Source organism: Nicotiana tabacum, chromosome 13 (genome assembly GCF_000715075.1).
Source record: "Nicotiana tabacum cultivar K326 chromosome 13, ASM71507v2, whole genome shotgun sequence".
NCBI lineage: Eukaryota > Viridiplantae > Streptophyta > Magnoliopsida > Solanales > Solanaceae > Nicotiana > Nicotiana tabacum.
The window spans coordinates 127,110,763-127,182,851 of record NC_134092.1 but is presented as its reverse complement, the minus strand read 5'-3'; the positions used below and the strand labels follow the sequence as shown (position 1 = coordinate 127,182,851).

At 37.8% G+C, this 72,089-nt stretch overlaps 1 protein-coding gene across 1 annotated transcript; it reads left to right on the top strand.

Moving 5' to 3' along the window:
- The first annotated feature begins 52,861 nt into the window (after positions 1-52,861).
- Positions 52,862-60,581, top strand: LOC107802159 (ABC transporter G family member 1-like). The gene is made up of 9 exons (XM_016625607.2): positions 52,862-53,168; positions 56,284-56,363; positions 57,111-57,575; positions 58,023-58,106; positions 58,200-58,325; positions 58,657-58,851; positions 58,997-59,083; positions 59,316-59,574; positions 60,032-60,581. The coding sequence occupies exons 1-9, from the start codon at positions 52,913-52,915 to the stop codon at positions 60,400-60,402; spliced, it is 1,923 nt and encodes a 640-aa protein (XP_016481093.1). The 5' UTR covers positions 52,862-52,912; the 3' UTR covers positions 60,403-60,581.
- The last annotated feature ends 11,508 nt before the right edge of the window (positions 60,582-72,089 follow it).

Genomic DNA, 72,089 nt, shown 5'->3' with positions numbered 1-72,089 from the left:
ACCGATCCGCAAGACTCTACTAAACCCACTTATGACTCGTGAGACCTATGTAACCTAGGCTCTAATACCAACTTGTCACGACCTAAAATTTAACCATGGTCGTGATGACGCCTATCGTGTTACAAGGCAAGCCTATTTCCCAAAATATTACTACTATATTGATTATAAGAATTTAATAAATCATTTCCAACATTTGAATTTTTCATAAACTAAATCAACTCTAAATATAATTATAGAAAATACGAAAACGAGCCCCAAACATCGGGGTGTCACTAAGTCATGAGCATCTAAATCTATGAACTAAGAAATAAAACTGTCTAACTGTCAATACAGTCCAAAAGAAGAAATGATAAAAGGAGTAACAAGGTCCTGTAGATGCTAGCAGCTACCTTGCAGTCTCCAACGATAGCCGACCTGAACTCAATGATCGCCGCGCTCTAACTCACCTGGATCTGCACATAAAGTGCAGGGTGTAGTGTGAGTACAACCGACTCAGTAGTAACAAAAATAACTAAGGAACTGAGTAGTAGTGATGAGCTAAGTAGAACAATTCAATTATTTCTTTATCAACCCTGATTATACGTATTATGTGAATTGTTTGGAGGTGACGCACATGCTAGGTGACAGTCGTATGGGCGTGCACCGTAGAAATTGTGACGTAATTGGTTCTGTGGAATTGTGTAGTCAAATAATCTTGGCATTATCCATGTAGTTTTATGTGTTAAAGAAATTGAGTTGAGAATCATATTAAAAATCATGCTGAGGTTATATGCCAGTATTATTGAGACCCATAGAAGTCATATTGATGTTCAATTATTTGTTTAAATTGAAATTTCATGCTCAGTCATATACCTTTATTTCATATCATATCTTAGTCTTTGTTATTATTTATTGATATACCATATCATCATTTTGGGTTAGTTTCATGACATTGTGAGCCCGAGAGACTGGAGAGAGTGATGACTGAGTGAGGCCGAGGGCTAGATTGTGAGGTTATTATTATGGGATCGAGCTGCACGTTGCATCAAGTTTTATTTACTTATGCCTGGATCTGGCTTATTATAGCGCTTGGGCTGAAGGAGCCCCTCCGGAGTCTGCACCCCCACAGTGAGCGAAGTTGATATATATGGGATGGATCTTCCCTAGGCATGGATCTTTCCATAGATATATATATTGATGGATGGATCTTCCCTGGGCATGGATCTTGCCATAGATATATATATTGAGGGATAGATCTTCCTTGGGCATGGATCTTGCCCGAAGCATTTATATTGAGGGATGGATTTTCCCTGGGTATGGATCTTGCCTGAAGCATTTATATTGAGGTATGGATTTTCCCTGGGTATGGATCTTGCCCGAATCATTTATATTGAAGGATGAATCTTCCCTAGACATGGATCTTGTCCGAATCATTGATATTTGGGGATGGATCTTCCCCTGGGTTGGATTGGCCATATACAGTACTGAGTGATTGAGTACTCTGAGAGTGTGAGTACACGAGTTCATTTCTGAGATACATTGTATTGACATGCACACATGACATACATGCATAGAGATATATTTTCCTCATGTTGTACGGTATCACGTCATTCATGACTTCTCACACATGGGCATAGCGATGCATTTGTTTTACACTAGCTATCTGGAAGGAAAATAAAACATCTTATTTATTATTGAAAGGCTTTTTGGGAAAATTACTGTTTTCAAACTTACTCATAATTTTGGCAACTTCGGTAAACGATTTGGGTTTTCACTGATATACTTGAAAGGCCGAACTATTTTCAGAAATCATGATTAAGGTGAGCATTTTATCTTTGAGTTACTTCTTTTATTACTTGCGTTATGTTGTCATGAATTGTTATTGGTTATTGGAGTTGGACTTTGACCTTGGTACAAGCTCGTCACTACTTTTAACCTAAGGTTAGGTGTCACGATCCAAAATCTAACCATGGTCGTGATGGCGCCTATCGTATTATAAGGCAAGCCTATTTCCCAAAATATTACTACTAAATAGATTATAAGAATTTAATAAAACATTTCCAACATTTGAATTTTTCATAAACTAAATCAACTCTAAATATAATTATAGAAAATACGGAAATGAGCCCCAAACATCGGGGTGTCACTAAGTCATGAGCGTCTAAATCTATGAACTAAGAAATAAAACTGTCTAACTGTCAATACAGTCCAAAAGAAGAAATGATAAAAGGAGTAACAAGGTCCTATGGACGCTAGCAGCTACTTTGCAATCTCCAACGATAGCCGGCCGAACTCAATGATCGCCGCGCTCTAACTCACCTGGATCTGCACATAAAGTGCAGGGTATAGTGTGAGTACAACTGACTCAGTAGTAACAGAAATAACTAAGGAACTGAGTAGTAGTGATGAGCTAAGTAGAACAATTCAATTATTTCTTTATCACAATTTAAAATAAACAGAAATAAACAGGTAAATTCCATCAACTCAATAAATGCTACAAAGAAATTAACGGGTAAATGCAGCAACATCAAAAGCATAGAATCCTCACAGCAATGTCACTCCATTACTCAGCACTCGGCTCTCGGCACTCGCACTCAGTACTCAACACTCAATAGGTACCTGCGCTCATTGGGGGTGTGTACAGACTCCGGAGGGGTTCCCAAAGCCCAAGCGCTAAGCACGGACAACTCACATGCTGCACGGATAACTCACGTGCCATAATATTAATCCCTGGATCTGCACTGTCAACTCACGTGCTACGCGGACAACTCACGCGCTATGGTATCAATACCTGGATCCGCACGGACAACTCATGTGCTGCACAGACAACTCACGTGCCTCAATCAAATACCTCATAACAGGCCCTCGGCCTCACTCAGTCATGTACCTCTCTAGCCTCACCATCATCAACAAATAAGGGAAACACAGCCCACGTCAAGTATCACAGCATATCAGCAAAATAATAGGGATTGAGGTAAACATGTACAATAATATCTATGACTGAGTGCAAATAATGTGAGCATGAATAAAGCCTAAGCATGATCTCTAACATGAAGGCAAACAAGTTTAACAACAAATAAACACATAACCACAGATAATAGCTATTAGGACTCATAGCCTCACAGTACAGACCAAGTCTTAATCCCTCACGGTGCACACCCACACGCCCGTCACCTAGCATGGGTATCACTTCCAAACAATCACATGATGTCAAATCTCCGGGTTTATACCCTCAAAGCCAGAGTTAAAACTATTACTTACCTTAACATTGTAAAATCCTACTCCAGGATGCCCTCGTCTCTGGACTCGGTCTCCAAAAGCTCCGAATCTAACCAAAATCAGAATACTACTATCAACATAGGCTAAAGAATCGAATTCCACAATAAGAACTACATAAATAGACCAAAAATCTGAAATCGGTCAAAACCCGACCCCCGGGCCCACGTCTCAAAGCCAGTCAAAAATGGCAGAATAACAAACCTCATCCTCACCCGATTCTAACCATATAAAATTCATCAAAATTGGACTCCGTTTGGTCCCTCAAATCCTCACTTAAAGCTTTCTAAAATGCAAACCCTAACTCCCTCAATTTAACCCTAAACCCCTACTAATTTCATGGCTAATCAGTGGAAAAATATCATAAACGTGTGTAAATAAACCCAAGCGACTTACCTCACTGATGTCTCGTGATTCCCCCTTGAAAAACACTGCCCAAAGCTCAAAACCGTTCAACAATGGTGGAAAAAGGGCAAAAATTCACGAAGTGCAACTTGTATAGGTTCTGCCCCAGGGATTTTGCACCTTCAGACCCTTTCTCGCACCTGCGGACTCGCATCTGCGGTCCCAGGTGCGCATCTGCGAAAGTCACTTAAACGCCAAGCTTCGCACCTGCGAGCTCGCAGTTGCGATCCTCTCTTCCGCACCTGCGCTCAATGCCAGGCCTCCATTTTCCGCATCTGCGACATGCCATCCGCACCTGCGATCATGGCACCTGCGGCTCCCCATCCGTAGGTGCGGCCACACCAGTAGCTTCCAGCTGCATTTCCCAACTTTCAAATTTCTCGTTAATCATCCGAAATCATCCCGAGCCCCTTAGGACCTCAACCAATAATTTCTACAAGTCATATATTACTACCCGAACTTAGTCGAACCTCCGGAATACCCAAAACAACACCAAAACACCAAATCAACCCAGAATTCAAGCCTAAGAACTTCTAAACTTCCAAAATTCGCCAACGATGCCGAAACCTATCAAACCACATCCGAATGACCTCAAATTTTGCACACACGTCACAAATGACACTACGAACCTACTCCAACTTCTAAAATTCCATTCCGTCCCCGATACCTAATTTTCCACTGCCAACCAAAATCGCCAAATGTCTGACTTTTGCCAATTCAAGCCTAATTCTATCACGGACATCCAAATTATATTCCGGACACACTCCTAAGTCTAAAATCACTTAACGAAACTAACCGAATCATAAAAATCCAAGTCCAAATTCATTTACTCATAAGTCAACTTCCGATTGACTTTTCTAACTTAGCTTTCTAACTAAGAGACTAAGTGTCTCATTTCACTCCAAAACTACTCCGAACCCAAACCTACTAACTCGATACAACTCAACACATCTGAACAACACATAAATAAGCAGAAATGGGGAAAACGGGGCTACAACTCTCGGAATAACCGACTGGGTCATTACATCAGGTTTGTTACTTATTGAGTACATGGGGTCTGTTGTACTCATACTATGCTTCTGCACCTTGCGTGCCGATGTTGGCTGCTGATGTTGCTGTGTTCGTTGGGAGCTAGATCTGAAGATGTACCTGCGTTCCGGTTGTAGCTGCCTCTTGTTTATGGTAGCCTTAGATTCATAAAACACTGTTTATGAAATTTTTAAACAGATGATGTATTTACTTCATACCAGCTTTGTAAACTCTATTCTTAGAAGCTCATGATTTGTACTACCAGTCTTTGGAGAAATGTATAAGATTCAGATATTTCTTTACTTAATTAATTTATTAATTATTATTGGAATTGGTTAGTGGTTAATTGGCTTAGCTAGCGGGTTGGGTTAGGTGCCATCACGACTAGTCAAAATTTGGGTCGTGACAAGTTGGTATCAGAGCTCTAGGTTCATAGGTTCTACAAGTCATGAGCAAATATTTAGTAGAGTTTTGCGGATCTATATGATGACGTCCATACTTATTTTCGAGAGGATATATGGCATTTAGGATAATTTTCCATCTTTCTTTCCTTATCATGCGACATTGATTCAGCTTGAAATATGACTCTTTGAATTCATTTCACGCATTCGTGTGCGCATGTGAGCGCTCGGTATCAGCTATGCATCGTCGACTTGTGATTCTATGAACGATGTTCGAGATGTGTATTCTGTGTTTTGGTGATGGGTTAGTCTGGAGGACATGAGGCCATGGTTAGACCGCAGCTTAAGCTCGGTAGCTTCGGTTGTAACTTGTACATTTGGACTCATATGTCCGGTAATGTCTCTACGAGTGAAATTTGTGGCTCGATGAGCGGTGGAATGGCTTTGTGATGAGTATGATGTAATTGCGGGATGTGTTAAGATGATTTGAATATGAGGAGAAATGTTTTCCTTGGAATGTAAAAAGGGCCATTGGGTGCTTGATTTTTTGTTTTGATGTGACGTACAGTCTCGAGTATGAATGTTTTGAAGGATCTTTCACGTTGTTAAATTTTGGGACAAATTAAATTTTCATGTCTGGTTAATGAGTTTGGACTCCGATAGACTAAGTGATTGCATAGTAATTGTGACTGCGAAAGGGTATAACGAGATACCAATTTGAGGCTAAGCGGGTGGGTCACCCCCTACGGAGTAATCTACATTGATGTGTTCCTTATAATGTGAGGGGAGAATTCTTTTTCTGCCAGCAGGGCGTATGTGTTGAGATTTAAATTTGAATCTGGCTGAGAAAGTCGGCTTAAGTGTCAAGAGAATGAATGCGAGCTTAGAGGATGATTTGGGGTATTTTTATGGTTGGCATTGCATGAGCTTGAGAAGAATTTTCGTTAAACTGACTGTGGTATTATGGCAGTAGTAGAGTATGGATATTGTGAGTTATGGAATGTTTTGTTCTATGGTTTTGAGCCAAGTGGGGGAGCTTGATGCTGACGGTTTAATTTCATGGTTATATGTTAAATTTTAGTTTTGATTTGAGGCATACTTGTGGGTTGATCTGAGGCATACTTGTGGGTTAGTTATGACTTGCAGAGGTTGAGATCGAGAACGACTAGAATAATGAGATTCCTGGATGAGGGTTATATTGCACTTTATGAGTATATTGAAATTATGGGATGAGTGAGTTGTTATTGTGAAGGATGTAGTACGAACGGAGTATGAATTTGATCGATGGTGTTAAGGTAGAGTTACCTCTTCAAGTGTTGTTGTGCTAATAGAGCACGTGTCTTTCAGCCTGTTTGAGCGGTATAATCTAGATTTGAGCAGAGTGGATGACTTTTGAGAGAGCTCTAATGGATTTAAAATGTATATGTGGCAATTTTGAATTCGTATATCGCTATAATTGGTTATTTACATTGGACGGTGTCGGTACTTGCAGTAATTCTGTATGACTATGGATTCTACATTTCAGTATAAGAAGGGAAAAAGAAACAATTTTAAATTCACATAAGATCCTTAAGAGTGGGTGTATCGGTTGTGATATTTATGGGGGTGCTTAATAAAAGTACAGTGGCGTATGGGCCTTAGGGCGGTGTCGTTTTATGTTAGAATGTCTCGTAATAAACTTTGGGTAATTATGATGTGGTGAGGCTCTACAAATGTTTTAGTGGCAATATTCTTGGATTTTGTGACCTACGTGGTATGGTCGAGTTAGAGGAATTTAGTTCTAATAGCTTGGTTATGTGCAGATGGATTCCAAAGTGTTCTTGATAGACTGCTGATATTCAAATTATTTCTATGTGGCATGAAAGAATTATGGAAGTATTCCTAGTGGGATGATCGTGCATGAAGGAGGTGTAAGTCATTCGAATGCTAGGGTTGGGATCAGTTATGATGATTCATGTGTCCTATGAATTTGGAGACTGGGAGTTCTCAAAAACATATGGTTTCTGGGTTGCGACCTGTTTGAGGTGAGTATTTTATTTAAACTCAGTGGATGCACTAGTGGCGTTAATTATTTGTGATAGCTACGCTATAAGTGTGCATATATGTGAGGATTGGGCCAATGTGCGTGCATCTGGGCAAGTATTCATACTAGAAAGAATGCTTAGGCTATGATATGCCTAGAGTTGACTGTTAAGTGTAAAGTTATAATGTTTCTCGTGTTCTTACCTTTGTTGAGAACTATCTGGCTACACTTGAGGTTACAAAGAGGCTAATTCCCTGAATAAATGGGGGAGTTACTATTTCTGCGTTAACTTGTCGATTTGAGTGGTGATAACACACTTTGCACATGCCTACTCTATGGCATGTTATTTATACCAGTCCAGGATCATGAGAATCTTAATTCATTTATCATATACATGTGTACTTATTTGATTGCTCATGTATGATATGCTTGGACTGGAGGCCTGTGACCATGCTAGGCGGATTATATTATTGGCACGTGAGTTGTCCGTGCAGATCCATATACTGATATTATTGGCATGTGAGTTGTCCGTGCGGGTCCAGATATTGATACTATAGCACGTGAGTTGTCCGTGCGAGTGATGTTAATGTGAGCTCTAGAAGAGATAGTTGTTGTTATTAAATTCGTGTGTCTTGGTTCTACTATATATAATGAGCTCATAGCATTACAATTGTGGTGGCACTTGTTGAACTTACAATACGGTTCTCTACTTTGAGACATCTTCCATTCTGGGTACAAGGTTACGCAGTTGTGGCTTGAGTTGTATTGGTGTGGCATGTCAGTGGGATAATTGTGTTTAATAATATGTGGTCATTGGACCTAGAATGGGTACTACTAGATTTTTATTACAGTATATTAGGAGGATAATATTGCAAGTCATCTTAGAAGGTGATTATGTTTCTGGTTGGGGCGAGAAAGCTCCATGACTTATTGATCTGATAAGGGGTTATGAGATTCCGCGTGTTTCTTTCACTATTAGTAGTGTACGAAGGTCTAAGAATGAGGTTTTGTTTGATATTGGGTTTAATACTAGTACCGGGTTGGTTTTGAGTAATTACTATGATCGAGAATGGTGCTGCGAGTATGCGAGTTGTGTAGTATTTATGTGATTATATCTGGGGTTATGGTTATTGCTTGATACAACTTGTTCGGACTTATACAGTGTTCAGATGTGAGATTCGGGTCTTGTAAGAAATTTTGAATGTTGGGAATTGAATTCCAAGGTTTTTGAGCTAAGGTGAAATTAATGGTCTTCATTTATGTTGTGTCGTCAAGCCTATATAAAATAGGGTGGCGTGGGATCACCCCCAGGTAAGTGCATGGTAAGGTGGAACATTGATTTAAAGGCTTAGGAACAACTCTTGGCACGTTTGAGGACGAACATATGTTTAAGTGGGGGAGAATGTAACGACCCGACCGGTCGTTTTGAGTATTACCACCCCGTTTCCCCCATTTACTGCTCAATTTATGCTTTACAGTTATTTTATGACTTAACGGGTTAGTTGGTTTGGGTCCGGAAGGATTTCGGGGTGAAATGAGACACTTAGTCTCATAATTAAAAATTTAAGTTTGAAAAGTTGACCGGATGTGGACTTATGTCTAAACGACTTCAGATTTGAATTTTGATGATTCCAATAGCTCCGTATGGTGATTTTGGACTTAGGAGCGTGTCCGAAAAATATTTTGGAGATCCGTAGTGGAATTAGGCCTGAAATGGCGAAAGTTGAATTTTTAAAAAGTTTGACCGGGGGGTTGACTTTTTGATATCGAGGTCGGAATTCGGTTCTGGAATTTGAATAGGTCCGTTATGTCATTTATGACCTGTATGCAAAATGTGAGGTCAATCGGACGTGATTTGATAGGTTCTGGCGTCGTTTGTAGGAATTAGAAGTTTCAAAGTTCATTAGGCTTGAATCTATGTGTGATTCATGTTTCTAGCGTTGTTTGATATGAATTGAGACATCAACTAAGTTCGTATGATATTTTGGGACTTGTTGGTGCATTTAGTTGAGGTCCCGGGGGCCTCGGGTGAGTTTCGGATGGTTAACAGATCAATTTTTAGACTTGGAGTGTTGCTGGAAATTTTCTAATATCTATATCTGGTTTCCTTCTACCCGATTGCATGAGAAGGTCTGCGATCGCATAGGGTTAATTGGGGGCTGTTGAGTTTTGTTCTATATGATCACGTAGCTTTGGAATTTTGTGATTTGCGAACGCGTGGCTAAGGCCGCGTTCGCGTAGAGGAAATGGAGCAGAAGTGGAGGTCACACGTTTGTGCTTTGCGATCGCGTGTACGAGTCTGCGATTGCGTTGGTCTGTGAAGTTTTGCATCGCGATCGCGTGGTCAGGTCCGCGATCACGTAAGGTTAAAACTCGTCAGGGGCAAACTGTACTTCATGATCGCGTGAGATTGTCCGCGATCGCGTAGAGCAAATGACTGGGCAGAGAGTTTAAGTTCTTTTCCAATTTTACCGATTTGGAGCTCGAGAAGAGGCGATTTTTGGGAGATTTTCAAGGAAAATAACGGAGTAAGTGTTCTTAACTCAGTATTGGTCAAATTACCCTAATCCATGGTTGTTTTTAACATTTAATTAGTGAGTTAAGTTGGAAAATTGTGAAAATCTTCTTGGTTTAATTTGAAGATTTGATGGTCGAGTTGATGTCGGATTTGAGTAAAATTTATATGGTTGGACTCGCGGTTGAATGAGCTTTCATATTTTGTAACTTGTGTCAGGTTCCGAGACATGGGCTCCACGAGCGAGTTTTTGAGTGTAATTTCAGATTTTTGTAGGATAATATTAGTATTTTGATATGGAATTAATTCCTATAATTATATGGACTTAATCAAATTTATTGTGGCTAGATTCGAGCCATTTAGAAGTTGATACTCGCAGAATGGAATTTGTGGAGCAGTGTTTAGCTTGCTCGACATTGAATTCGTCTTGTTCGAGGTAAGTAACTCTTCTAATCTTGGAGCTGAGGGTATGAACCCTGATTATGCGTATTATGTGAATTGTTTGGAGGAGATGTACATGCTAGGTGACGGGCGTATGGGCGTGCACCGTAGAAATTGTGACGTAATTGGTTCTGTGGAATTGTGTAGTCAAATAATCTTGGCATTATCCATGTAGTTTTATATGTTAAAGAAATTGAGCTGAGAATTATATTAAAAATCATGCTGAGGCTATATGCCAGTATTATTGAGACCCATGGAAGTCATATTGATGTTCAATTATTTGTTTAAATTGAAATTTCATACTCATTCATATTCCTTCATTTCATATCATATCTTAATCTTTGTTATTATTTATTGATACACCATATCATTATTTTGGGTTAGTTTCATGACATTGTGAGCTCGAGAGACTGGAGAGAGTGATGACTGAGTGAGGCCGGGGGCTAGATTATGAGGTTATTATTATGGGATCGGGCTGCACGCCGCATCAAGTTTTATTTACTTATGCATGGATCTGGCTTATTATAGCGCTTGGGCTGAAGGAGCCCCTCCGGAGTCTGCATCCCCACAGTGAGTGTAGTTGATATATATGGAATGGATCTTGCCATAGATATATATATATTGAGGGATGGATCTTCCCTGGGCATGGATCTTGCCCGAAGCATTTATATTTAGGGATGGATTTTCCCTGGGCATGGATCTTTCCCGAAGCATTTATATTGAGGGATGGATTTTCCCTGGGCATGGATCTTGCCCGAAGCATTTTTATTGAGGTATAGATTTTCTCTGGGCATAGATCTTGCCCGAATTATTTATATTGAGGGATGGGTCTTCCCTGGACATGGATCTGGTCCGAATCATTGATATTTGGGAATGGATCTTCCCCTGGGTTGGATTGACTATATATAGTACTGAGTGATTGAGTACTCTGAGAGTGTGAGTACATGAGTTCATCTCTGAGATACATTGCATTGACATGCACACATGACATACATGTATAGAGATGTATATTCCTCATGCTGTATGGTATCATGTCATTCATGACTTCTCACACATGTTGACACATGGGCATAGTGATGCATTTGTTTTACACTGGCTATCTGGAAGGAAAATAAAACATCTTATTTATTATTGAAAGAATTTTTGGGAAAATTACTGTTTTCAAACGTACTCAAAATTTTGGCAACTTCGGTAAACGATTTGGGTTTTCACTGATATACTTGAAAGGCAGAACTATTTTCAGAAATCATGATTAAGCTGCGCATTTTATCTTTGAGTTACTTTTTTTATTACTTGCATTATGTTGTCATGAATTATTATTGGTTATTGGAGTTGGACTTTGACCTTGATACAAGCTTGTCACTACTTTCAACCTAAGATTAGGTTTGTTACTTATTGAGTACTTGGGGTCAGTTGTACTCATACTACACTTCTGCACCTTGCGTGCAGATGTTGGTTGTTGTGTTCGTTGGGAGCTGGATCTGAAGATGTACCTGCGTTCCGGTTGTAGCCTCCTCTTGTTCATGGTAGCCTTAGATTCATAAAACTCTCTTTATGAAATTTTCAAACTGATGATGTATTTACTTCATACCAACTTTGTAAATTCTATTATTAGAAGCTCATGATTTGTACTATCAGTCTTTGGGAAAATGTATAAGATTCAGATATTTCTTTACTTAATTGCTTTATTAATTGTTATTGGAAATAGTTAGTGGTTAATTGGCTTACCTAGCGGGTTGGGTTAGGTGCCATCACGACTAGTCAGAATTTGGGTCGTGATACCCATACATCATGAGTTGCGCTCTCACCAGTAGATCAAAATCATGCAGGTGTTTTTGTGTCTCAATATTATATGGATTTTATAAAAGAAGTTTTAGGGTCATTTTAATATATTCTGGTTTTAAACCACCAGTTCTGTTGAGTCGCCCCTCATTGATGATCAACAATTATTTACATACTACTGCCCCACCATGAACGTACTTTTCAACCAACTTTATTCACATTTGGTAACTGAATGACACACTCACTGCCTTTAATGTTCTTGCCATTGTTGTCTTATTTTAATTGAGACTCTACAAACTTGATTGAGAATATCAGGGCTGGGCAAGTGTCTCTAGTAGGAGACTAGTAAAGCTTTGATTTAGGTCTCCAAAATTTTTAATAATGAATTTTATAATTTTATTTCAAACTATACAATATTAATGTTTGTAGAAAAAATAAGTATACAAAAAATGTTAAAAAAAGAAATTAAGATGTCTACTCTTTAACAGTAAAAATATTTTTAAAACTCTGAATTAAACTACTTAAATTTCCATATTAGTAAATACATTTTTTACAACAATATTAAAGGTACCATATTGCAAATACATGTCTAACATCTCATTTATTTAAATTACCCTTTTCTAATATAAAAAATAATATTACTATGTGAAGTTAAAGATTTTATATCATTTAAGAATGTATACTATAAACAACAAATATGAAAAAAATGGCATGATTGATTTTTTTTACATATATGTGTGTATATGTACTAATAAAAAAGGAGGCCTTTTATTAAAATTTGACTTTAGGTCACTACTTTTATGGAGACCGGCCTTAGAAATAAGAATGTATGGTTCCTCAGGAGTCATTACTCCCCTTTTTATGGGAATGGTGTCACCTTCTTGCAATTCATATTTCAGCACATAATTCTCCCACCCATTGAGCAGCAACTCACCACCATTGTGAGATCAAGGCCAGCCAATAGCCATATCAAGTTTTTCTCCATTACTAACTTCATACAATTTTTGCCTTCTAGCACGGGCAGTAATGTTATGGAACCAACTCCTTTCTTTGTCCATAAGAGAGATAATGATCCAATGTAACGACCCGACTAGGCATTTTGAGCCCTAGCTCGTCGTTCAGCAGTTTGAGGCCCTGACTTCAGGTATTATGACTTGTACGTGTGGTCGGAATTGAATTTCGGGAAATCCGTAAGGTTTAGAAATAAAATTCTCATTTCGGAAGCTTTAAGTTGGAAGAATTTACTAAGGTATGATTTTTGAGTAAACAACTTCGGAATCGTGATTCGAAAGTTCCAACAGGTTCGTATGATGATTTTTGACCTGGGCGTATGTCCGGATCGAGTTTTGGATGATCCAAGAACGTTTCAGCGCCTATTGTAGAAGTTTGGCATTTTGGAAGAATTTCGTAAATTTGGGTTGAAGTGTATTTCAATGTTATCGATGCCCGTTTGGGATTCCGAGTCTAAGAATAGCTCCGTATGGTGATTTTGGTATTTGGAGTGTATCCGGATGTGGATTTGGAGGTTCGTAGGTCATTTCGGGGTCATTTGGCGAAAGTTGGAAATTTGAAGGTTTTTGAGAAGTTTGGCCGGGAGTGGACTTGTTGATATCGGGGTCAGATTCCAATTCTGGAAGGTGGAGTATGTCCGTAATGTCGAATGTGACTTGTGTGCAAAATTTGAGGTCAATCGGACGTGATTTGATAGGTTTCGGCATCGAATATAGAAGTTTAAAGTTCTAAAGTTGATTAAGCTTGAATTGGAGTGCGATTCATAGTTTTTGCGTTGATTGATGTGATTTGAAGGCTCGACTAAGTTCGTAATGTATTTTGGGACATGTTGGTATATTTGGTTAAGGTTCCGGGGGCCTCGGGTGGGTCCCGGATGGTTAACGGAGCAAGTTTTGGACTTAAGGAATGGCTGAAGTGCACCAGTTCTTGTGTAATCGCACATGCACATGTTTGACCGCCGGTGCGTGACCGCAGAAGCGAGAAAATGATCACAGGTGCGGTTCGGGTAAAGCTGGGCACTGACCGCAGGTGCGAAGGGTTGTCCGCACCTGCGAGGTCGCAGATGCGGAGGTGCGTCGCAGGTGCGAGATTGAGAGAAAGCCTGGGGGCGCATGTACGGAAGCATATCTGCAGATGCGGATGCGCATCTGCGCATGAGAGACCGAATATGCGGAAATGGGCTGGAAGCCCTGGATCGCAGAAGCGATGGGAGATCCGCAGAAGCGGGATCGCAAATGCGGTCAAGTAATCCGCAGAAGCGAAAACTGGGCAGAACATAAGGGATCGAACTTGGTATTTTCTTCATTTTCATTTGGAATTTTTGGAGCTCGGTTCTTGGGCGATTTTGAGGAGTCTTCATCATGTAACACAAGACAAGTAGTTTCTTACTTGTTGTGAGCTAAATGTAAAGTTTATATGTCGATTTAAGGAGGAAAATTTGAGAAAATTGTGGGATTTTTGGTAGAAAACCTAGAATTGGTATTTTGGATTTTGACCACAAATTTGGGCATGGAATTGAAAATAAATTATATATATGAGTTAGTGAGGTTATGGGTAAAGTTTATCTTCAAAAATTTTCGGAATCCGGGCACGTGGGCCCGAGGGTGATTTTATCAACTTTTTGAGCGGAGTTGGAAATTTGTTTAAATCGAATTGTTGTGAGTATTAGAGTATATTTTTATGGGTTTGCACATTTATTGACTAGTTTTAGAGTGTTGGGCATCGATTTGAGTTGTTGGAAAGGCTTGGGAGCCGGCTATGGAACTTCGGAGCGAGGCAAGTCTCTTTTCTAACCTTGTAAGAGGAAATTAACCCCATATGTGAATCAAATTATTATGTGCTTCTATTTGTGGGGGGATACGTACGCATGAAGTGACTAGAGTCCGTGCGTAGCTACTATTATGCTTATGTCTGGGTAGTCTAGGACCCATATCATGTTGTACTTGCGTTATTGCTCCCTATTTGTTAATTTAATTATTTAAAACACTTAGAAACTCGATAAAGGAATTGTAAAAAAGTTAAACTTCATTTACTTGATCGTTAAATGAGAATTTGAAATCCTTGGAATATTTGCCCCTTAATAAATCTTGAATTGGTTGTTTAATGTGTTTTCTCTTTTGTGGAGCGGGCCGAACGCCTCGGTAGCAGATAGATGCATCTATGGTTCATGCCGTTCGATCCTCGGCAGTGTACGGTTTAAATATTATGTTGGATCGGGCTGTACGACCTCGACATAATTTGCGCATGATATATTTTTGGAATTGATAATAATTGATATTTTTTTCATTGGCCCGAGATACAAAATGTTAAATGACGAAAATAAATTTGAAAATTTCTTATGAACAAAATAATTGTTTACTTATTTTATGATATTGAGCTTACAGCCGTTCTACGTAATCCATTCTTAATTATATTATTGACATATTATTTATAGCCCATAGTAAGTGTCGAAATCGACCCCTCGTCACTACTTCTTCGAGGTTAGTCGGGATACTTAATGGGTACGCGTTAATTTATGTACTTACACTACACTGGTTGCACGTTTTTGTGCAGGTGCATATATCTCTAGTGGCCTCGTGGGCGCAGAGGCGCGATTATTGCGGAGACTTAGTTGAGCTGCATTCCACGTTACGAGTCCGCAGCCAGCAGAGTCTCCTTCAGAGTATTTACCTTTTTCTGTCCAATTTATATTCCGGACAGATATTGTATTTTATTTTATTTTCCTAGTTGATACTCATGCACTTGTGACATCGGATTTTGGGCGATTATGCGTTGCACTGTCTTAGAATTTTTAAAGATCTTATTATTTATTTTGTAAACTCCATCTTTTACTATTTAATTGAAGGAAATATGATTTCAGAAATATTAAAAATGAGAACCAAATTAAGTATTTATTTTTGGCTTGCCTGACCACGGGGTCCGACAACATCACGACCTTTAATAGATTTTGGTTTCGTGACACCAGTCAATGCGCTTCTAAGTATATTCTTATCCGTGAATTCAACTTTCGTCTTTCGAAACTAAGGATTAATTTTTAGTATGTTTATATTTTATAAATATAATAAATAAAGCACAAGGACAAATATCCTAAATATTGGACTATATTTACCGTAATATATTGTCTTGCACGAACAACTGTGTGTTACACTTTCAAGCAGGATATCAAGATCGATAACAAGAGTTCTGGTTAAGGGAGAGCAACCAAAGCATTAGGAGGAAACATACACAAAGTAATATTGTCCACAAAGAAGGGTTCGTTATGATAGCATCACATTAAATACTTTTAAACTATAATACATAATTATCTAACTAACATGACAAAATTGATCATTTGTATAAGTTTTGATGATATCCTTTTATTTTAAATTCATGTATTATGCTAATGTAATAATATTTTTCGGCATTTACATGATTGTTGTATTATTATACATAAAATTTCTCTCATTAATTAAATTTTATTGTTCCTTCATATAAATAAATGTTTAAATTATTATGTGCCATTATTAACGTGCAACACACGTTCATATATATTAGTAATTAAAAAAATAGGGTAAAAAGGTTCTGTGAGTTCAAACATCCAATTGAGAAAGAAATTAACAAATAATTTAATCCAAACAAGAACTCAAATATTTAAAAAAAAAAAAGGGTAAAAGGGTTCTGTGAGATCAAAGTTCAATTGAGAACGAAATTAACAAATAATTTAATCCAAACAAGAACTCAAATATAAAAAATAAAAATAAAAATAAAAATAGGGTAAAAAGGTTATGTGAGATCAGACGTCCAACTGACACTACTCATGTTCATTTTCCTTGGAGGGGGTTTAATTTGGTAGAGGGTTCGATCGGGTTTATAGTCACTCCTGTTGTATGTCTTGTTATTGAGGTTCTGACATAATTGGCTGTTCGGCACAAACTTAAGACAATCGTTAGCTCATTATATTTGATCGCAAGTTTTAGCCAAAAACTTATTGTATTGGTTACAACAAAACATTCGCTAACCCACCTTGTCTTTTTCATTCTGCCACTTTGCTACGCCCAGCTACACCATCCAAACAATTATCATAACCCATCATAATTATCAGTCTTTACTTTCTCAATTTGATAGTTCCTGTACTAAGATTGATATTACATGCACTTAATAAATTTTATTTTTATTTAAGATATGGTTACACAAAAAAAAAAAAAAAGAAGAAGAAATTTTCGCTATACATGGTGGGGCGTTTTACTGTACATTACTCCATTGATAATGAAAATTTTTAGTTGCCAAAAAAAAAAATCAATTTTATGTTTTTGCATCTTTCCTTTTAGGAATTGTGGAGTATACTCCTTTTTTTTTTTTTTTGAGAAACAGAAAATTTTTATTTATATAATACTACGAAAGTTCAAACATAGGATCCGTGGAGTATACTCCATTTGTTACAATTCCCAGATACACTAACAAACAATAAATAATTAAAAATTACAGTAAAATGCATCACATCAATTATGTAATGACTGGTTTTACAAATGTGTAGTCATTTAATATACAAAAAAGACTGTCACTATACAAAATAATATAAAAATAGACTGTGACTATATAAAAAATATACAAAATAGACTGTGACTATATAAAAAATATACAAAATAGACTATCACTATATAATTTATATACTAAATAGACTGTCACTATACAAAACATATACAAAATAAATGTCACTATACAAAATATATACAAAAAGACTGTCATTATACAAAAAATATACAAAATAGATGTCACTATACAAAAAATATATATAAAAAAATGCCACTATATAAAAACTATATAAAATAGATGTCACTATATAAAATAGACTGTCACTGTACAATTTATATATAATAAACTGTCACTATACAAAATATATACAAAATAGACTGTCACTATACAAATAATATACAAAATAGACTGTCACTATATAAAAAATATACAAAATAAATATTTCAGACTATTAAATGTAATATGTTTAGGTCGGAGGGACATTTCGGATCAATAAAAAAAAACATGAGTTATTAAAATTTTGAGTTGCTACAGAGGATCATTTTTCTCAATATTAATGGTGTGATATCTTTAACTTTCTTCTACACTGAAGAAGTTGCATAGTTTAAGTACTTTGCCCGATGAGGCTTCGTTGGTTCTAAGGTCCCAGAGATTTTGTAATCTGATTTTTCAAATATTAATAAAGACACATTAAAAGAGGATAAACAGTTTAGGATGCAGTGATATAATATATAACAATAGTAAAATCATTAGGAAAGTACTGTATTATGAAAGTGGGCTGAGTCTCTTATATTTGAAAAACATTTTTCCAATATTGAGAAAACGAACCTATGTAGCCCCTCAAAATTTTAATAACCCATGTTTTTTCCCATTGACACGAAATGTCCCTCTGGTCCAAATATATTACATCTAATCGCCCGAAATGTCTATTTTGTATATTTTTTATATTGTGACAGTCTAGTTTGTATATATTTTATATAATGATAGTCTATTTAGTATATTTTTGGTATAGTGACAGTCCATTATATATAAATTATACAGTGACAGTCTAATTTGTATAATTTTTGTATAGTGACAGTCTATTTTGTATATATTTTGTATAGTGACAGTCTATTGTATATAAATTATATAGTGACAATCTATTTAGTATTTTTTTTGTATAGTGACAGTCTATTTTGTATATATTTTGTAGAGGAATTTTCAGAAACCACTATTGTTTAGTGATTATTAACTTCCTATAGCTACTATATACATAATTACTTCCTATAGCTACGATTAAGTTGTTACAGTAGTGTATTCACGCTGCTGTATTCATGAATACAGCAACAAAAAGTGCCTAAAAATTAGGGCAGTCCAGCTGTATGTGCATGTATTCACATGTATTCGCGCCATGTATTCATGAATACAGCAGCAAAAAATACCTAAAATCAGGACAGTCCAGCTGTACGCGCATGTATTCACATGTATTCGCGTTGCTGTATTCATGAATACAGCAGTAAAAAGCACCTAAAATTAGAGTAGTCCAGTTGTACGCGCATGTATTCACATTTATTCACGCCATGTATTCATGAATACAATAACGACAATCACCTTAAAAATAGGTATGTCTATGTGTCTAAGAGAGAGAAAAAACATAAATAGCATATTTCATGCCTCAATGGTAGTTGTAACGACCCGACCGGTCATTTTGAGAGTAATAGCCCCGATCCCCTATTAACTGCTTCGCCGTATCTTTTTATGCTTATGTGACTTGCCGGGAGGTTTTGTTTTTGGTTTTGGAGTGTTTTGGGACACTTAGTCCCTAAAACGGAAGCTTAAGTCTTAGAATTTTTGACCGTAGTGGGAACTGTATGAAGACGACTCCGGAATAGAGTTTTGTCGATCTCGTTAGCTCCGTTGGATGATTTTGGATTTAGGAGTGTGTTCGGACTGTGAATTTAAGGTCTCTAGCTGATTTAGGCTTGAAATGGTGAAAGTCGAATTTTTGAAGATTTTGACCGGAAGTGGATTTTTTGATATCGGTGTCGGATTCCGATTCCGGAAGTTGCAGTAGGTCTGTAATGTCATTTATGACTTGTGTGCAAAATTTGAGATTAATCAGACGTGATTTGATAGGTTTCGGTGTCGTTTGTAAAAGTTTGAAACTTTGAAGTTCATTAGGCTTGAATCGATGTGTAATTCATGTTTTTAGCATTGTTCGAAGTGATTTAAAGGCCCGACTAAGTTTGTGTGATGTTTTAGGACTGGTTGATATATTTGGTTGAGGTCCCGGGGGCCTCGGGTGAATTGCAGATGGTTAACAGATCATTTTTGGACTTATGATATTTTCTGGTGCTGGGCTAGTTCTGGTGTAATCGCACCTGCGCAAGGCTGACCGCAAGTGCGAGCAATATGGCGCAGAAGCAGAGTTGGGTGGATTGGTGAGGGGTCGCAGGTGCATGGAAAAGGCCGCATATGCGATGCCCGCATATGCGGAAGGATGACCGCAGGTGTGAAGAGAGACCGAAGAAGCAGATAGGATCCCGCAGGCGCGCACACGCAGGTGCGGCCCCTTCATCGCAGGTGCAGAGACAGAGTGGAATAAGTGGTTTGCGCAGAAGTGCTCATTTTTCGTACAAGCGCACGCGCAGGTGCGAGCCCAGGCTGCGCAACTGCGGAAATGCCTAGGCAGTGTTTAAAACCAAAGGGCTTCGTGATTTTTATCATTTTGGACTTTGCAAACTCAGTCTAGGGCGATATTTGAGAGCCGTTTTGAGAGATTTCTTGAGGTAAGTACCTTGTGCTTATTTTTGATCAATAATCTTGCTTCCCCATTTATTTTCCCACCTAGTTAGGGTGTATTTAAGATGGAAATTTGGAGTTGGAGGTTGGGGATTTGGTGAGTTGATTTGAGAAAATGAGTAGCGATTTGGTGTCGGATTTTGGTAAATAGGGTATGGTTGGACTCGTGAGTGAATGGTCTTTCAGATTTTGTAATTTTTGCCCGATTCTGAGACGTGGACCCGGATCGACCTTTTAGGACAGATTTCGAAATACTTGTTAAAGTCTTGATTTCATTAATTAGATTAGTCTATTATAGTTGTATTTATGATATGTAGTTGTTTTGGCTAGATTTGGGCCATTCGGAGTCGGATATTCGTGGAAAAGGCATTGTTACCGATTGATTGAGCTTGGTTTGAGGTAAATGGCTTGCCTAACCTTGTGTGAGAGAAATCCCCTTAGGATTTGGTACTGTTGTGATATGTGAGCGCCGTGTACGTGAGGTGACGAGTTGTGTGGGAGAAATCCCCTCGGGAGTTCTCCCTGCACATTTACTTTTGAGACTACGAGGCGGTTCCTCGGGAGTTCTCTCTGCACATTTACTTTTGAGACTACGAGGCGGTTCCCCGGGAGTTCTCCTTGCACATTTACTTTTGAGACTACGAGGCGGTACCTCGGGAGTTCTCCCTGCATATTTATCTTGGGACTACGAGACGGTATCTCGGGAGATCCCCTGCTGTTTATCCCAGTGTGTTGTATTGTTATATCGTTGTATTTTTTTTTGTTTTGTAAATTCTAGTCTCTTTTTATACTGTTATATTCTCATGCTTTATTTATTATATACCAATGGGTCTAACCTGACCTCGTCACTACTCTACCGAGGTTAGGCTTGGTACTTACTGGGTAATGTTGTGGTGTACTCATGCTACTCTTCTGCATATGTTTTGTGTGCAGATCCAGGTACTACTTATCAGCCCCGCTATTAGCTGAGAGTGCTTGCTGCTGTTCGGAGACTTCAAGGTACATCTGCCACGTCTGCAGACCTCGGAGTCCCCCTCTATTCTCTCTTATGTCATTTACCTTCCGTACTTCTTTTATTTGACTCTTGTGTATAGAAATACTAGTTTCCTTCTGTAGCTTGTGACTTATGATGTTCCGAGTTTTGGGAAGATGGTGTATTTATAGAGTATTGGTTATTGTACATGCCGAGCGGCATTGTTACTAGTTATTCAGTTATCCACTGTAGTTAGTTGCCAAGTTTTATTTTCGCTTGTTTAATTTTTGTAATTTTTTAGGCTTACCTAGTCGTAGAGACTAGGTGCTGTCATGACGTTATATGGAGGGAGTTTGGGGTCATGACAAGTTGGTATCAGAGCTCTAGGTTCTTAGGTGTCGTGAGTCACAAACAAGTTTAGTAGAGTCTCGCGGATCGATACAGAGACGACTGTATTTTTCGTCGGGAGGCTATGGAACTGTTAGGATAAATTTCACTTCTTTGATTCCTTGCCGGGGTAGAGGCCGAGGACGTCCACGCGGTGCAACCAGAGAACCCGCACGAGCTGCTACAGAGGATCCCCCAGTATCTCCAGCTGGAGGGCAGAAACCTGAGATAGCTGTTGCTGCACTAGCCCTTCAGGAGACTCTAGCCCAGTTTTTGAGCATGTTCAGCACCTTAGCTCAAGCTGGATTGATTCCACTTGCTCCTGCCACATCTCAGGCCGAGGGAGGGGCAAAGACTCCCGCAACCGGTATTCCTGAGCAGAGGGTCCAGGTTGACCAGGCCCCAGAGTTCATCCCTATGCAGCCGGTAGCTCCGGTTCAGCACGAGACTAGAACATCCGTTTCTGAGGTAGAGCAGCTCAGACTTGAGAGGTACAAGAAGTACCACCCACCTACCTTCAGCGGATTGGCTACGGATGATGCTGAGGGTTTTTTGGAGGAGTGTCATCGTATTCTCCGTACTATGGGCGTAGCAGAGACGAGTGGGGTATCTTTTACCACCTTCCAGCTTAGATGAGCAACCTATCAGTGGTGGCGTACTTATGAGTTGAGTAGTCCGGATGAGGTAGCTTCACTTACATGGACTCAGTTCTCGGACATATTTTTGAGAAAGTTTGTCCGTCAGAGCCTCAAGGACTCATCACGCGCGGAGTTTGAGCAGCTGCGCTAAGGTGTTATGACTGTGTCAGAGTATGCAGTCTGCTTTAGTGATTTGGCCTGACATTCACCGGCCTTGGTTGCCACAGTTTGAGAGAGGGTTCGACGGTTTATTGAGGGACTCCACCCCATTATCCGGATTAGTATGGCTAGGGAGTTGGAGATGGATATTTCTTATCAGTAGGTTGTGAGTATTGTCAGAAGATTGGAGGGCATGCTTGCACGAGATAGAGAGGAGAGGGAGGCCAAGAGGTCTCGAGAGTCTGGCACTTACAACGGTACTCGTGCCCCAGCTGCAGTTCGACATGGTTGGGGTTATGGGAGTTTCCTTGTTCATTCAGCTCTTCCAGCCGCCAGTGGTGTTCCGTCCCCTGCTAGGCCCCAGGAGCCTTATCATGCACTGCCAGTATATAGTGTGCCTCCTGCTCGGGGTGCTTTTAGTGACCAGTCCAGCAGACCTAGCCCGAGTCAGTCACAGCAGCCACGCCCTCCAAGGGGTTATTTTGAGTGTGGCGACACCCGCCATATGGTGAGGGATTGCCCCAGACTTAGGAGGGGTGCACCTCCACAGACTTCTCAGCCACCACGTGCTCCACCGGGTCCTCAGGCTATGGTTCCAGCACCAGCTACCGCCCCACCTGCTCAGCTAGCTCGAGGTGGAGGTTAGGGAGGTCGAGTTCGCCCTAGAAGGGGAGGCCATACCAGATGTTATGCTCTTCCGGCTCGTACAAAGATGGTTGCTTCCGACTTTGTCATTACAGATATTGTTCCGATCTATCATAGGGATGTGTCGGTATTGTTTGACCCTGGATCTACATATTCCTATGTGTCATCTTATTTTGTCCCGTATTTGGGCGTATCTCGGGATTCTTTGAGTTCCCCTGTTTATGTGTCTACTCCTGTGGGGGATTCTCTTATTGTGAACCGTATGTATCGGTCGTGTTTGATTGCTCTTAGTGGTTTTGAGACCAGAGCCGATTTATTATTACTCAGCATGGTAGACTTTGATGTCATCTTAGGCATGAACTGGTTGTCGCCCCATTATGCTATCCTTCATTGTCACGCTAAGGCCGTAACGCTGGCTATGCCAGGTTTACCGCGATTAGAGTGGAGAGGTATCTTCGAGTATACTCCCAACAGAGTTATTTCATTTCTTAAAGATCAATGAATGGTTGAGAAGGGGTATGACATGTATCTAGCTTATGTGAGAGATGTCAGTATTGATATCCTTACAGTTGAGTCAGTTCCAGTAGTGAGGGACTTTCCAGATGTGTTTCCAGCTGATCTTCCGGGCATGCTGCCCGACAGAGATATTGATTTTGGCATTGATTTATTGTCGGGCACTCAGTCCATCTCTATTCCTCCATATCGTATGGTTCCTCGTGAATTGAAGGACTTAAAGGAGCAGTTACATGAGTTTCTTGATAAGGGCTTCATTCGGCCTAGTGTGTCACCTTGGGGGTGCTCCTGTCTTATTTGTGAAGAAGAAGGATGGTTCTATGCATATGTATATTGATTATCGCTAGTTGAACTAAGTTACAGTGAAGAACAGGTCTACATTGCCTCGTATTGATGACTTATTTGATCAGTTACAGGGTGCCAGAGTGTTTTCCAAGATTGACTTACGTTCAGGCTATCATCAGTTGAAGATTTGGGAGCCAGATATCCTGAAGACTGCTTTCAGGACTCGGTATGGTCACTACGAGTTCCTTGTGATGTTATTTGGGCTGACCAATGCCCCATAAACTTTTATGCACTTGATGCACAGTGTGTTCCGGCCTTATCTTGACTCATTCATCATTGTGTTTATTGACGACATTTTGGTGTACTCCCTGACTCGGGAGGATCATGAGCAAAACCTGAGGACTGCGCTTCAGACCTTGAGAAAAAAGAAGTTATATGCAAAATTTTCAAAGTGTGAGTTCTGGCTAGACTCAGTGGCATTCTTGGGTCATGTAGTATCGAGTGATGGGATCCAGGTGGATCCGAAGAAGATTGAAGCAGTGCAGAGTTGGCCCAGACCGTCCTCAACTACAGAGATTCGGAGTTTTCTTAGTTTGGCGGGGTATTACCGCCAATTTATAGAGGGTTTCTCATCTATTGTAGCACCTATGACCAGGCTGACCCAGAAGGGTGCTCCGTTCAGGTGGAAAGAGGAATGTGAAGAGAGCTTTCAGAAGCTCAAGACAGCTTTGACTACAACCCCGATATTGGTATTGCCTACAGGTTCGGGGTCTTATACTGTATATTGTGATGCATCATGGATTGGTCTCGGCACGGTGTTGATGCAGGAAGGTAGGGTGATTGCCTACGCATCCAAACATCTGAAGGTGCATGAAAAGAACTATCCTGTCCATGACCTTGAGTTAGCAGCTATTGTTCATGCCTTGAAAATTTGGCGGCACTATTTGTACGGTGTCCCTTGTGAGATCTACACCGATCATCGGAGTTTGCAGCATCTGTTCAATCTTAACTTGTGTCAGCGGAGATGGTTGGAGTTGCTTAAGGATTATGATATCACCATTTTGTACTACTCGGGGAAGGCCAATGTGGTGGCCGATGCTTTGAGTCGCCGGACGGAGAGTTTGAGGAGCTTAGCCTATCTACCAGCAGAAGAGAGGCCATTGGCATTGGATGTTTAGGCCTTAGCCAGCCAGTTTGTGAGATTGGATATTTCTGAGCCGAGTCGAGTATTGGCTTGTGTGGTCTCTCGGTCTTCTCTTTATGATCGTATCAGGGAGCTTCAGTATGATGACCCCCATCTGCTTGTCCTTAAGGACACGGTCCAGCACGTTGATGCTAAGGAGGTCACTATCGGGGATGACGGTGCATTAAGGATGCAAGGCATGTTATGTGTGCCCAATGTAGATGGTTTGCGAGAGTTGATTCTTCAGGAGGCTCACTTTTGCGGTACTCCATTCTTCCGAGTGCCGAGAAGATGCATCAGGACTTAAGGCAGCATTACTGGTGGAGGAGGATGAAGAAAGACGTAGTGGAGTATGTGGCTCGCTGTCTAAATTGCCAGCAGGTGAAATACGAGCATCAGCGACCAGGTGGGTTGCTTCAGAAGTTAGAGGTTCCGGAGTGGAAATGAGAGCGGATCACTATGGATTTCGTTGTTGGACTCCCACAGACTTAAGCGGAGGTTTAATGCAGTCTGGGTGATTGTGGATAGGCTGACCAACTCAGCTCATTTCATTCCTATGGTGACTACCTATTATTCCGAGCAGTTGGCTCGAATTTATATCCGCGAGATTGTCAAGATTCATGGCGTACCGGTATCTATCATCTCTGAACGGGGTACACAGTTTACATCACGGTTCTGGAGAGCTGTACAACAGGAGTTGGGTACTCGGGTTTAGCTGAGCACATCATTCCACCCTCATACAGACAGACAGTCCGAGAGCACTATTCAGATATTGGAGGATATGCTCCGTGCTTGTGTGATAGATTTTGGGGGTGCTTGGGATTAGTTCTTGCCACTTGCAGAGTTTTCCTACAACAACAATTATCAGTCGAGCATTCAGATGGCACCGTATGAGGCTCTGTATGGTAGGCGGTATCGGTCTCCAGTGGGTTGGTTCGAGCTGGGCAAGGCTAGATTACTGGGTACAGACTTGGTTCAGGATGCCCTGGATAAGGTGAAGGTGATTCAGGATTGACTTCACACAACACAGTCCAGACAGAAGAGTTATGCGGATCGGAAGGTTCGTGATGTTACATTCATGGTTGGAGAGCGGGTCTTGCTCCGACGCTCTCCTATGAAGGGCGTTATGAGGTTCGGGAAGATAGGCAAGCTAAGGCCAAGGTTCATTGGTCCATTTGAGGTGTTGCGACATATTGGGGAGGTTGCTTATGAGCTTGCCTTGCCTCCCAGTATTGCAGGGGTCCATCCAGTATTCCATGTTTCTATGCTCCGGAAGTATCACAGTGATCCGGCTCATGTGTTGGATTTCAGCTTAGTCCAGTTGGACAAGGATCTATCTTATGTTGAGGAGCCAGTGGCTATTTTGGACAGGCAGGTTCTAAAGCTGAGGTCAAAGAACATTTCTTCCGTTAAGGTTCAGATGAGGGGTCAGCCAGTCGAGGAGACGACTTGGGAGACCTAGCAGGATATGCGCATCCGTTATCCTCATCTTTTCACCACTTTAGGTATGTCTTTATGCTCGTTCGAGGACGAATGATTGTTTTAAGAGGGGGAGGATGTAATGACCCGACCGGTCATTTTGAGAGTAATAGCCCCGATCCCCTATTAATTGCTTCCCCCGTATCGTTTTATGCTTATGTGACTTGCCGCGAGGTTTTGTTTTTGGTTTCATAGTGTTTTGGGACACTTAGTCCCTAAAACAGAAGCTTAAGTCTTAGAATTTTTGACCGTAGTCAGAACTATGTGAAGACAACTCCGGAATACAGCTCTATCGGTCCCGTTATCTCAGTTGGGTGATTTTGGACTTAGGAGCGTGTCCGAACTGTGAATTTGAGGTCTGTAGCTGATTTAGGCTTGAAATGGCGAAAGTCGAATTTTTGGAGATTTTGAGTGGAAGTGGACTTTTTGATATCGGGGTCGGATTCCGATTTCGGAAGTTGTAGTAGGTTCGTAATGTCATTTATGATTTGTGTGCAAAATTTGAGGTCAATCGGACATGATTTGATAGGTTTCGGCGTCGTTTGTAAAAGTTTGAAACTTTAAAGTGTATTAGGCTTGAATCTATATGTAATTTATGTTTTTAGCGTTGTTCGATGTGATTTAAAGGCCCGACTACGTTTGTGTGATGTTTTAGGACTGGTTGATATATTTGGTTGAGGTCCCGGAGGCCTCAGGTGAGTTTCGGATGGTTAACGGATCATTTTTGGACTTAGGAGATTTTCTGGTGCTGGGCTGGTTCAGGTGTAATCGCACCTCCGCAAGGCTGACCGCAGGTGCGAGCCCACAGGTGCTAGCAATATGGCGCAAAAGCGGAGTTGGGTGGATTGGTCAGGGGTCGCAGGTGCGTGGAAAAGGCCGCATCTGCGATGACCGCAGATGCGCAAGGAAGACCGCAGGTGCGAAGTGAGACCGCAGAAGCGGACAGGATCCCGCAGGCACGCACGCGCAGGTGCGGCCCCTGCATCGCAGGTGCGGAGGCAGAGGGGAATAAGTGGTTTGTGCAGAAGCGATCATTTTCCGCACAAGCGCACGTACAGGTGCGAGCCCAGGCTCCGCAGGTATGGAAATGCCTGAGCAGTGTTTAAAACCGAAGGGCTTCGTGATTTTTGTTATTTTGGACTTTGCAAACTCGGTCTAGGGCGATTTGTGAGAACATTTTCAAGAGTTTCATGAGGTAAGTCCCTTGTGCTTATTTTGGATCAATAATCTTGCTTCCCCATTTATTTTTCCACCTAATTAGGGTGTATTTAAGGTGAAAATTAGGAGTTGGAGGTTAGGGATTTGGTGCGTTGATTTGAGGAAATGAGTGGCGATTTGGTATCGAATTTTGGTAAATTTGGTACGTTTGGACTCGTGAGTGAATGAGCTTTTGAATTTTTTGATTTTTGCCCAATTCCGAGACATGGGCCCGGGTCGACTTTTTAGGATGGATTTCGGAATTTTTGTTAAAGACTTGATTTCATTAATTAGATTAGTCTATTATAGTTGTATTTATGATATGTTATTATTTTTGGCTAGATTTGGGCCATTCGGAGTCGGATATTCGTGGAAAAGGCATTGTTACCGATTGATTGAGCTTGGTTCGAGGTAAGTGGCTTGCCTAACCTTGTGTGGGAAAATTCCCTTAGGATTTGGTACTATTGTGATATGTGAGCTCCGTGTACGTGAGGTGACAAGTACGTACACAGGCTATTTGTTGAAAAAAAAATTGTTTTATTTTACTGAGTAGCAACCTGATTTTTCTTTAATTTGAGTTATACCGTTTAAATGAGTATTAGTCTATTTTCATTCTTAATTGAGCTATTCCAATGTGCGTAGTTATCCTGTTTAATCTAATATTGCATGTCTACGTGCTTTAACTGCTTATTTGAATTCTGTAAAGCATGCCTAGTTGATTTCCTGCTTTCCTTGTTCTTTATCAGTATAACTGTAGAAATCTTGCTGTAAATTATTGTATTTATCGGTTCGAGCTGTGTGTTTACTTTTGAGACTATGAGGCAGTTCCTATGGAGTTCTCCCTGCATATTTACTTTTGAGACTACGAGGCGGTTCCTCGGGAGTTCTCCTTGCACATTTACTTTTGAGACTATGAGGCGGTTCCTCGGGAATTCTGCTTGCACATTTACTTTTAAGACTACGAGGTGGTTCCTCGGGAGTTCTTCTTGCACATTTACTTTTGAGAGTACGAGGCGGTACCTAGGGAGTTCTCCCTGCATATTTATTTTGGGACTACGAGACGTTGTCTCGGGAGATCCCCTGTTGTTTATCCCTGTGTGTTGTATTGTGATATCGCTATTTTTTTTTGTTGTAAATTGCAGTTTTTTATTATACTTTTATATTCTCCTGCTTTATTTATTATATACTAGTGGGCCTGACCTGATCTCATCACTACTCTATCGAGGTTAGGCTTGGCACTTACTGGGTACCGTTGTGGTATACTCATGCTACTCTTCTGCACATGTTTTGTGTGCAGATCCAGGTACTACTTATCAGCCCCGCTATTAGCTGAGAGTGCTTGCTGTTGTTCGGAGACTTCAAAGTACATCTGCCGCGACCGCACACCTCGGAGCCCCCCTCTATTTTCTCCTATGCCATTTACCTTCCATACTTTTTTTTATTAGACTCTGGTGTGTAGAGATACTAGTTTTCTTCTGTAGCTTGTGACTTATGATGTTTCGGGTTTTAGGAAGATGGTGTATTTATAGAGTATTGATTATTGTACATGCCGAGCGACATTGTTACTAGTTATTCAGTTATTCACTACTGTTAGTTGTCAAGTTTTATTTCCGCTTGTTTAATTTTCGCAATATGTTAGACTTAAATTGAAGGAAAGAAAGAGGAAAAACATAAATAGTGTATTTCATGCTTTATTTCATGCCTCAATTATAGTATATACCATAAATACTTATTTTGCTATAAAATATAAAAGGTAGCTATAGAAAATAATATTTTAAAATAATTTTGATTTATAATAAATAAGGTGTATACCTTTGCTATAGGATATATTTTGTATAGTGACAGTCTATTTAGTATATTTTTTATATAATGACAGTCTATTTTATATATATTTTGTATAGTGACAGTCTATTATATATAAATTATACAGTGACAGTCTATTTTGTATATATTTTGTATAGTGACAGTCTATTTTGTATATATTTTGTATAGTGACAGTCTATTGTATATAAATTGTATAGTGACAATATATTTAGTATATTTTTTGTATAGCGACAGTCTATTTTGTATATATTTTGTATAGTGACAGTCTATTGTATATAAATTGTATAGTGACAATATATTTAGTATATTTTTTGTATAGCGACAGTCTATTTTGTATATATTTTTTATAGTAAAGACTATGCATTTTTCAAATTAATGATGAAACCATGTTTTGCACACGTTGATGCTCCACCACAGAGGTCAACTAATTTAATGTATGTTATTTTCATACTCGACTCCTCTATTTAGGGCATTTCTTGAAAGAAAATGACACCAAACGCCACACTTGCATTTTAGCGATTGACAGTTCTTTTTTTTCTCTCTCTCTCTCTCTCTCTCTCTCTCTCTCTCTCTCTATATATATATATATATATATATATATATATATATATATATATATATATATATATATATATATATATATATATATATATTTGGGATGGAGGGCAGGCTCGTGATAGTGAAGGGTAAATTTCACAAATGGTCATATAATTATGATTTTTTTTTATCAAAGTCATACAACTATGTTTTCTCACATAAAAATCTTAAAAACTGTTAGTAACTCACAAAAAAATATAATGACCGAAAAATATAACTTTTCGATAACATTTTTTTATTTTTCAGTCTAACAAATATTAACCAAATTAAAATAGGAATGACCCAACCTAATATAAATATAAATAAATTGAAATAATACTAAAATTAAATCCTTAAATTGAAATAATACTAAAATTAAATCCTTCCCTCAAAATACACGTAACTTCTATTTTTGGAGTACTTTGCTTTTTAAAATTTTAATTATTTATCTCACTTACAGTATGGGCACATATTGAACTCATACAGGAAAAGGCAAAAAGTAACATTTATGACAAAAGTTTTATTTTTATATTCTTCACAAGTATGTATAAAATATTAATATCTAAATAGTATAAAAGTCAAAAAAGAATAAAATAATATGATTCCCTTTGAATAAATTAAAAGCCATCTTAGGAGCTATCTCTGTGATAACCCAAAATGTCATCATTAAATTTAATAAATAATTATATGATCTAAGCACTATTTACCATTACTCGACTTGAGTGTGCAGTCCGTAAAAAAATTTTGGAAAAGTTTTTAGGTGAAAAATGGATTAAAATGTGAATTAGAGCTTTAAAACTCAACTGAGTTGACTTTGGTCAATATTTTGAGCAAACAGACTCGGATCAGTATTTTAATAATTATAGTAGGTCTGTATCGTAATTTGGGACTTAAGTGTATGTCCGAAATCAAATTCCGAGGTCTCTAGCCAGAGATATGGAATTTTGATGAAAAATTAAAAGTTTAAGTTCAAATAGTGACCGGATGTCGAATTATGTGCAAACGACCCCGGAATAGAATTTTGATCATTCCAACAGCTCCGTATGGTAATTTTGGACTTAGGAGCGTGATCGGAATTATATTTGGAAGTCCGTAGTAGAATTAGGCTTGAAATGCCGAAAGTTGAATTTTTGGGAAGTTTGACTGAGGGGTTGACTTTTTGATATCGGGGTCGAAATCCGATTCTGAAATTTTTTATAAATCCATTATGTCATTTATGACTTGTGTGCAAAATTTGAGGTCAATCGGAATTGATTTGATATGTTTCGGCGCAAAATATAGAAGTTGGAAGATTTGAAAACTCATAATTCGATTCGATGCGCGATTCGTAATTTCGGCGTTATTTGGCATGGTTTGAAGCCTCAACTAAGTTCATATTGTATTTTGGGACATGTTGGTATATTTGGTTAAGGTACCGAGGGCCTCGGGTGGATTTCGGAAGGTTAACGGAATGAATTTCGGACAAAAAGGAGCTGCTGGAATTTTTCTGCTGCAGAAGCTGTTTTTGGACAGCAACCGGTGCAATCACAGAGCTGAATTTGGAAGCTTATATCTCGAAATCTATAAGGAATCTAAATATTTTCAAAACATGAAAATTGTAGCCCTTTGATTCTAGTTTCCAGAATAATAAACCATTTATCATTCAGACATTTATACAAAATGTTATGATCGATTGACTGAAGCTGCTACTGCAGATTTTTGCTACAGCAGTGTGCATCGCCAGAAATTTCTGCTGCACAGGGCTGACTTTGGGAGCTTATATCTCGCAATCTATAAGGAGTTGGGCAATGAGCAAAACATAAAAGTTGTAGTACTTTGTATCTAGTTTGCAGAACTTTACACCGTTTGGCAGTTGGAGTTGAGTACAAGAAGTTATGATTGATACACTACAGGCTGTCGAGGAAGAGTTTGATATTTTCAACATAAGCATGTAATGATCCAAAAGTCCATTTTTAGTTCTAGAGATCGAAATTCAATTTCGAGACTTTCGACATTTTGATACTGAATTATAGGAGTGATCTGGAAAGTTTGGTCTAATTTCATCAAGTCGCGATTGAGTTTTAAGCGTGAAATATGAGTTAATTGTTTAACGAGCGAAATTGGTATCACATTGAGAAAATGAGCTCCGAATTGAGTTTCGATTGAACGAATGGGTTCGTAGTTTTATTTGTGACTCATAGGAATAAGAATCGTCGAATTCCGAGTTCGTATGATGGAGTTAGAGCTTTTTTAGTGAAATAAAACTGTTGGTGTAAATAGTCGTGGTGTGCACCTTTAGCGACCAGATGTGATACTTTTAGCGATGGGATTGGACTTTTAGCGACCGGAATAGTGTTTTTGGGGCAGAAACTTAAGGACCTAAAATGGTCATTTCCTTCATTTCGTTTTGGAGTTTTGGAGCACGGTTCTTGGGCGATTTTGAGGATTTCTTCAAGACTTCAACTTGGGTAAGTGTCCTATATCCAAATGTGATTATATTTCATAAATCCATGGTCATATTCATCATTTATTTCGGATTTAAATGGAAGAAATCAAGATTTTTGCAAAATCTTCCAAAAACGAAAATTTAAGATTTGGAGGTCGAGTTGTTATCGGATTTTGGTAAAATTAGTATGGGCGAACTCGTAATTGAATGGGTTGTCGGATTTTGTAAGTTTCACCGGATTCCGAGATGTGGGCCCTACGGACAAATTTTGAGCTAATTTCTGATTTTAATAAAAATGTAATATTTTCTTATGAAAGTGATTACTACAATTTTTGTTGACTGTATCGAATTAATTATGACTAGATACGAGTCGATCGGAGTCAGAAATTCGAGGAAAAAGCATAATACTTGATTAAATTGAAGCAAGTCGAGGTAAGTGACTTGTCTAACCTTGTGTGGGGGAAATTTCCCCTAGGATTGATATTGATGTAATTATTGAAATGTGTTGAAAGTCATGTGCACGAGGTGACGAGTGTGTACACGGACTAAATTGCGAAAGATTATATTTTTAAATTGTGTAGATCACTGTTGTGCATTTATTAAATTATTTTATCTTGTTATATTCTTCATCATTGATCTGAGATATATACTTCAAATTTGTTTGATCTTTTCTTACTAATTGTTTTACCTGTTTAGTTGAAACTTGGTTTCTTTTATTCTGTGCATTATTTGAAGGTTGATTTTCTTTAAATTAAATATTATTAATATGAAGTATTTGACATTTTTAAACTTGATATTGAAGCAACGAAGTAAAGATTTTGAAATATTATTTTCCTAAATTATTTACTCCTGAATATTTTTATACTCATTGTGAGTGAGCCGTGAGCTCTTTATTGTGGAAGAATATTATTGATAAATTATTTTGACATGAGCTGTGAGCTCTTTATTGTGGAAAACTATTATTGATGATTTATTTTGGCATGAGCCGTGAGCTCTTTATTGTGGCAAACTATTATTGATGATTTATTTTGGCATGAGCCGTGAGCTCTTTATTGTGGCAAACTATTATTGATGATTTATTTTGGCATGAGCCGTGAGCTCTTTATTGTGGAAAAATATTGTTGTTGAATTATTTTGGCAAGTTAAATTATTTGAGCACTTGAGGTGCAAATTATGATATATTGTGATATTGATACGCATGCGGTGGTATAAGGTCTGGGTGTTGAAACGCATGCGGTGAGATAAGGGTGGCTTGATACGCGTGGCTAGTAGGGGAACTACTAGAAGTCATGCGGTGTGATAAGGGTGGCTAAAACGCGGGATGCTATTTCGGGAAAAATGTTTTCTTTAAATAAATTGTGAAGGCTCCCGCGGTGATATAAGCAAATGAGATATTGTGAATTTATTTATGATTTGGGACTACGAGGCGGTACCTCGGGAGTGCCCTTGTTGATATTAATTTATGGCCGTAGTTGCCTTTGATTATTATTGTGATTTTCATAAAGTTGAAGGAAATTCTATTTTGATTTCCACGAGATATTATTTGCAATTATTTGGTGTCATTAAATGTGACATACTATTTGATTCATTTTCAATGTCATTTTATTTTACTACATTGATAAACATTTTACCATGCCATTATTATATTCCAGTAGGGCATCACCTGACCTCGTCACTACTCTACTGAGGTTAGGCTTGGCACTTACTTGGTACCGCTGTGGTGTACTCATACTACGCTTCTGCACATCTTTTTGTGCAGATCCAGGTACATTTTACCAGCCTAGACGTCATTGAGTTACCTGTGTACGGAGACTTCGAGGTATATCTGCCAGCGTCCGCAGACTCCGGAGTCCCCTTCTATCATTTTATGTTGCTTCCTTATATTTTATCTAGACCTTGACATATAGAGATATTGAGAATAAATTCTTAGAAGCTTGTGACTTATTTCTACCGGGTTTTGGGAGTTAAAATTATTTGAATTGTAGTTTATTTATTTCAGATATTTATTATTATTCCACATTGATAGGCTTACCTAGTCTTAGAGACTAGGTGCCATCACGACATCCTACGGAGGGAATTTGGGGTCGTGACAAGTTGGTATCAGAGCACTAGGTTCATAGGTGTTATGAGTCACAAGCAGGTTTAGTAGAGTCTTATGGATCGGTACGGAGACGTCTGTACTTATCTTCGGGAGGCTATGGAACTGTTAGGAAAATATTCACTTCCTTGATTCCTTATCGTGCGGCATTGATTTAGCGTGAAACATATATCTCATATTCCTTTGTATCCACTCGTGTATGACATTGCGCACTCAATATCAGTTGTGTGTCGACGGTTCGTGATGCCGCAGATGGACTACGAGGGAGCCAGAGATGCTCAAACATTTCCTTAACGTGTGGTTCCGACTGAAGATATGGGCGTATTGAGAGATCACCTAGTGAATCATGTGCGGGGTGCAACGAACATTGGCGTCTGGTTGATTTATACAAGCTGTGAAGATTATTATTGTGGATTATCGGACGTTGTGACCTATGACTTCGCGCTGAATAGAAGGAGTCCACTACCAATGGGTGGATTGCGGGGTCATGTATTATATCAGTTTTGGCCTGAAATATATATATGTGGTACTGAAAGGTTCCCTAAAATTTACACATGTTTAAGACCTGAGATTTTGTAGAGGATAAGGTTGGGACTTGCGGTATGTCCGCCTCCTTAATAATCCTATACTTCAATAGCAAAGGAGTTATAGAAACAACTCTAAATTTGTAGAAGGTCTACTTAGCGTGGACGTCACTGTTGCAGATTTTGGAGTGCTTCGGAGTAAGTATAGTTGTTGACGAGATTCTGGACTATGTGGTTCGTGCCAAGATTTGTCTGTATGGAGCTCTACTTTTGTGATCGTTGTGTATAAATAGGGGTAAGGGTTACCCCAAAAAAGAATCAAAGAGTATGTTAAGAAATGGGTCAGCTTAACAGTGTTGAGTCAGCATAACAAAAGAAGAAATTTGCCTTGGGAGAGATAATTCTCCACCAGTGTTCGTAGTAAGCCTATGAAGAGGGCAGACCAGCCAATGCAACACCGCCCACTTGGCTCAGGCAGTCGTCCAACCCAGTTTGCACATCGGATTACTCGGGGTGCTCCAGTAAGTTCTTTTAATGCACCACCAATATGAGTTCCTATAATGGTTATTCCAGTTATCTGGCACAGACTCAATATGAGCAGCCTAATCCGCAAAGGAGTTGTTATGAATACGGTGATACTAGGCACATCATGAGAAAAATTGTCAAAAACTTGGGAGAGACTTATTTCATCAAAGCACTCAGGCTACGTGCCCCATTGCAGTTACTACACCACCCACACGACCAGTTAGGGGTGGAGGTCATATGAGTAAAAGGCATCCTAGAGGTGGAGACCCAGCCGTTGATATATTTGTTTTACGGTATGGCGGAGGTCGCTACATCAGATGGTGTCGTTACAGGTACGACCTCGATTTAATATAAAGGAATAATTTCCTTAAGTTGATTCGGTTCTCAATATCGAAACGAGTCTTCCTATTGTGCTCCACTTATGAGTGAGCTTCATAATTCTATAATCTACTTATGTGTTTACCCCTGTTGGGAGATTTTATGGAGATAACTACGCCTATCATTTCGTGTTGGTCACTAATAAGAGCTGCGAGGCTAAATGTGGCTTTCTGTTACTCATTTCGGTAAATTTTTATGTAAATTTCGAATAATTAATTGCAAATTATGAATTATATGCCCTACCGGTGTGGGGTTCATTATGTGTTGTGATTTGGTGTAACCGAAATTATTTAAAAGGAGAAAATAGAAATTTTCAATTGGCACGATGTGCATATTACTTGTGATTCAGAACTGAGGACGAGATCCTCACATTTTTATGTAAATTGATATGTTTAAACCGGGCTACGAGCTGCGGTGGAAGTTATATAAGGACGAGATCCTTGTGAGGAAAATTCTTGTGTTTAAGTTCTCCCTTGTGAAATTAAATTTGTACTATAGTATTAATAGGGAGTCAGGCATGTTAGGCTTATTTGAAAATTCTTATATGAAATTCTTTGGGCATAGTTGTCAAATTCGTGTTGTAATTATTAATTTTTAACCTACGAGATAGGTGCCCACCTAGGTAGCGTTAAATGTGACTCGTTAATTCGAGTAAATAATTATGAAGTCTTCATGCCTCGTATCTAGTTATCAGTATTGTGAAGGTTTGCAACGAGATTTTTGTTAACATGAGGTTAAATGACGATTCTGTAATTGATTATGAACAACTATTAAGACCAAATTGATCCAAGAGGGTGCCTCATTTACAGGGTCAGACGAGTGTGAGTTAAGCTTTCAGAAGCTCAAGATCACTTTGACTCCGACACAAGCGTTGGTATTACTTACATATTCAAGATCTTATACTGTGTATTGTGACGCGTCGCGTATTGGTCTCGGCGCGATGTTGATGCAAGACGGTAGGGTGATTGCCTATGCGTCCAGACAGTTAAAAGTGCATGAGAAGAATTATCATGTACATGACGTGGAGTTAGCAACTATTGTTCATGCCTTAAAAATTTGGCGGCATTATTTGTACGGTGTCCATTGTGAGGTCTACACCGATCACCGAAGTCTATAACATTTATTTAAACATAATGATCTTAATTTGCGGCAGCAGAGGTGGTTGGAGTTGCTTAAGGATTATGATATCACTATTATCTATCATCCTGGGAAGGCCAATGTGGTGGCCGATGTCTTGAGTCGTAAGGTGGAGAGTTTAGGCAGCTTAGCATATTTACCGGTAGCAGAGAGGCCTTTGGCTTTGGATGTCCAGGCCTTGGCCAACCAGTTTGTCAGTTTGGATGTTTTCGAGCCGAGTCGAGTTTTGGCTTGTGTGGTTTCTCAGTCTTCTCTTTATGATCGTATCAGGGAATGTCAGTATGATGACCCCCATCTACTTGTCCTTAAGGACACAGTTCAGCACGGCAATACCAAGGAAGTCACTATTGGAGATGAAGATGTATTACGGATGTAGGGCAGGCTATGTGTGCCAAATATAAATGGTTTTCGTGAATTGATTCTCCGGGAGGCTCACAGTTTGCGGTACTCCATACATTCGGGTGCTGCGAAGATGTAGCAAGACTTGAGACAACACTATTGGTAGAGGCGGATGAAGAAATACATAATGAAATATGTAGCTCGGTGCCTATATTGTCAGCATGTGAAATATGAGCATCAACGACCAGGTGGATTGCTTCAGAAGTTGGAAATTCCAGAATGGAAATGGGAGCAGATCACTACGGATTTCGTTGTTGGGCTCCTACGGACTCGGAGGAAGTTCAATGCAGTTTGGGTGATTGTGGATAGATTGACTAAGTCAGCTCATTTTATTCCTGTGATTACTACTTACTCTTCAGAGCAGCTGGCTCAGGTATATATTTGCGAGATTGTCAGACTTCACGATGTACCGATATCCATCATCTCTGATCGGGGTACACAGTTTACCTCACGGTTTTGGAGGGCTTTACATAGAGGGTTAGGTACTTGTGTGGAGTTGAGTATAATATTTCACCCTCAGACGGACGGGTAGTCCGAACGCACTATTCAAATACTAGAGGATATGCTTCGTGCATGTGTGATAGATTTTGGGGGTGCTTGGGATCAGTTCTTACCACTTGCGGAGTTTGCTTACAACAACAGTTACCAGTCAAGCATCCAGATGGCTCCGTATGAGGCCTTGTATAGTAGGTGGTGCCAGTCCCCAGTGGGTTGGTTCGAACCAGGCAAGGCTAGACTTTTTGGTACAGACTTGGTTCAGGATGCCTTGGAAAAGGTTAAGTTGATTCAGGATCGACTTCGTACAGCCCAATCTAGACAGAAGAGTTATGCGGATCGGAAGGTTCGTGATGTCGCATTCATGGTTGGTGAGCGGGTATTGCTACGGGTTTCACCTATGAAGGGTGTGATGAGGTTCAGGAAGAAGGGCAAGTAGAGCCCTAGGTATATTGGGCCTTTTGAGATTCTTGAGAGAGTTAGAGAGGTGTCTTACAGACTTGCACTACCACCTAGTCTTTCTGCGGTTCATCCGGTATTCCATGTTTCTATGCTTCGGAAATATCACGGCGATCCGTCTCATGTGTTAGACTTCAGTTCGGTTCAGTTGGACAAGGATCTATCTTATGTTGAGGAACCAGTGGCTATTTTAGATAGGCAGGTTCGAAAGCTGAGGTCAAAGAACATTGCTTCTGTAAAGGTTCAGTGGAGGGGTCATCCGGTCGAGGAGGCGACTTGGGAGGTCGAGAATGATTTACGCAGCTGTTATCCACACTTATTCACCAGCTCAGGTACTTTTTCTAACTCCGTTCGAGGACGAACGTTTGTTCTAGAGGTGGAGAATGTGATGACCTAAAATGTCATCTTTAAATTTAATGATTAATTATGTGATCTAAGCACTATTTACCATTACTCGACTTGAGTGTGCAGTCCGTAAAAAAATTTCGAAAAAGTTTTCAGGTGAAAAATGGATTAAAATGTGAATTAGAGCTTTAAAACTCAACTGAGTTGACTTTGGTCAACATTTTGAGCAAACAGACTCGGATCAGTATTTTGACAATTTTGGTAGGTCTGTATCGTGATTTGGGACTTAGGTGTATGCCCGAAATCAAATTCCGAGGTCCCTAGCTAGAGTTATGGAATTTTGATGAAAAATTAAAAGTTTAAGTTCAAATAGTGATCGGATGTCAAATTATGTGCAAACGACCCCGGAATAGAATTTTGATGATTCCAACAGCTCCGTATGGTGATTTTGGACTTAGGAGCGTGATCAAAATTTTAATTGGAAGTCCGTAGTAGAATTAGGCTTGAAATGCCGAAAGTTGAATTTTTGGGAAGTTTGACCGAGGGGTTGACTTTTTGATATCGGGGTCGAAATCCGATTCTGAAATTTTTTATAAATCCATTATGTCATTTATGACTTGTGTGCAAAATTTGAGGTCAATCGGAATTGATTTGATATGTTTCGGCGCAAAATATAGAAGTTGGAAGATTTGAAAACTCATAATTCGATTCGATGCGCGATTCGTAATTTCGGCGTTGTTTGGCATGGTTTGAAGCCTCAACTAAGTTCATATTATATTTTGGGACATGTTGGTATATTTGGTTAAGGTACCGAGGGCCTTGGGTGGATTTCGGAAGGTTAACGGAGTGAATCGGACAAAAAGGAGCTGCTGGAATTTTTCTACTGCAGAAGCTGTTTTTGGACAGCAACCGGTGCAATCACAGAGCTGAATTTGGAAACTTATATCTCGAAATCTATAAGGAATCTGAACATTTTCAAAACATGAAAGTTGTAGCCCTTTGATTCTAGTTTCCAGAATGATAAACCATTTATCATTCAGATATCTATACAAAATGTTATGATCGATTGACTGAAGCTGCTACTGCAGATTTTAGCTACAGCAGTGTGCATCGCCAGAAATTTCTGCTGCACAGGGCTGACTTTGGGAGCTTATATCTCGCAATCTATAAGGAGTTGGGCGATGAGCAAAACATGAAAGTTGTAGTACTCTGTATCTAGTTTGCAGAACTTTAAACCGTTTGGCAGTTGGGGTTGAGTACAAGAAGTTATGATTGATATACTACAGGCTGTCGAGGAAGAGTTTGATGTTTTCAACATAAGCATGTAATGATCCAAAAGTCCATTTTTAGTTCTAGAGATCGAAATTCGATTTCGAGACTTTTGACATTTTGATAATGAATTATAGGAGTGATCTGAAAAGTTTGGTCTAATTTCATCAAGTCGCGATTGAGTTTTAAGCGCGAAATATGAGTTAATTATTTAACGAGCGAAATTGGTATCACATTGAGCAAATGAGCTCCGAATTGAGTTTCGATTGAACGAATGTGTTCGTAGTTTTATTTTTGACTCATAGGAATAAGAATCGTCGAATTCCGAGTTCGTATGATGGAGTTAGAGCTTTTTTAGTGAAATAAAACTGTTGGTGTAAATAGTCCTGGTGTGCACCTTTAGCGACCAGATGTGACACTTTTAGCGACGGGATTGGACTTTTAGCGACCGGAATAGTGTTTTAGGGCAGAAACTTAAGGACCAAAAATGGTCGTTTCCTTCATTTTGTTTTAGAGTTTTGCAGCACGGTTCTTGGGCGATTTTGAGGATTTTTTCAAGACTTCAACTTGGGTAAGTGTCCTATATCCAAATGTGATTATATTTCATAAATCCATGGTCATATTCATCATTTATTTCGGATTTAAATGAAAGAAATCAAGATTTTTGCAAAATCTTCCAAAAACGAAAATTTAAGATTTGGAGGTCGAGTTGTTATCGGATTTTGGTAAAATTGGTATGGGTGGACTCGGAAATGAATGGGTTGTCGGATTTTGTAAGTTTCGTCGGATTCCGAGATGTGGGCCCCACGGACAAATTTTGAGCTAATTTCGGATTTTAATGAAAATGTAATATTTTCTTATGAAAGTGATTACTATAATTTTTGTTGACTGTATCGAATTAATTATGACTAGATACGAGTCGATCGGAGTCGGAAATTCGAGAAAAAAGCATAATACTTGGTTAAATTGAAGCAAGTCGAGGTAAGTGACTTGTCTAACCTTGTGTGGGAGAAATTTTCCCTAGGACTGGTATTGATGTAATTATTGAAATGTGTTAAAAGTCGTGTGCACGAGGTGACGAGTGTGTACACGGGCTAAATTGCGAAAGATTATATTTTTAAATTGTGTAGATCACTGTTGCGCATTTATTAAATTATTTTATCTTGTTATATTCTTCATCATTGATCTGAGATATATACTTCAAATTTTTTTGATCTTTTCTTACTAATTGTTTTACCTGTTTAGTTGAAACTTGGTTTCTTTTAGAGTCTCCTTTGATGTTCAATGGAGGGTTTGACATCTTCCTCCAAGTTAATCTTGTGCATGCAAAATGCGGGGCTTATTCCCCGAATATCTGCCAAAGTCCACCCAATAGCTTTCTTCCTCTTGTGGAGCACATCCAATGTAGAGTCAACCTGCACGTTAATCAAGCAAGAGAAAATAATAACCGGTAAAGTAAAACAAGGGCCAAGGAATTCATACCTGAGATGTGGAGGCAATGGCTTCAACTCCAAGATCGGAGGCGCTTCAATTGAAGGCTTTGTACGAGGAGTTTTCATGTTCTCAAGATCCAAGGAAAGTTTCCGGGGTACTTAATTGTATGACCCCATTCCTTGCAAAGAATTAACACATTCTATGAAGCCATCCATCTTGTCATCATCAAAATTGAGCAAAACGGCCTCCAACATATCGCCCACGTTAATCGTGGCACTTGTATCATCAATAATCACATCGGTCACCAAGTCCACGAATGAACACACTTCATTTCTATTCGGTTGCCTCATAGATTTGCACACGTGGAACACTACCTTTTCATCACCCACCCGGAAAGTGAATTCTCCAGCTTCCATATCAACAAGAGCCTTCCCCGTAGCAAAGAAAGGTCTTCCAAGAATAATCGACACCTCATAGTACACTTCACAATCAAGAATAATAAAATCCGCCGAGAGAATGAACTTATCGACACGAACCAATACATCTTCAATAAATCCCAACGGTCTCTTCATTGTACGATCGGCCATTTGTAATCTCATAGATGTGGGTCTTGGTTTCCCAATTCCCAAGGTCTTGAAAACCGAATAGGGCATCAAATTGATACTCGCCCCAAGATCGCAAAGAGCTTTGGCAAACTTGGCACTTCCAACGGTACACGGGATTATGAAAGCACCGGGGTTTTCCAATTTAGGAGCCATCGAATGCATAATTGCACTCACTTGATGAGTAACTTTGATAGTTTTAAAATTCATTGATCGCTTCTTTGTCACCAAGTCCTTCATAAACTTTGCATATCCGGGCATTTGCTCCAAGTCTTTCACTAATGGCACATTTATCGAGAGACTCTTCATCATATCAATGAACTTTTTGAATTGATTCTCGCCATTTTTCTTGGCGAGCCTTTGAGGATATGGAGGAGGTGGCTTAGGCAATAGTGCCTTAGCTTTTTGCACTACCGGTTCCGGTTTGTCAATCAAAAAATTCCTAGATGGGTTCACATTCTCTTGAGTCTCTTCCACCATGTCATCTATATATTTTTTTTGAATGGGTATTAATTCCATTCATAAGTTAAAAAGATTACATAGAGGGGGACAAAAGCCTAACCTCTTATACAAAATATGCAAAGGACTAATCTGCAGAAGAAAGAAGCTAAGATGGGGAGGACCCCTCATGTTACTGTTTTGCTTCCAAAAGAGATTGACTAAGTATTAAGAAACTTAGTGACAACAAGGGAGACTCATCCCAGATCAATAATGAAGACATCTTTCTTCACTCTAATCCTGAATGTAGGAGATCCATTAACCTTATTATTCATTGTGGATTTTACCTGTCTAGGTAAGGTGATATCCTCAGTGAAGAAAGTGTTCTGTTTATTCCTTTATCAATCTATATCAATCTACACTTCATCATTTGTTTGTACCACATTGCTCAGGATCTCCTCTTCTTCTACCACTTGCTCATCATCCACAATTGTCCTTTGACTTGAGGTGGGTGCATTCCCATCTCTTCCACTCCTTGTAGTAATGACCATGGCATGCCCCGTATTGTTCCCACCCTTTGGGTTCACCACCGTGTCACTTAGTAGTGGCCCTTTAGGACGGAAATTTAAAGCTTGAGAGATTTGACCCATTTGCACTTCTAGATTACGGATCGATGTGTTGTGTGATGTAATTTGGGCATCGGAATCGGCATTCCTCTCCATCATTTGTTTGAACATGTTCTCAATACGGCCCATTTCATTGTTGGATGAACGAGGACCATGGGAAGGATAAGGAGGTGGGTTGCTCGGTTGCTAATACATAGGAGGCCTTTGAACACCCGACCCTCGATTTCCTTGATTTTTATTCCACCCGACTTGATTGTTGCCTACCCAATTGCCTTGGTTATTGTTATTATGCCAATTCCCTTGATTATTGCTTGCACTACAATTGCCTTGATTGTTGTTATTCTAATTGCCTTGGTTGTTAGAATTCCAATTTCCTTGATTATTTGAAGGTCTCCATTGTTGTTGACTAGGGCCTTAGAAGTTATTTCTTTGCTCTTGATAGTTGTTCACATATTGTACCTCTTCCTATTGGTCATTATAAGAACCATCTTGATCAAATCCATTATCATCTTGCACAAAATTGTCCACTCTTTGTTGCACTTGTGGACTTCTTGTTCTTCGCTTGTCCACTATCATATTTACTCCCTTCACTGCATTGACTTGCCTCGGGTTTTGCACTTGTTAAAGTTGAGGCTTTGCCAATTGGTTCATGGTGGTAGTCAACTCGGCTATGTCTTGCCCATGGTCATGTAATTCTTTATGAAGGTGAATCACATTGGGATCACCTTGTAGAACATTATCCCGAGATTGCCACGCTGATGAAGTATCCGCCATCTCATCCAAGATATCACACGCCTCCGCATAAGGCGTAGTCATGAAGTTTCCACCGGCAAGTTGATTCACTACACATTAGTTGATTGTATTGATCCCCCGATAGAAAGTTTGTTGAATCATGTTCTCCGTCATATCATTGTTGGGGCATTCTTTCAACCATTGTTCTATACCTTTCCTCTATCTCGTGTAATAGTTCATTGGGCTCTTGTTTGAATGCTAGAATTTCATCCCAAAGAATAGCCATGTGCTCGGGTGAGAAGTACTTAGAAATAAATTTCTCTGCTAGTTCATCCCAAGTATGAATAGAATGATTTGGTAAGCGCGTTCCAACCAATCTAAAGCTTTCCCCCGTAGAGAGAAGGGAAAAATCCTTAGCTTCAAAGCATCCTCGGAGACATTTGTTTGTTTGCTCCCCCAACACGTATCGACGAACCTCTTCAATTGTTTATATGTATTTTTAACCTGTGTGCCGGTGAATAACCCTCGATGCTCGAGAAAAGTGAGTATCACATTGGTGATTTGGAAGTTTCTCACCTAATACGAGGAGGGACTATAGCACTTGCATACCCTTCATTCGGTAACACCTGGTGTGGAGCCGCTCGTGGTGGAGGTGGGGGTGGAACTGGCACATTGTCATGAGTCGGTCGGTCTCGTCTATTGGCTTGAGGTTAAAGAGGGACCTCTTCCATTTGATCATCCTCAACGTCCACATCCTCCAAAGGTAAGTTTCCGAGCTCATTATTTGCCATAATTGCACCTACAATTTCTCAACACGTTAGTACAAGGAAGAAAAAGAAGATATCCCAAAAACACACCTAAATATATAGCTAACACCATTTTTTAGCTCTCCGGCAACGACACCAAAAATTGATCTCGTCCAAGTTCACACCTCAATTCGAGGTTAAGAAAGCGGTCGATGCAATAATAATACCCAACAAGAGTCGGGGTCGAATTCCGTAGGGAGCTATATGTATGGGGGTTAGTAGTATATATTGTAGCGCGTGAGTTTGTATATCTAAATTTGCACTTCCACAAAATTGGGTTGTTTTAAAGTCTAAATTAAACTACGATTGCAATTTACGAAATAAAACTAGAAAATTATTTTTGTTGTTTTTCAAATGTTATAAAAAGGTCTAGGGCTATGACCTTCACCTAGGTGTTTGCCTAAGGGGATATAAACTTTAAATCTTATTTTATTGGTCGGAGTGTATTATAGCTATCAACACTCAATTAGGGGTGGGCGTCGGTCGGTTAGTAAGAAAGTACGGTTCAGTTTATCGATTTTCGATTTTGTAATATTAATAACTAAACCAAACCAAAGTATTTATGGTTCGGTGCAGTTTTTTCAAGATTTGGTTCGGTTATTTCCGGTTTAGTTTTTCGGTTATTAACGATGCAAGATTTTTATGTGTTGACTCACATAGATCTCCGAGCTGAATAAAGACCAATAGCAGGAGCATAACCATTAAACTTAGCAGATCGAACAACACTAAAAAGAGCGTCTTCTGCTACTGGAGAAGTTCAAAGGGTCACCATGGCCCAAATGAATGATTGGCTTCCTCTCATTCTCTTCTTTAAGATTTTCCATTATTGTTTCAAGAAATGATCGAATTGAAAGCAATGATTTTTCCTTTAAATCTCCATTGTTGCAACCAAAACTTTGATTTTTCGGTTTAACTGAAAACCAAAACACCAAAATCGTTAACCGCACCGAATACCAAAATTTAATAATTTATAAACCGCACACCGACCGAATAACCGATTAAACCGACACCAAAAAATCAAAATTTACGGTTCGACCGATTTTTTTTGGTTCGGCCGGTATTATGCCCACCCCTACACTCAATTACCCACTCAATACTTTTCGGTCAGAGAGTGATTTTGCCCAATTTGACTTTCTCAAGTCCAAATGGGTATTGAACAAAACAGTTGATAAAAAGCTCAAGTCGGGTTGTTACTATCTCTAAGTTCAATCTTTTAATTAGGATTGTGAATCTCTCGATTGACCCAATTTCTTGTTAGCCAAGTTTTTCTAGACTAAGTCTCTCTTTCTCAAGTAGAGACCAAGTCAAATAGGCATGAACTAATATTTGCAACCATTAATTCCACAAATAAAAGCAAGAACAAGACTAAATAATAAACAACCAACCATAAACAAGCATTAAATCAAACACCCATTAAGTTTACACACTAGGTTTGGGTCACAACCCTAGTAAAAATCTAGCTACTCATGCTTAAAATGGAAGAAATAGAAGAAGAAATGATAATTAAACTCATATTGCTAATTAAAATGATAAAATATATATTCAAATAGCTCAAAATATTAAAAAAACTACTAAAAAGAGTAAAAGGAAACATTACTGTAGCACCTGATGCCAAATATTGACCAAAAAATGTGAAACTTGTTTATTTATACAGGGCTAAAAATTTCGGATAAAAATGCCCTTTCGAAGGTTCTGCGGCCGCACAATTCCATGTGCGGTCCACACTTTTATTCAGCTTGACAGGATTGGAAGTCTGCGACCGCATAATTTTGAACTGCGGGCGCACTGCACTCTTTTTGCGGTCCGCACTTTTGTAACTGCGGCCGCATCTTGCTCTTCTGCGGTTCGCACAATTGTAACTGCGGCTGCATAGCTCGTCTTCTACGGCTGCATAGCTCGTCTTCGGCGGCCGCACAAGCTCCTGACCCAGCTTGTGCGGCCGCACAATTCATGTGCGGACCGCACTTTGCACCAGTCTGTGATGGATTTTCCTTCATAACTTGCGGCCGCAGATGATATTATGCGGTCCGCACAATTGAGCTTTTGTGCCTTTTTTGTGCTTGAGTTCAGATTACTCCTTCTTGAGTTGGATTTCATCTTGGGAGTTCATCTTCTAATATTCCTGCAATTAACCACATTTCATCAGTTTTCGGGAAAACAACTAAACGTTTTTGGACTAAAATGAAAGCTAAAAGGTGCTAATAAGTAGTCAAAATTCTCACTTATCAAGGGCGTCCGACTTCCTGGTATTCAGATCTGAACTCATCTTTTGTGGCCATTTTACCTTTGGTATGAGCTTCTCTAGGGCATAGACTATCTCTGTATGTGACACACAAAAGTTATAAGCGGATAATAAAGGGGGCATACCTCTTTCGTTTCGGTGAGTCCCTGTTCTTGGTTTAGATGGGCCTTCTTCGTAGCGGGCGGAGGGCATGACGGGGAGGGGCAACGGCAACTCTGACATATGGTTGATGCCGTTCCCTGTTAAGTCGCGGAGCTGCGAAGTCTCTTCTGGTATAATTTCTTCGATCTTTTTTGGGTTCGGCCTGTATCGAGGTCAGTCAATGAGTTGGTCTATTAAGGTCTACATAATATGCATTGTGTATTTCATCCCAAGTTGTTAGGGGGGGGGTTACTTCATTAATCGACTTAATAGCTTTCTAGTCGCCCTCAAACCATCCCTGCTCAGCCCGTTATGGAAATCTGTGACCGCCATCCCTTCTGATACGTTCGGCAAGGTCATCCTTACTCGGTTGAACCAGGCGATGAAGTCCCTCAATCCCTCTCTCGGAGACTATTTAATAGCAAATATGTCGTTCACTTTCGCCTCGGCCATCTTGGCCCCAACATTGGCCGTTACGAACTTGTCAGCCATCTCTTCAAAAGTTTTAATAGAACGCGCAGGTAGTTGCGAATACCAAGTTAACGCTCTTCCTGTGAGGGTTTCACCGAATATTTTCAACAAAATGGAAGATACTTGTTCTTTGGAGAGGTCAGTGCCTTTCACGTCGGTAACGTAGTGAGTCACATGATCTTCAGGATCGGTCGTGCCATCATATATCCTGAGGTAGGGCGGCATTTTAAAGGTTTTTGGTATGGCATGTGGGGTGGCGTCATCACTATAAGGATGCTCGACGAATCTGCCGGCATCTCTCTTCGGCAAAAGCTTAGGGGTGCTCGGTATCTTATTGACCCTTTTTTGGTGTTCCCTTATTTGGTCCCGGAGTGCTCTGTTCTCGTTCTCCATTTCCTCCATCCTATTTAGAATGGTTGCGAGAATGTCGTCGCCTGCACTATTAACGACATTGTGAGTAATACCTGTCGTGGGAGGAAGAGGGAGATGGTTGTGCTGCTCGTCTGCTGGTTGTATAACGCAAGTTCTTGCATTTTCTGTGGCCGCATCCCGGGCGGGCTTGTTGAAGACGCTGGTTAGCGTGTCGGTTATCCATGCTTCGAGGAGTTTTTTTTTTTTTACAGTTGAGGGCGTCTCCTCTCCCATAGATGATGAGGCTCCCTTACCAAGAGATTTTGTGATGCTGCAATGAGGAGGCGATGACCCATATTGCCTAGGGAAAGCATTGGGCGTTGCGCCTTCATCTTCCGTTTCGCAGCTTTCGTTGATGACGTTCAAGAGGTTAGTTGGGAGATTATTTATTATTCTCGCCCTTTCTTCTCGGTTACGTGCCATGTTAGGATTTTTTACGTACAAAGAAAGGAGATCTTGTTTTTTGCTTTCTCTTCTCTTTTTTTTTTTTTTTAATGTTAGAGACTTGTGTTGGTTGTAGATCTAGAAGAAATTAAAAGCTTAACTAAGAAATTCCCACAGACGGCGTCAAATTGTTTGACTAAAAAGTGTAACTTTCGGTTTAAACAGTTGAATTTATATAATAATGGGTTAAACTTAGTTAGTAATAATATTTCTAGATGTATTTTCCGAAAAAGGTGACTAATGTTGGTCAGATCTGGTGGAGGATTGACAACAATATGCATTAACTATTCCAAAAAGTATGGATAACAATAAAAGTAATTTAAGTAAATAGAAGGAGTGATTCACCCAATAAAGTATGAACTAGTCGATTATCCCTCCTGACAATGATGAGTGACAGACAAATCCCAGAATGTTCGAATTATTCTTGGATCTGATGAAAGGGTGTGGGATAATACGAACAAGAATCTAGATGAAAAGATAATGTTTGTATCTTTGTAAGAGAGAGAAACAAATCTTCAATCAAAAGTCTGTTCTTGTCAAATAATGAATGTCACATGCCTTCCACCATTGTCTCCTTTTCTATTTATATGATACATTTTCTTAACAAACCCTAATAGTATAAGTGCACACTAGAATATTTTCTTTAATATCCTATTTCGAAAACTAGCCGTTACAGCTTTGCCAACGGTGCTCGATCTCGACCCTTGTTGACATCTCGGCCATGAATCTCGCTGCTTCCTGGTCGACCTCGACTGATGACGGCTTGAACACTCTTCCTTTAGCGTTATCTTGTCTTAAATATTCTAGGGCATATTTTGACCTATACGCCTGTTTCTTTATTTATCTTGATTGCTTCAAAATCAAACTTAAAAAGCTTATTTTTCTATTTCTTGATAAGTTTTCTAATGAATCAATTTAAGCAATATATGTAGCTTAAACTGTTTAAATTTTTAGATGAGCTAACTTGAATAATGCCCAAATTGACTCGCGAATGAACATGTCTAACCCAATCTTCCCAAGCCTGGCGAGTTGCTTGGGTCATATTGTCATACGCTAAATTTGACACCGCTGGTAAAGGATCATAAAACCGATATCCCTAGTTACTCTTTTATATATTATTTAGTCAAATAATATTGGGAATACAAGAAATTTTGAGGTTTTCAGTCATTATAATTTGGTTGGATCAAGTCTAAAGTGTAGGGTAACAGTCGAAATGCAATACGTCTTTGGAAAAATTATAGGCATAAGTGAAATCAAGTGAAACATAAGTAATAAAACAGGGTAAATAGTAATAGAAGAGATAAAAATATCTGGCGAAGTAATGCAGTGGTTTTAAAATGACAACCTGCCTTATTTGCTTTGTCCAAAATCTGACCCGAATAGGCTAAACAAACCTAGGAATAAAATCAAGAAGAACTAACTTAAGAAAATTTTTCAGAAATCACTATTGTTTAGTAGCTATTAATTTTCAATAGCTACCATATACATAATTATTTTCTATAGCTACTATTCAGTTATTACGGTAGTGTATTCCCTGTATTCGCGTTGTTATATTCGTTGTATTACAATAGCAAAAAGCGCCTAAAAATCAGGGCAGTCCAGCTGTACGCGCATGTATTCACATGTATTCGCGCCATGTATTCATGAATACAACAGCAAAAAGCGCCTAAAATCAGGGCAGTCCAGCTGTACGGGTATGTATTGACATGTATTCGCGCTGTTGTATTCATGAATACAGCAGCAAAAAACGCCTAAAATCAGGGCAGTCCAGCTGTACGTGTATGTATTCACATGTATTCGCGTCATATATTCATGAATACAGTAATGACAATCACCTTAAAATAAGTATGTCCAGCTGTCTAATAACGAAAATAATATCAATTAGCGTGATACACTCCTAATATAACTCAACAAAATTAATTCTAACATGCCTCATTATCAACCCAATTAATTAGAATAATTTTTCAGTTGTATATAACTTTTGTATTTAGTGTGTTTCAATATTTGATTTTTTTACTAGTGCATTCATTAGATTCAATGTTTGTATTTACTGTATTCGCTATTTTATATACAGTGTATTCAAATGTATTTGTATTAACATTATTTTAGTTATTCCTAATACATGTTATTACTGATGTATTCAGTATATTTCATTGGTTGTATTCACTGTATTTTTATTTGTATTCAGTGTATTTTACTCTATTTTAAAATTAAATGTATTCACTGATTATATTCTGTTCTATTTTAATGTTTGTATTCAGTGTATTTCAATGTTTATATCATGTATTCATGCATACTGTATGTACAATATGCATGAATACATGTGTATTCAACTGTATTAAAAAAATACAGACATTCGAAATACATAAACACATGCAAAAAAATTATTTATACAGCAATACAATGTGTTTGAGTGAAATATTTACAGAATACAATATATTTGTATCATTGTATGTGACTAAATAGCAAGGAAGAAAAGAAAGTTCGTCGGAGATGGCGTTTTTCGGCCAAGACTCCTTGTATCGCTTCACTACCTCTTCCATTACAATTTACAACACTTCCAATTCGAGCGCTTCTTCCTCTTTTCTCTCTTACTTATAGCGCTAAGAATTTCTCTTTCTCTTCAATCTCTCCCTCGCCCAAGATATCTCCGCTTCCTTTTTTTGATTATAGATTTACTTTCATGTTTCTGATTTTGAGATTTTGAGGCTTTCTTTCATGATTTGTTTCTCTTTCTTGTATCTATGATTCGACCTATTTTGCTCGAAGAGAGAGAGAAGAAAGAGAGAGAGAAAGAAGAAAAATTCTTAGAGAGAATCGTGTGTTAATTGAAAGAAAGAGAGAGGAAAAACATAAATAGCGTATTTCATGCCTCAATGGTAGTATATACCATAAATACTTATTTTGCTATAAAATATAAAAGGTAAATAATTTTGGTTTATAATAAATAGGGTGTATACCTTTGATATAGGAGGTAAAATTTCCTTAACTTAAATAGCCGCTCATCCAACCGTGTAAATTGAAAATAGTCAGGACGCCTATGTACACTATTAGCTGTTGTATTCATGAATACAGCGAATGCACTACCGTAAATCCGTAACAACTGAATAGTAGCTATAGAAATTAATTATGTATATAATAACTATATGAAGTTAATAGCCACTAAAGAATAATGATTTCTGAAATTCATCAATTAGTTATCTTAATTTTCAAGTCGTCAAGAAGGCATAAGTTATCCTAAGGTGGATATTGCAGAAAAAGAATAAAAAAATAAAAAAATAAGGTAGTTATTTTTAGGTTAACCACCTTTACGTGCAGTCAAAATTCAAACAATAATAATCCTAATATTATACTGAGTATGACTATATGTATATACTTAGTTTAGAACAAGTATAGTTATTGTTTATTGACATTAATAATAATAATAATAATAATAATAATAATAATAATAATAATAATAATAATAATAGAGGAACTTACTCGTCTATTATTGATGTTGTTGTTCTTGTCATCGTTTTCATTAAATTTTTTTGCAATTAAACAACCAAAAGGTTGTAGCAATTTATTTTTACTTCAACAGAATGTTACGAGTGTTTTCCAATTTATGTAGGTTTTGTATCTCATTATTAAATTTCAAAATTGTATAAAATCATTAATAGTGTGAAAAAACTACTTATTTACCAGCATGCAGTATGTGAAATTCAAACTACTTATGAAAAGGATACGTATACGTATACAACTTGCAGAGAGTGATTAACAATGATTCAGGCCCAAAACATGTACACGTAAAATACTAACATGTGTATAAACACCTAAGAATTTTCTCATTTTTAAGTATATCATCAAATATCTTAGAAATAACAAAAATTTCTGGATTGCTAAACTTTGTACTGATATTAGCTAATACTTATAATTAATTAAACATGAAATAAATACAATTCCAAATTCTAGCTATTCTGGGATTATCCTACTCCTAGTAACCAAATATTAATGTTGCGACCAGAGGCGGAGCCAAGATTTGAAGTTTATGCGTTCAGTATTCAAGTCTTTTTAGGTTACTGAGTTCTAAACTAATAATTTATACATACTAAAAGAATTTTTTAAGACAAATATAAAGTTTGGACCAAAGTTACTCGGTTCAACCAAACCCTCTACTTGGTCTCTGGCTTCGCCCCTGAATGCCATTATGTTTGGACTGAGCTTGGGTCTATCGCAAACAGCCTCTTTACCTGTACAAGGTAGGGGTAAGGCTGTGTAGATACTACCCTCCTCAAACTCCACCTATGAAATTACACTGAATTTGTTGTTGTTTGTCTCGATAACCAAACGATAAGTTCCTCCCTTCTCTAACTACTATTCCCCTTCTTAATTTTTCTTCCCTACCTCTCAACCTCCACACAAAAGGATCACAGAATATTATATATACTGCACATTACTACACATACTTATAATACAAACAACATTATCTTCCCACCAAAAAGAAGAAAATATTATACCATGGATTCTCCAATTGAAGTTCCTCTAAAAAAGAAAGAAAGTGATCCATTAATGGAAACAAAGATTTCTTCTAAATTAGAAGATAATCAGGGCTTATATTTAACATGGAAAGACTTGTGGGTGACAGTGCCAGATAAGAAAGTAGGAAGAAGGCCAATACTTGAAGGGATAACTGGTTATGCTCAACCTGGTGAAGTTTTGGCTATTATGGGTCCTTCTGGTTGTGGCAAATCTACTCTTCTTGATGCTTTAGCAGGTACGAATTCGGTATCTGAAACTTATTGATTCGATTAATCTAAATTCATGTTGAGTATGTCCACTAATTTAGGAGGTAAAATGCTCCATATCAAGAGGTTCTTCATTTCTCGGAAATTTTGTTCCTTACAAATGTGATCTATATCTGGCCTAGTGAGCGGCGAAGCCACATCCATTTAAGGAGTGTAGTGTTCGTGAGAAAATTATACTGTATTTCTTTGACTTTTTCGTGGATTTACTTACTGATATTTTGATCCGCTTAATGAAAATTTTGACTCCGCCGTTGACCTAGTGTAGTTGAATCCCCACTAGCTACTTTCAATATGCATGCATAAGAACTTTTGAGAGAAAATATTGGAGATATTTCTGCTGGATTGTCATTTATGCTATTAATAATAGAGAAAGTGAAACAAGAATCGAATATTGATAGGATTTAACTTATATGTGTACTGACCGTTTAAGATTCTTTTACGTTATTAGTGTATATTATCCAATCATAGTAGATTATTTAGTGTATTTGAAGGATATCAAATCAAAAATATAATAGATAATTACTTATTGTTGTAGATCACCTTAATCCGATTGTGTAGATAATACACTGCAAATATGAATTTGTAGCCTTAAATTATATAGGAAAATTGATAAAGCTAGTTTTAATGCTTCCAAATTAAAGGACATAATATTAAATTCCTATAAAAGGGTATTATCACTTTTAACCCACGCCAGAAACTATTTACATCTGGTAGCCGAAAAAGTGTATAAAACTTGTTTAAGTTTTGTATATAACATATAGAATGTATATATATACAAAAAATATACAAATTTTATACATTTTTTCGGCTATTATTTTTACGGCGGCTATACAATGTCAGTTTTCCTATAAACATTGAGCAGATAAGATGTAAAAGGCTTTTAGCGTTAATATCACCAAGCTAATTTCTCTCATTAATCACTTTTTTGTTAATATCAATGGGGCCAATAGCATTTTTTTTCCCTTGGGGTTTCAAGTTACATAATTAAAACAACCGCACGGATGTAAAATCTGAATTATTTCTCTCCCTAATTTAAGTTTTGTAGTTAGAAACTCTTCGATAAGCTTATGTCTTCTTTAGTGTATATTTAAGAAACTGTAAATTATTATTCCTTCTAATCTATATTGTGTGACATGAATAGTGGTGGCAAAATAGTTAAAAAAATAGTGACCTACCCATATTATCCATTAAAAAATGGGTTGGATAATGAATTTTTTAAAAACGGGTCATATATGGATACTATATTATCCACTTAGAAACTAGATAACTAATGTATAATCAATAGATAACTATTGAGTTTAACTTTTACATTTGTAAAGCCTCAAATTGGGGTTTTTCAAGTTTGAAAGACTAGGAATTCTCTCAAAAGTGATCATATATTCAAGAAGTCAAGGATAATATGGATATTCATATTATCCGCTTGTTACCCCAATATCTATATTAAATATGGATCGAGTCGAATAATTTATCCTATTTTGTATTATTCATTTTGACCCGCCCATATCCCACCCGACCCGCCGGTTTGCCACCTCAAAGGCATGAACTAGTTTTTTATTAGTGGTAGCTAACGTTAGGAAAATGCAGTTTTTGATCTTACATTCATTTTATGCTCAATATAATGAATCATGGGTGACACGACAGTGGAGGGATTTTTTCTTTAATTAATTCTTTAATATTCAGACACATTTTTCTTGCAAACCTTGTTTTAGAAAGCCTTTTTTATTTTTTGCGTGGCTCAAAGGGATGTCAAATGGAATAATTTGTGGTGGAACGTAGAAACCTTGTTTTAGAAAGTCCTTTCCTCGAAATAATATTTGTTGAGCTGACCCAACAAAACGATTCTATGGTTGGTGACCAAGGTCTCACTTTAAGAATAAAAATATATTTATGTGTACTTTTATTTAGTTTCCCACGTGATGTCATGCATTCGCATAGGAACATAAATTAATTTGGATTTGCGCAGCGTTAAGCGCCAGTTGAAAGAGAAAACACTTTTTAATAAAAATATTTTTTATATTTTTAGGGTTCTAACCTGAGATCTCTAATTAAGGGTGAAATGATCCTATTATCTCATCACAACCCTAAGTGGTTTTAGGGGGGCAAGTGGACAGATAGTTATTTTCAGGGATGCAATTTAGAGATTAGCTAGTATTTATTTTATCCTGAATTTTTAAACTAAAAATCTTTAACTTCAGGACTATTCAGAATATTTTTGTCCTGAAATTTTGAACTGAAAAACTAAAATTCGGGACGCACTGACTAATTCTTAAATAGCCGCTACCTGATGTCATTTCTACTGTTTTAGGTGCACTAGTATGACATCAATTTCTAGTATACATAAGGTGAAAACTATTATTAAGAATGGCTTGGTGATGTATCATTTTTCTGAAATTATACTTAAACTATGCAAGTCAACTTATCTTATAAAAGTAGGTTAGCTAACCCCCCCCCCCCCCTCCCACCAAAAAATATTCAACTTTCTCGTCTGTCACCATAAAATTATAGTAACTTCTATGTTTTGAGATATCTCTTTATGCTTCTTCTTTTTTTTGTGTTTGTGCGGATTTTTAATTCGTTAATATATTGTCAACATTTATTAAGAGTCCTATTGCGAAATCAGACGTTTGTACTATCCAGCTTATATTTAATCTCGTTCTTATAATCTATAGGATAAATAGACTATAAGTTAAACACAGAAGAAGAAAAAGAAGAAAGAAGAATATTAAAAAAAGAAGGAAAGTAACTAAAGAAGAAGTTGCTTTCGTTCGACCAACTTAATTAGATGTGTCGGCTAACAAACAATAAGGGATAGAGAACACGAAGTCATATAAACATTCAATTACAATTAAAAGGTCAGTCCGGTTCATTAAGCTTCCGATATGCGTGAAGTTCGGGGAAGGGCCGGCCACAAGGGTCTATTGTATGCAGCCTTACCCTACATTTCTGCAAGAGACTGTTTTCACGGCTTGAACCCGTGACCTCCTGGTTAAATGACAACAACTTTACCAGTTACGCCAATATTTTACAGACATTCAATTACAACTATTTTCACGAAAGGGTTAATATCATTTTGGAAATTTGCAGGAAGATTAGCCTCCAACACAAGACAGAGTGGAGATATACTCGTCAATGGCCGCAAGCAAGCACTAGCTTTTGGAACCTCGGTACGAAATTTGCATATAAATTATCACTCAAAAGCATTTTATCTCAAAATTTAAACCTCTATTAATATGCAGGTTAAACCCCCTTATATAAATTTCGACATTTTTATCAAGTTACCAATTCATAGTTATCATAATTATTTACTTCGAAGTACCTTATAGTTAACTTGATTATATAATTTCTTTTAAACCCTTAGTAAATAATTTGGAACAACAGTAAAGTTGTCTCTGTGTGACCTATATAGGTCAACGGTTCGAGCCGTTGAATCAACCACCGATGCTCGGGGGTGTATTTAGGGGGCGGAAGGGGTTCACCCGAACCCCATTCGCCAAAACATTACACTGTGCATATAAGGCAAAATCCGGGTTGTATCTCTATATAATATATTTTGAATTTCTTAACACAACCCAAAAGCATAACTCAATGGTCAAAGGGGTCCAAAATCTTTGTTATATCGTTGGTTCAATTTTCACTAGCCACGCTCTCTTTTAATTTTTTACCTTTTTCTTTTTTGAATTCCCTTAATGAAAATCTTGCCTCCGCCACTGCTGATGCTTGCGTAAGAGTTTAACTTTTTTTTTTTGAACTCCCTTTGCGGAATCCTACCTCCGACGCCACTGATGCTTGTGTCAGGGTAGACGGCCTAAATCACCCTCTTAGGTGCGGTCCTTCCCCAGGCTGTACGTGAACACGAGATACTTTGTGCACCGAACCCCGGGTAAATAACATTTACTTCTTTGTTTTCACAGGCCTATGTAACTCAAGATGACACACTAATGACAACATTGACAGTAAAAGAAACAGTATACTATTCAGCTCAGCTACAACTTCCAGAATCAATGCCATTATCTGAAAAGAAAGAAAGAGCAGAAGCAACAATAAAAGAAATGGGATTACAAGAAGCAATGAATACAAGAATAGGTGGTTGGAGTTTAAAAGGTTTAAGTGGTGGACAAAAAAGAAGAGTTAGCATTTGTATTGAGATTTTAACAAGACCAAAACTTTTGTTTCTTGACGAACCTACGAGTGGTTTGGACAGTGCAGCATCTTATCATGTGATGAATCGAATTATTAAAATTGCACAACAAGATATGAGGACTGTTGTGGCATCAATTCATCAACCTAGTAGTGAAGTTTTCGAGTTATTTGATAATTTATGTCTTCTATCTTATGGTAAAACCATTTATTTTGGTTCTAGTTCTGCAGCAAATGAGGTACGTAAAGTTAGAAAATATTAGTGTCAGAAGATATCTTTTAAAATATTAGTGTCGAAAATATTCGAGGTACGACAGAAGTTATTAGAAAAATATATTAATTTCTTCAAATAGTCATTTTCTGATGTCTATTACTATAAAAGGTGGGAAAATAACTTCCGTCACTTGTTGGCAGAAGATATTTTTCTTACAACTATCTTAGCTTTTTAATATCTTATTACGTACTTCCTCAATTAGCACTTACACGTTACATTGATCTTTAATACTCAAATTAAAGGTTTCACTATGTGCATATTTTTCAATTGCCAATCAAATATAAAAAAATCTTTTTCATATGAAAGATGACTTTTGTCGTACCAAATGACAATATATTTCAAATTATACTCTAATGAATTAGACAATATTCAAGGATACTAATGAATATATTATGTCTTATGTTTGCTCCAGTTTTTTGCTATCAATGGCTTTCCTTGTCCATATTTGAGGAACCCTTCTGATCACTATCTTAGAACTATTAACAAGGATTTTGATGTAAGTTATAACACATTTAATTATTAAATTATGCAGTTTTATAACAAATTTATATTTTGATCATTGAAACAATTAATTGTTTATTATTTTTAGGACATTGAAGAAGGATTTGGCAAAAAGATAAGCTCAGGAAAAGCAATTGACACTCTTGCCATGTCATATGAATCATCAGAAGCTTGCCTCAATGTCCGCCAAAGGGTATTCAACATATGTCAAAAGGTAAAAATGTCCTCTATATTCTTCTTTATAATTTAATTTTTAACTCAAATTATTTCGGATTTAACTTATATGCATTGTCATTATAAATAGTTTTACACTATCAGTAATTAATTACTTTTAAGTTATTAATCTCACTTTTTATAGATGATACGTATTATGTAGTCATCTTTTATGAAACTCGACATGTACACTTTTACATTATTAACACAATTATTCGTATAGCCCTTTCTTGTACTATTTCATCAAAGGCTATTACTTGCTTCTCTATGTTGTCGGTATATAGAAGTTTAACTCGATTATTATTTAAGTTGGTTTCATATGTATGTAGTAGAATGGACATTTGCTTGAGAAGAAGGGGAGTCAAGCAGGATTCAACACTCAGTGTCGTGTTCTAACACAAAGATCATTCGTCAATATGTATCGTGATTTAGGCTATTACTGGCTTCGATTTCTCATTTATCTTGCATTGTGCTTGTGCATTGGCACTGTATTCCATGAAATTGGATCTGATTATGGCTCCATTCAGGTAAATATTTATTTATGCTATCAGTATATTTTAACTAGTTATATCAGGTCAATTTTGTAAAAATTAAAGTCATTATGTAAACAAATGAGCTAAAGAATCACCTTTTCCCCCCCAAGAGTTAGATGTTTTTTTCTTCCCTTTGCAGGCTAGAAGCTCAATGCTTGTATTTGTGGTTGGTTTCTTGACATTCATGGCAATTGGTGGATTCCCTTCCTTTGTGGAGGAAATGAAAGTAATCTTCCTTTTTTATCCTCCTCCTCGATTTCTTATAGTTGTTTGGGATCTTTGCATAAATAATAGGACAGATTTATTGTTTACTTTTTCTAGTCATTATTCATAGATTCTACACAGCTATATACATGTTATACATGGACTATACATATATTATATATTTGCCGGCTACTTTAGTTTAAGCGACGGGATGAACAACTACTTAAGTTAATTTTGCTTTGATCATTTCTCAGCTCTTCACGCGAGAAAGGCTAAATGGGCACTATGGTGTGGCTGCATTTGTCATAGGAAACACATTATCTTCAACTCCATTCTTGTTATTGATCTCCTTAGTACCTGGAGCTGTGGCTTATTACCTTGCTGATGTTCAAAAAGGGATCGATCGTTTCGCTTATTTTTTCCTAATGCTATTCGCTTGTATGATGCTAGTCGAGAGCCTAATGATGATCGTTGCAAGCATTGTTCCCGACTTCCTCATGGGAATCATCACAGGTATGTACATGTGGCAAATGTACTAATTTTGGGTCAAATCAATAAATGAATCATGACTCAACGGGTTTAAATGTTTGAGTTAAAAGGGTTGAGTTAAGATGAGCTCATATAACGGCTCATAACCCAGTCTTATCCAACATGACCCTATCGTCCTTCTAATGTCATTGTACTTTTTGAAAATAAAATGTGAAAGTTAGTATATTTTTCTTAAGTGAATAGCTTAAGTTCTATCAACTTTACATAATTCTTAATTTTCAAATTTAATTTTGCTTGTTATTTGCTTGGTTAGGGTTGCATCTTGATATGTTAGGTTACATTAATTTGACTCAATAGTTTGATGGTTTCTGGTTCAACCCATTAAATTAAGTCAATAAACATCTCATAATCAATCCGTTTAAACTTGAACTAGTTAGGCGAATTACTAAAAATGAGTTGATTTTGTCACATCTAATTATAGGAGCTGGAATTCAAGGAGTAATGATGCTAAATGGAGGCTTTTTTCGCTTGCCAAAGGATCTTCCAATGCCAATTTGGAAATACCCAGTGTACTATTTAGCCTTTCACAAATACGCAATTCAAGGTTTTTACAAGAACGAGTATGAAACTTTTACATATTTTACTAATGGAGGATTGGCTGTGATTGTTACTCGAGATGAAATCTTGAGAGATATTTTTCAAGTAGAGTTGAATTACTCTAAGTGGGGAGATATTGCTATTGTTTTTGGAATGGTGATTCTATATAGGCTGATTTTTCTTAGCATTATAAAGGCAAAGGAGAAGTTTAAGCCTATGGTAAGAGGTTTTAAAGCACATTCTTGTAAGCATTAAATATTGTGGCACATAAAATAGATATAGTCAATGGATATGCAGTGGCTGACAAAGTTAATTATTGCTTTTGAGAGTTTGAATAATTCATTTTATGCTTACTTGTATGTTGATTAGTATAGGAGTAGTACTCCATGTAAATCCAAATATGAAATGGTTTAATTACTTTGTTTGATCTTTAACTTATGTCATGTTAGTTTAGTTAAATTCATTAATGCATGTGTTCGCTTTTAATGCATTTTTGTTCCGTTACTTAATTGCTTCTTCCAGCAACAATAAACCTAGTGTATTCTCATATGTGTAATCTGAGGAGAATAATGTGTATGCAGACATTGCTTCTACCTTGTGCAGGTAGAGAGACTATTTTCGATAGACTCTCGGCTCACGCAAGCACATTCACAACAGTAAGGAAATAAAATATAAAATTAAAAGTCACGGAAAAGAAGCAAAAGCAACAATGAGATAGTACCAAAATCAAAACAGAAGCAACAACAGGTAATAATAGAAATCCAAGAAAAAGCAAGAGCAATACTAAAGCTACCGGAATGGAAGGGACAATAGCAATAATAAAAGGGAAGTACGCTAATCTACCTGTAGCCTTCTACCCTAATCCTCGACCTCCACAACTTCCTATCAAGAGTCATATTCTCAGTAAGCTGAAGATGCACCATATCCTGCCTAGTCATCTCTCCCCAATACTTTTTACGTATTTCTCTACCCCTCTTAAAATCCACCATATTTGACATCTCACACCTCCTTACTGGTGCATTTGGGAATCTTTTCTTCACAATTCTGAACCATCTCAGCCTCACTTCTCGCATCTTATCCTCCATAGGGGCCACCCTCGTCTCGTCCCAAATATCTTCATTCCTAACTCTGTCTCTCCTAGTATGCCCAATAAATCCATTTAAGCATCCTCATCTCCGTCACTTCATCTTCTAGACATGAGAGTTATTAACCGCCCAACACTTTGCCCCATATAACATAGTCGGTCTAACCATCACTATATAAAACATACCTTTTAAGTCGCGGTGATACCTTCTTATCACACAAGACACCGGAAGCAAGATTTCATACATCCTGCTCTAGTACAGTTTGTGACATCCTAATTAATCTCCATGTTATCTTGGATTACTGACCTAAGATACTTGAAATTTGTAACACCCCAAAAAATTTCAAAGTACTTAAGCGCTATTAAGAAAGTTGATGTGCGCTAATTATATTATTTTTGTGTGTAGACAAGGGCTATTAAAGAATGATATCAATTTATCATGCTAATATATGTATGAAGTGCATTAAGAATGGTTTATGGTCTAAGAAGAGCCCCAAGGCTAAGGCAAGTTGAAATTTTATGATGGGTTAAAGTTTCAAGTGAGTTCACACAATACCTAATTTCAAACGAGCATACCTCTCTTGATATGAAGATTTATATGGTGTATTACCTGTCAAAAGAAAGGTCTATGTGTCTAGTTTTCAACGCTTCAAATAGTTCGTCATTTGGACACTCCTACAAGAATTTATGACCGATTTACCAAAGGTTGGAAAAATGCGATTCTGCGATCGCAGAATAATTATGTGATCGCGAAACTGCCTCTGCGACCGCAAACTGGTCGCAGAATGGACCAGAACAGCCCAGTTCTGGGCACCGGTTTTTACGACTATTTTGCGACCCGCATACCCATTCTGCGGTTCATTATGCGACCACAGACCTGCTTTCGGAGCGCAAATTTTTTTATTTTCATAACCCGACCCCATTTTTATAAATAGGCTTTGGGGTTTATTTTGGGGCAATTATCTGAGGTTTTTTTTTAGAGAGAAGTGAGAGTGTTCTAGAGAAAGAAAGTAGATGAAGTGTTTTGTTTATCAAGATCTTGCCCAAGCTTTGAAATCCAAAAAGAAATCTCATAAGATCTTCATCTAAGAGGTAAGATTCAAACCCCTAGTCTTCAATTTCGAGTTTGGGGTAAAAGAAGGGTGATTGGGAGTATGATTCTTGGGTGTAAGAGTATTATTTATACATGCTTGTACTAATAAGGTTTATGGGAAGATTATTGAGCTCAAATAAGTAAAGATTGGGTTGTGGAGTGAAGGAAATCTTGTAGAAGAACCTTGTAGTTAAATTTGCACACCTAGTGTTTGATAAAATGCTCAAATGAGCTGAGACCATGAATATCTTCCTAATAATGGTTCAATTTTGTTATGTCTCAAAATAGATAGGGATTGCTATAATTTTCGGAACGTTGTAATAATTTAAGGAAAGCTCAAAGCAAGGTATGTTGGCTAAACTTTCTCTCTTAGAATAGATATCCATAATATTTCCGTAAGATCAAGTATGATTGGCTCAAGATTCCTAACTTTTATATTTCGGGTTATTCCCTATAAACTTGTTTATTCCGAATAAGTCTTATGTCGAAAGATAGATGTTCAAAGTATGGTTTGCGTATTAAAATACTATGTCTTTGAGTCGTGTTCCAAATAAAAGTTATGATGCCAAATTGTGTGAGAAAATCTCAATATTCTTAAGACTATTAGTTGCTCATATGTGTACCTAAAGTCTTGATTGGAAATGTCTTATAGTTGATAATCTATAAAGATGGTTGGAAGTGAAATAAGTGAATTGGGGATATGAATGTGGCCAATATGCCAAGAATTTAAGTTATAGTTATGGCTAGTGGTGCCAATGAAATGAGAATATGTGATAAAGATTATGGAATGATCCTCGACTCAATTGTTTTAAAATGACTTCGAAAATAGAATTGTCTAAAAGCATTTGTACTCAAGTCATGCCATATGTGGCCGTTTTAACAAATACTATGCTTGTGAGCATTTTCAATGTGTTTTGCGTTCTTACATATTCGTGAGTGGAAATTGTGTATTGCCCTTTTTGGGAAAAATATTTCAAGAATAAATGGTGTGTTACTTGTTGATAATTTGAACTTATGCATCAATTGCCAATTATTTTACTCCATTTTTCGGAAAGAAATCTATGGTGCATAAACTATTTATTTCTAATGAACTTAAAGTTATAATTTTCGGAATATTTTATATGTTAATATTTGATAGTGATCTTTGAAATTGAAAGAGATGAAAGTATGAAATATGAAATATGGCCATCGTGTCAGGAATAAAGAATCTTGTGAATGGCCAAATGATCCAAGGAAATATTGTCATTGTGAATGACTTGAAATACTAATGAGAATTTATACAATGTGAAAGATGTTAAGGTGAGGACAATTGTATTTATGTTACCTCTGTGTGCAAATCAAATCAAAATATTTTTGGAGCATCATTAGCAAAACCAAGGAAGAGTGGGTCATAAGGCCCACACCTAAAACTACACGTGCTGGTGTAGAGGTGGATTGTGATTATTCCCCTTATTTGGGATGAAATTAAAATATTGGAGAAATTATGATATTATTCCCCTTAATTGGGATGAAACTGGTAATAATTGTGGATTGGAAAAGTCAACCAACATGGCATAAGTGGGAAGGCGGCCTAGTTGATCGGGTGGAGATCAGACACCATATTGCGCATATGGTGGTACTACTCTTGGTAACAACTTTCTTTCGCATCACATGTCAAACCACATTGTTCGTGGGGAGATGTCCTAGCCGATCGGGCATGATCGGACTCCATGCTAACAAAGACGGTGGTAAATCGGTGCTAATGATCTCCCAACTAAAATTGTATATGAAGTTCGTATTTTGAAAATTATTATATTTTAACTGGACATTTGGATATTGTTGATTGTGACTTGATATTTTTATGTGTTGCCTTTTCTTATATGGGCATTTTATTTTGAAAGAGGACTTTTAGCTATACATACTAGTGTTATTCGACAGTACTAACGTCTTTTTTGTCGGGAGCGCTGCATCTTTAATGGATGCACGTGGTTCTACAGCAGATGACATTGATCAGTGATAGCAGTACACTCTTTTCTGCTGATTTGGTGAGCCCCACTTTATTTTGGGGTCATGTATCTTTTGTTTCTCATGTACTGTATTTTGAGGTATAGACGGGGCCTTGTTGCCGGCATTTTCATATTACTCTTCTATTGTACTTAGAGGCTCCGTAGACAGGTTGTGGGTTGGGATTGATGTTGAGAATTGAACTAGAAATGTTGGTATTTGGAAGTCATGTTTTTCATTAATTATATAAACTCGTAATATTTTTGAAATTATGAATGAAGCTGCTAATGGGAATGAAAAGGAAGTTGTTCATAAATTTTTTTCAGTATTTGATTAATGGAGTACATATCTTCTTTATTCATGGATGAGTTTGGGTAGAAGAAAATCTAACAGGCTTGCTCGGCCGGGTTCTCTCGGTTGAGCGTCGGTCGCGCTCCCCGAGTTTGGGGCGTGACAAACTTGGTATCAGAGCCAGGTTTTAAAGTGTCCTAGGATGTCTAGGAGCCGTGTCTAGTAGAGTCCTTCTTATCGGTGTGTTATCGACCACATCTATAATGAGGAGGCTACTTGGAAATTTAGGAATTTCATACTTCTTTGATACTCCAGATCGTGCGATAGAGCTCAAGATAGGAAACTAATTTCCTCGTCATGTCTCATTTTCCATATGAGTAACCCGCAAGTTCGAGGTAGCGAGGAGTGAATGAAAGAACCAGTTGCTAGGAGAAGTGCCCTTATTTTTATTAATGTCACCCCGCCACCAATTTATGTGGTGAGAGAACCTAAGAAATGAAAGAGGATTATTGGCATCAATAAGCCGAAATGTTTGATATGAAAGAAGAGCCACTCGAGTTTATGTTAGATGATTCTGGAAATATGTTATGGTGTTGGAAAGAGGGGGCACAAGAAGAACAAATGCCCTTAGGTTGGATACACCTATTACGGTCTGCTCGATATGCGGGCGAAAAAATAAATTACGTCATGTTGTGAGTACGCTCATAAGCGTGTTAGGGTGGTAGATTTGGGCAATTCCAAACGTCCATACAATGAGTTATTACAGAGATTGTTACTCCCCTCATGAAGGCTTGGAGGAAGACTAAGGGGAATGCTTATGATGTATGCAAAAAGGGTAAATATCGGGTAAATGGGACGAATCAGTTTAGCGAACCTCATCCTCATTGTGTGAAGTGTATGAGATGTCATTCGGGGGTATGTCACTATGGTACTAATGTATGTTTTGGATGTGGAGTCGAGGGGCATCAATTAAGGTACTGCCCTGTTAATCTAAAGTCATGAAGTAAGTCACTCCTTGCTATATCGTTATGAACACCGCATAAGTTTTACTTGTTGTTTATGTGTACCCATATTGAAGAGCTCTCATAAACATGGTCTTAACAAGATGTTGAATCACAAAACAATACATGTACCTACTCTTTGAACGAGACGCGTTATTCGTGAATCCATTCCATCACAAATTCTCTTATTTATAACCTTTTGTGGAATTGAGCTCTATTATTATGTCCTTGAATTGAGTTATAACTCTAGGATTAATACATCCCATTTGCTTCCCAAAATTCTCAACAAGGGACTATATCCGATGAATTTCTTACAGAACCTTTTGAATCGAATGAATAACATCTGCTCACTTGTGCCTATGCACGCACCACCATAATATTTACTATGCGGTATCAAATCTAATGTAAAGCAACCTAGTGTTGAGATCCTTCTCGAGCCACTGTTTTTCTCTCCGGTGTATGTGACTCCTATGGTTTGAACAATCACTTTACTCCTTTATGAATAGTATCATGAATCCTTTTCACTGTCCAGTAACATGAGAGCATATCTTAACACCTATCATATGTGTACCTATCAATTGAAAGGGGTCACTTATCTATATAAAGTTTCTTGGGAATTTGAGGTTTTCATGAATTTGTCGCAAGAAGATCTTTTTGTTCGCCCATCTCAGTATGACTTTCATGTCCACCTAGGTCATGCCTCAGTGAGTAACTCACATTTTTACTAGTATTGTAGTTGCCTATGAAGTGGCCTAGTATTGCAGCTTGAGAGTTGTTATGGCAAAAGCATGTCTAGCTCACAACAAAGTGTTCATTCTCTCTAACCAATACATGATTTCATCCAAACATTAAGATGTCCTAGGTACATGATTTCACTTGTGTGTGGTTGAAAGTTAAACAACTTATGATAAGCATATTGATTTGAAAGACAAGTTTTTCATATCTCTAGTCCTCTCATATAGGATCAACTATCAGGAAAGGTTAAGCTGTGAGAATGATAATAACCTCACAAGTGTTCAACTTCTTTTTTAACCTCGTGGGTGTGTGGCTTAGATTTCTTGTGTCAAATACTATTAAGAGGGTAATGCAACTTCATTTATCTTGAAACCCATATCACATTCAAAGTGTTAGAATATTCTCATTTCGAGTTAAACTGATTTTTTCTACATTCCAAGAGGTGACTAGTGTCACATACATGACTATCTCTCTTTGAGGCCTACTATTGCCGAACAAGGCACATATGAAATGAAACAATTGTTGTTGTCCTTTTCATGACTCATTTCTTTTAAATCTCAGAATCATGAACATGGTCCCTACATTATCAATGCCTACTAGGCAACTCTATGCCTCGTTTGTCGAATCAATGATGTCATCACAATAATTAACCATGCCAGCGCTATTGGTAGTAACCCTCATATCTCTTAGAATATAACTTCTTGAAATACCCTTCCTGGCACGTGATGGATTCTTGAATAATTCCAGCCCAATCTCGAACCTCGTTGTTCCTATTATAGTAAACCTATGGGGGGTTAAAGGTTCAAACATGTCAAAAAAGAAACATCATCCCATGATCAAATATATTGGATAGGAAGTTTTATGGTCATATTTAAGCTAGTACATCTTAGACTAATTGTTGGAGGTCGCCAAAGGTTTAGTTTGGGTGTTCGGCGTAGGGATATAGAGTTGAAGAAAGTGAACAGGTTATTCTCAAGATGTTCTCTATGATTATATTGGGTGAATTATTAAGGAAGCTAAAGTATGTGTAGTCACATTAGGCCTTATGAAATCTTGAGAGAAATAGGCCAAACTATGAGTAAGATGTTTCCCTATTATTATTCTCCATGTACCCGGTGTTTCATGTGTCCATGTCTAAGAAGGTGAAGTTAATGGATAATTGGATTATGAGGAGCAATTATTTGCTATCCTTGTTAGATAAGTCCGGAAGTTAAGATTGCCTCCGTCAAGTGCTATGGCTAGGTTTGTGAGTCGAAGAGATCACCTCGTAGGCCAAAAGTATAGAGAAAATGAAATATTCTCACTTGTTTGTAGAGCCAAATGGTTGTGGTTAAAAAACGTACCTTCTATGCATTATGGTATAAATGTGCAGTTCATGTCAAGATACCACTTTTGTTAATGTAATGCCCTAATGTTGAGATCGGAGTTGTTGATATATACTGTGATGCGTTGTTGAATAATTAATATATTATAAGGATTGATTTCTGGGATTCTCTGACAGGTGGATAGTCCCAGTTACAGGGGAAACTCTGTCAAAATCTTTAAGAATTTGTAAAGATAGCCAAATTTTACGGGCCTTGAGTAAGTTGAAATTTTGGAAGGGAAGTATAAGCCCCATGTGGTCATAAATGCCTATGTATAATGGTTGGAGGTAAAATGATGGTAACTCTATTCTTATAAGGGACTTGTAAAACATTCGAGGATGAATGTTCTTAAGTGGGGGAGAATGTAACACCCCGAAAAATTTTGAAGTACTTAAGCGCTATTAAGAAAGTTGATGTGCACTAATTATATTATTTTTGTGTGCAGACAAGAGCTATTATAAGAATGATATCAATTTATCATGCTAATATATGTATGAGGTGCATTAATAATGGTTTATGGTCTAAGAAGAGCCTCAAGGCTAAGGCAAGTTGAAAAATTTATGATGGGTTAAAGTTTCAAATGAGTTCGCACAATACCTAACTTCAAATGACCATACCTCTCTTGATATAAAGCGTTATATGGTGTATTAAATATCAATATAAAGGTCTATGTGTCTAGTTTCCAATTCTTCAAACCGTTCATCATTTGGACACTCCTACAAGAAGTTATGATCAACTTATCAAAGGCTAGAAAAATGCAATTCTGCGACCAACTCTGCGATTGCAGAATAATTATGCGATCGCGAAACTGCTTCTGCAACCGCAAACTGGTCGCAGAATGGACCAAAACAGCCCAGTTCTGGGCACCGATTTTTGCAACCATTTTGCGACCCATATACCCATTCTGCGGTCCATTATGCGACCGCAGACCTGCTTTCGGAGGGTTAATTTTTCTATTTTCATAACCCGACCTCATTTTGATAAATAGGCTTTGGGGTTTATTTAGGGGCAATTATCTGAGGTTTTTTAGAGAGAAGTAAGAGTGTTCTAGAGAGATAAAGTAGATGAAATGTTTTGTTCATCAAGATCTTGCCTAAGCTTTGAAATCCAAAAAGGAAATCTCACAAGATCTTCATCTAAGAGGTAAGATTCAAACCCCTAGTCTTCAATTTCGAGTTTGGGGTAAAAGATGGGTGATTGGTAGTATGATTCTTGGGTGTAAGAGTATTATTTATATATGCTTGTACTAATAAGGTTTATGGGAAGATTGTTGAGCTCAAATAAGTAAAGATTGGGTTGTGGAGTGAAGAAAATCTTGTAGAAGAACCTTGTAGCTAAATTTGCACACCTAGTGTTTGATAAAATGCTCAAATGAGCTGAGACCATAAATATCGCCCTAATAATGGTTCAATTTTGTTATGTCTCAAAATATATTGGGATTTCTAGAATTTCCGGAACGTTGTAATAATTTAAGGAAAGTTCAAAGCAAGGTATGTTGGCTAAACTTTCTCTCATAGAATAGATATCCATAATATTTCCGTAAGATCAAGTATGATTGGCTCAAGATTCCTAACTTCTATATTTCGGGTTATTCCCTATAAACTTGTTTATTGCGAATGAGCCTTATATCGAAAGATAGATGTTCAAAGTATGGTTTGCGTATTAAAATACTATGTCTTTGAGTCGTGTTCCAAATGAAGGTTATGATGCCAAATTGTGTGAGAAAATCTCAATATTCTTAAGACTCTTAATTGCTCATATTTGTACCTAAAGTTTTAATTGAAAATGTCTTATTGTTTATAATCTATAAATATGGTTGGAAGTGAAATGAGTGAATTGGGGATATGAGTATGGCCAATGTGCCAAGAATTTAAGTTATAGTTGTGGCTAGTGGTGCCAATGAAATGAGAATATGTGATAAAGATTATGGAATGAGCCTCGACTCAACTGTTTTAAAATGACTTCGAAAATAGAATTGACTAAAAGCATTTGTACTCAAGTCATGCCATATGTGGCTGTTTTAACAAATACTATGCTTGTGAGCATTTTCAATGTGTTTTGCGTTCTTACATATTCGTGAGTGAAAATTGTGTATTACCCTTTTTGAGAAAAGTATTTCAAGAATAAATGGTGTGTTACTTGTTGATAATTTGAACTTGCGCATCAATTGCCAATTATTTTACTCCATTTTTCGGAAAGAAATCTATGGTGCTTAAATTGTTCATTTCTAATGAACTTAAAGTTGTAATTTTCGGAATATTTTATATGTTGATATTTGATGGTGATCTTTGAAATTGAAAGGGATGAAAGTGTGGAATATGAAATATGGCCATCGTGCCAGGAATAAAGAATCTTGTGAATGGCCAAATGAGCCAAGGAAATATTGTCATTGTGAATGACTGGAAATACTAATGAGAATTTATACAATGTGAAAGATGTTGAGGTGAGTACAATTGTACTTATGTTACCTCTGTGTGTAAATCAAATCAAAATATTTTTGGGAGCATCATTAGCAAAACCGTGGAAGGGTGGGTCATAAGGCCCACACCTGAAACTACACGTGTCGGTGTAGGGATGGATTGTGATTATTCCCCTTATTTGGGATGAAATTAAAATATTGAAGAAATTGTGATATTATTTCCCTTAATTTGGATGAAACTGGTAACAATTGTGGATTGGAAAAGTCAACCCATATGGCATATGTGGGAAGGCGGCCTAGCTGATCGGGTGGAGATCAGACGCCATATTACGCATATGGTAGTACTACTCTTGGTAACAACTTTCTTTCGCATCACATGTCAAACCACATTGTTCGTAGGGAGATGGCCTAGCCGGTCGGGCGTGATCGGACTCCATGCTAACAAAGACGGTGGTATATCGGTGCTAATGATCTCCCAACCAAAATTGTATATGCAGTTCGTATTTTGAAAATTATTATGTTTTAACTGGACATTTGGATATTGTTGATTGTGACTTATTATTTTTATGTGTTGCCTTTTCTTATATGGGCATTTTATTTTGAAAGAGGACTTTTAGCTATACATACTAGTGCTATTCGACAGTACTAACGTCTCTTTTGCCGGGGGTGCTTCATCTTTAATGGATGCACGTGGTTCTACAGCAGACGGCATTGATCAGTGATAGCAGTACACTCTTTTCAGCTAATTTGGTGAGCCCCACTTTATTTCGGGGTCATGTATCTTTTGTTTCTCATGTACTGTGTTTTGCGGTATAGCCGTGGCCTTGTTGCCGGCATTTCCATATTACTCTTTTATTGTACTTAGAGGCTCCGTAGACAGGTTGTGAGTTGGGGTTGATGTTGGGAATTGAACTAGAAATATTGGTATTTGGAAGTCATATTTTTCATTAATTCTATAAACTCGTAATATTTTAGAAATTATGAATGAAGCTGCTAATGGGAATGAAAAGGAAGTTGTTAATAAAATCTTTTCAGTGTTTGATTAATGGAGTACATATCCTCTTTATTCATGGATGAGTTTGGGTAGAAGAAAATCTAACAGGCTTGCTCGGTCGGGTTCTCTCGGTTGAGCGCCGGTCGCGCTCCCCGAGTTTGGGGCGTGACAAAACTACCCCTCTTGGGGATGACTTGTGTATCAAGCCTCACATCCACTTCATTCTCATGAGTTACGTCACTGAACTTGTACTCCATGTATTCGATTTTAGTCTTGCTTAACTTAAAACCTTTAGTTTTCAGGGTATGTCTCCAAATCTCCAGCCTAGCATTAATCGGAAAGTACACCGAGTCTCCTCCCACTGCCCTAGCGTGAGTCTTAACTCCATTATATATATCCTTAATCGCCCTAGTGCAATCTATGTGAACACCTCTCGCCTCCAAACATCTCCGTAGAACTTCCCTTTGGAGTATAATATGAAGTTAAGCATAATATAAACATACTAAAAGAGAAGAGAAAAATAAATTTCCTGAGATGGAGGGATTATATAACCACAAAACAATCGTCGTTTTTTGTTTATTATTTTGAGCAAAATTACAATTGTATTCTTTTATGTAAGAAATATCCCCTCGAGAAGTCAAGAATGTCGTGAATGGTAATTAACCTAATCATAAAGTGATTATAAGATCGATACAAGATAGACTATCTCTTCTTTATTCCATTCTATTTTTGAAGGAAAAAAACTGCGGACTCAACTTTCAATCTGAATTAGTAATAAGACATGTTAATGCAATGTCAGTATAAAATGCACGCTTGAATATGAAACTACTACGGAAAACTTATTTTTCTTTTTGGTTTGTTTGTGGACAAACGATTAACATGAATGAATGAGTCACAAAAATTATTAATAAAGTAAGGTCTTACTTGGCAGTTCAACACATTAAAAAAAAAAAAGCACCTAAGCTGAAACTTCATCCT

Excerpts from the sequence above, each read along its gene's own strand:
- LOC107802159 (XM_016625607.2), top strand. The coding sequence starts at position 52,913 with ATGGATTCTCCAATTGAAGTTCCTCTAAAAAAGAAAGAAAGTGATCCA. Across the intron at positions 53,169-56,283 it reads TCTTCTTGATGCTTTAGCAG|GAAGATTAGCCTCCAACACA; the intron begins GTACGAATTCGG and ends GGAAATTTGCAG. Across the intron at positions 58,107-58,199 it reads CTATTAACAAGGATTTTGAT|GACATTGAAGAAGGATTTGG; the intron begins GTAAGTTATAAC and ends TATTATTTTTAG.